General features: G+C 39.2%; 1 protein-coding gene across 1 annotated transcript; it reads right to left on the reverse strand.

Moving 5' to 3' along the window:
* Positions 1-1,281: 1,281 nt before the first annotated feature.
* On the reverse strand, positions 1,282-48,669 carry LOC113437903 (1-phosphatidylinositol 4,5-bisphosphate phosphodiesterase zeta-1-like). The gene is made up of 12 exons (XM_087935642.1): positions 48,541-48,669; positions 45,881-46,112; positions 32,283-32,484; positions 28,887-29,031; positions 25,508-25,660; positions 23,370-23,570; positions 21,255-21,411; positions 18,240-18,356; positions 14,111-14,283; positions 9,066-9,198; positions 6,811-6,960; positions 1,282-1,370 (listed from the first exon to the last, which is right to left on the reverse strand). Exons 1-12 carry the CDS (start codon positions 48,655-48,657, stop codon positions 1,282-1,284), a joined length of 1,869 nt encoding a protein of 622 aa, XP_087791768.1. The 5' UTR covers positions 48,658-48,669.
* Between the last annotated feature and the right edge of the window lie 23,420 nt (positions 48,670-72,089).

The raw sequence follows: 72,089 nt of genomic DNA on the forward strand, positions 1-72,089 counted from the left end.
CATCCAGCTGAACACAGGAAAATGCTTCCCCACTGGAGAAGGATGTAATTTGAACATTGTCAGAGGCAATTGAATTATTTGTTCATTAGGATGTGGTCCCCTCCCCCTTATTTCCTGGACGGAGCTCTTCTGCCACATTAACCAAAGCATTTGCCTTGGAGAGTAGGTACATACGGGAGGTGGCTAGCTGCACATAACAAGTTGCTAATCGTGGGGAAATTATAATGGCTTTTTCATGGTCCATTGTCATTTAGTTATCTACATGCAACGAGTACCCTCTATGTGCAAATGTCCCCATTAGCACAGGGGCATAAAAGGCCAATCTATTTATTTTGCAGTCTGCAATTGCTGCGGAGGTAAAAGGGCTAAGTACACATTACAGGCTAATGTGCTTAACTCTGTTCCAGTCCTGGTTTTTTAATCACTGAAACATCTTCAGTAGTAGGCAATTTAGGATGGACATGTAGCAGAGGTATGCTTAACTGCTTCCTGGTTTTGTCAATCTTGCCATTGCCATTTGATTTTTTTTTTTTTTTTTTGTCCCCTAATAGGATGGCAGAGAACATCTGAAATTCAGGGCATGAAATCCGTTTTGGCTAATCAGATTCTAGCAAAATCTAAAAGAAATTCTCCTAAAGTTAAGAACTCTTTGCTAATGGAACCAGTGAGATGGAGAAGTGATGGACTTCTGCTTTGCTGGAAATTTTTAGATACCAAAGAGAATCTTTCAGGGCTAAATTCATTTAGATTCTTGTGCTAACCAACATGGACTAGACACCCAATTCTAACTCTGATTCTATGACTCTGTACAGGTCTTCGGCTTAGGACTACAAGTGAGCCTGATTTTTTTGTTGATAAGCAAGAGTTGTTAAGTCAGTTTTAAATGAGTGTGTCTTTTGAAGTTGAGCCTTTTATTCTGATTTAATGTGATGGCTATTCAGCCATTTGACAAATTGTCTTCCTGAAGAATTTATGATTCAGAAAAATAATGACTGTGTTTGCTCACTGCTGATTTTCTTAAACTTATTTGTTTATCTGTCTATCTATCCATCCATCCATCTATAAAGCTTTTCTTCCACAACAATTGAACACACACACACACACACACACACACACACAACCAAATATGTGCCAGAATGCCTATTCCTTAGACCTAATGCCTATTACATAAAGCTTCAGGTACTATAAACATTTAGTTCTTCTATTAGAAAGTAGAACGTATCACCTGTTTGGACCATGGTTGCTTTATTAAAACACACAGATGGAAGAGCGGGCGATGCATTACTGTTGAAAGTACCATATGTAGACAAACAGGGAGGCAGGCTTGAGGGTGACTCCAAGTTTGGAGACCAATGGAACATGGCGATAACCTGAAAGAAAACCAAGAAGACAACAATGCAAGCATGTCAAGAAAGAAACAACAGTGGAAAAAATGAACCATCCACATGGACTTAGTGAATTAGATGGATCAACAGTCTGACTGTTACATCACCAGTGCTAGAAGGGACTTGGTCAAATAAAGAATTCTATTCTAGTCTAGTCTAGTCTAGTCTATTCTAGTCTAGTCTAGTCTGGTCTAGTCTTACGTTACTGGAGTATGGCTTACGTGCACACTGTGGCACATGCAGAAATACACTTCCTCAGAAAAAAACATGTATGTTTACAAAATTTTAAACAATTGTTCCTCTTTGTGTGGTTTCAACAATAGATCAATTTGATATAGATTTTTCAGAAGAATCCTCTTTCTATTTTCTCTGACTAACTTCATGCAGCAATACACAAGTATATATTTTATCATTGATTTTAGGTGCTCTGTGTTATTGATAAATAGATGTTTTCCCCTTCCATAATAACACTTGTAGATATTCTCTGACAGCACACCAAGTTTGTCATCTCATTAGAGTCTAAATATTTCATGATGCTTCATGCAGTGTGAAATTAGCTTAATATGTCTTTGGATATTTTATGATGATGGGCATGCAATATTACACCCAGGAAAATATTTTACAAATGGAATGTTATGCTTTTTGCAAGTATGTAATAGCAGAAGAAATGAACTAGAGAACATGACTGATTTCCATCACACAAACTTAAATTCATTTCAAACACTCTTAGATAAAATACCTTCTCTTATTCTCTAAATCTAATTTTGGTTAATTTAAATGCCCCAAACAAGTCGGGGTATTTGTAAAACAATCAGGATTCAGTCTAATTCAGAATTAGGCAGAGGCTTAAATGTGCAAATTAATAAGTGTGCACTGTGATTTTTATAGACATAAAGGTATTCATTTATCTACTAGCTCAATACTCATGCTTTGCTACAAAACTATGTGGTTGGGCTTAGTTTTGGGGGAGGAAAATAAGAGGGAAAAAATTCTGCCTCTGCCTACCAGCATCGGTATTCATCTGGCTAGGGACCTGTCAATGTGTGAAAGAGTTGAAGGCTGTTTGGAAACTGAAACAGTATTTGCTGTGTGAGCAAGAAGGAGACAGCAAGGAGCCTAGGCATGACTTAGCTCAACTGTTCTGTAATAAAACTGCTTGGTGCTGTGAAACTAAAACTGAAAGTGAAACTCCTCTGCTTGAGTTTTGCATTTGGAACAGATTTCTTTTCGGGTGGGAAGGGGGAGTAGAACTCCTTGGCATCAGAGTGTGTTAAAAATAATATAGGAAATACTAAATGCTCTGATGGTCATTTTGAAAAATCATTTCTTAGTGAGCACCTAGAAGCCAAGAGGAACATACGTGCCAAATTTCAACTTTGTAGGCTTTACAGTTCTGGGGAATTTGTGATGATGTGTGAGTGGTATTTTGCTTGTATATATACATAGATAGATTATTTATTATTTCACTGTATCCCACCTTATTATCTTTACAGATAAGTCCCCGTGGTACACCTATCCAACACACCTTTGTCCTATTTTGCCAACAACCACCCTGTGAGGTAGACTGCACTGAGGGAGGGTGATTGGCCCAAGGTTCACCCAACTGTCTTTCATGGCTGAGGCTGGACTAGAACTCAAGTTTTCCCACTTTCTAGCCTGGTGCATTGACCACTAAACCAAACTGACTGTCTATGTATAACTGAAGTTCCAGTTCAATCAAGAAAGGCAGCAAAGGATAACAAAAGGAATCCGAGTTTAATCTCCTCCTTTTGTAAATTTAAAAATATTCAAATCATGCTCACTCCTTTTTACTGGTGACTTATCTTTGTTCTGTGTGCTGTCAACTTTTATTTTATTTTTTATTATGGTTAAGGGCCTCAAAAGCTAGCATGAAATATAACTGAGCATTTCAATGGCTCTTTTATTGGGCTGTGTATGTAATGTTAAATTCGAAGTAATATTTTATAACTTGCATTTGAAAGGGGGAGAGAAACTTGTTTCCTGCAGCTCCTGGAGGAATCATTTCTAGGCAAGTTGATGGCTGGAAACTGGAAACTAGTTTGACTTCAGAAGGCTCCACATTAGAACAATGTCTGCGTATTAAATATGGTCTGACATTTTCCTATTCTCTAAATTCAGAGTATAGTTTCTTCCCTTGGTTGGGATGTATATTCTATTTTGTCTACTGATGAGCTAAAGACAGGAATAAGGTTTTCTGGTGCTTGCTGAACTGCTAATTCTAGAAGATCAAACACCAGTAAATCTGTAAATATTACAACAGATAGCAATAGCACTTAGACGTATGCACTACTTTACAGTGCTTTACAGCCCTCTCTAAATAGTTTACAGAGTCAGCCTTTTGCCCCCAACAATCTGGATCCTCATTTTATGACCTCGGAAGGACGGAAGGCTGAGTCAACCTTGAGCCTGGTGAGATTCGAACTGCCAAATTGCAGTCAACTGGCAGTCAGCAGAAGTAGCCTGCAGTACTGCATTCTAACCACTGCACCACCTCGATAATAACTGGGTATCAATATATAATCACTTAAATGATCAATAGCTACAATAATTCATTATACTACAGTATGTGTGATCATAAACAAGAACCACAACTGGCAGGGTTCCTTACCAGAATGTAGAATCTAAATTTAGCATTCTTCAAGACCTCTTAGCTTTTTAACTACCTAGCTACATTGTGAGTGAAAGCACACAAAGTTAGGAAAACAATCTCACAACATAAAGTCCCTTACATATGAACTAAAATCTGTGCTACAAAAGAGTGAATTAAAAATAATATTTTAGGTTAGGATGGGCAAAACACAGCCAGTCACTCTTGCTGAAGGACAACTTACATCATCCCTCTCAAATTTTGATCTTGGGTTAAGGCACCAAGCTAGAAACTGGGAGATCGTGAGATCTAGTCCTACCTCATTGTTCCTTGTCTGGCCTTCAGATGCCTTGGAAAATAGGTTGTTTCCTTCCTCTCTCTGGCAGGCTCTCAAATATTGGAACACTGCTATCATGTCATCCCTGGTCCTTCTCTTCACTAGACTAGCCATGCCCAGTTCTTGCAACCATTCTTGCAATGGGGAATGGAAGCAGGGATGGGATTCAAATTTTTTAACAACCGGTTCTGTGAGCGTGTCTTAGTTGGTGGGCGTGGCTTGATGGTCATGTGACCGGGTGGACGTGGCTTGGTGGTCATGTTATTGGCTGGGCATGGCCAACTCAATATCACTCGCATTGAGGCACACATCTCCTCGCCTGGCTTCTCATGAGTGTGGGGATGCTGCAACAGTTGTAAGTGTGAAAAAGGGTCATAAGTCACTTTTTTCAGTGCCATTGTAACTTTGAATGGTCACTCTATGCAAGCAAAGTACCAGCAAAGGAGGGGGAAAAAACTCCAGAGATGTTCCTGAGACAGGAAGTCTAGTCCTGCCAAGAATGTAATAAGGGTTAACGGAGAGGCAGTTTCTGTAAGCAACACCAGAATGTTCCCTTCCTGCCTTCCTTACAGGATTAGGCCAGTCATTTCATCTAACAACCAGTTCTTCGAAATGCTAAGAATGTTAACAACTGGTTCTAGCAAATAGGTGCGAACCTGTAGAATCCCACCCCTGAATGGAAGGATTTAATTCCTTGCAATCATCTGGTCATTAGCAGTCTTTCTGAGAGTTGTGGAGGCCACTTGGAGGTTTATCTGTACTCTCAGAATCATCTGAATATTGCAAATGGATATGGAACCTTCTTGGAAATGCTGAAAGGACCGTATTGTAAAGAGGAGATGGATCAGGGGTGTCAAACTCAAAGCCCGGAGGCTGGATCTGGTGCATGGAGTGCTTTGAGCAGGCCCATGGGGTCACCCTGGAAACAGAAAAGGACTGACCTGTGCCTCTGCCAGTGAAAATGGATCTTGGGAGGCCCTCCCGACCTCTATTTTCACTGGCAGAGTGTTGCAGGGGGCCATTGCAGCCAAAAACGGAGCTCGGGAGCCCGTTTTCTCTGGCAGAGTGCTTGGGCCACCACAGGTGAGGTGCCCCCAACACAAGTGACATCAAGCTGGCCACACCCATCCTAGCCACGCCTACTCCAGCTCCCTGAGGTCAAACACAACCCTGATGTGACCCTCAATGAAACTGAGTTTGACACCCCTGAGATAGAAGGTGACATATCCCTCCCTCTCTGTTGAGAGTGGGCTGTGCAAATTTAATGTAGATGACCTCTTTCAAACCAGCAGTCCTGTCTGTCCAGAATGTGAACTTTGCTGCCTTTGCTGAAGGAGCTTCTTGGATGAGAAGTGAAACATTCTTCAAAGAAAAACAAAGGAAGTCCAGTTGCCTCTTGAAAAAGCACCTTTGGGACAACCATGATCTGAATGACTGAGAATCTCCATAGACATTAATGCTAGGACTTTAAAATCAAATATTGTGCTGCCATGTTTTCTGCTACAGATGGTAATTCTCCTCACCTTACATTGTTCCTTGGATTTTATTTTTTTTAAAGGGCAGGCAACTGCTCATTATCTCTTACTAGCAGGGTACCCATTCTTCACTACAAAACTATGTGATCGGGTTTAGTTTTTGAGGAGGAAAATAAGGGGGGGAAATTCTGCCTCTGCCTACCAGCATCCATTAGTATTCATCTGGTGAGCATCCTGTCAGTGTGTTTGGAAACTGAAACAGTATTTGCTGTGTGAACAAGAAGGAGACAGCAAGGAGCCTGGGCGTGGCTTAGCTCAACTGTTCTGTACTAAAGCTGCTTGGTGCTGTGAAGCTAAAACTGAAACTGAAACTCCGCTCCTCTACTTGTGTTTTGCATTTGGAACAGATTTCTTTTCAGGGTGGGGAGGGGAGTAGAACTCTTAGCATCAGAGCATGTTAATAATAATATAGGAAATACTAATGCTCTGATGGTCATTTTGAAAAATCCTTTCTTAGTGAGCACCTAGAAGCCAAGAGGAACATCATGTCAACTAAAAAAAAATACTCCTTTGGTTTTCTTAGTTGCCAGCAGAAAGGGAGTGGGGGAAAGCAGTGCATTCCTTAAATGCCTTAGATAATCACCTTGGCAGCCCAAAGCTGTTCTCGTGCAAGAATATTACTGGAGAGCATGATTGATGATTCTTGGCTATGGATGTATCCCATTGGAGAATATACACCCGGGGCTGGGGAAAATGAATGATGTATTTTAGTGTTGACCGCACCCAGCTAATGTCAACATGGCCACTCCTAATAAATCAGTTTTTTTTTACCCTGATATGGCTAGAGACTTATGATTTGAATGGGGGTAGATTTGTTGGAGCCCTGACACATAAAATTTCAAGTTTGTAGGCTTTACGGTTCTGGAGATGTTGTGATGATGCATGTGCGATATTTTGCTTTTTTTATATGCTGTATATAGATTAGTCAGAAAACCATAGCCTTACCTTTATTCATGCTCAAAAGTGGCAAAGTAAATTGGCCAAGGAAGTCATTGGCAAGAACTGCCATCTGATCTTCTACCACAAAGCGTATTAAGGCAAGATCTGGAACTTGGACAGTAAAGGTGAATGTCTCATTCCATCTAGGGTTCAAAGCTGAAATAAACAGGAAAGAAAACTCGAGATATTTTTTTAAATATTGGGACTTCTGCAACAGCATTGAAAAAGTGACTTATAACCTCATCCTTACACTTATGAACATGGCAACATCACCTTGGACACTTGATCAAAATTCAGAAACTTGGTAACTGGCATGCATTTTTAATAGTTACATTAAAGATACCGATAGAGGAAAAGGTAATTGAAAAGAATATTTGAATGTGCAGAAATGAATAGATTAACACTAGAAATTAAAGAAAAAGAAGAATCTGAATATTGCATGGTATGGGACTTGTTTTATAAATGGCTAGAAAATAAAATTAATTAAAAGGGATTAGATGTATTTATAAAGCAATAAGAGAAACTAGTGTAATAGACATGCTTGAATATTACTTATATTATATATATATATGGGAATGTGATTATTATTATATTGTTAAGAAGAATATTATTAGTAATCGTTAAGCACATGAAATATGTACCTAATTGACACACGATTGAAATGGAATGGATTTATTGTATGTTAAAAATAAATTTAAAAAATTAATTAAAAATATATTTTTTAATGGTTACAGAATCCTGGGCTGATGTGATTACCAATTGCAACCTTCCCAGTTGGCTTCTGAGAAATGAAGTCAGTAGGGGAGTCAGATTTGTTTAATGGCCGCATGATTTGCTTACCAACTGTGCAAAAAAAGGTTGTAAAATTGAACGTGATTCAAATAACAACTGCCTTGGTTAGCATGGAAGTTTTGGTCCCATTATGGTTGTAAGTTAAGGACTACCTGTATTGTAATTTTTTCCCCTAATGCAGTACAGTTTTACACAATTATATCCTAATGTGCATTTCTTGATTCCAGGCAGTGGTGGTATTCATTTTTTTTTACTAGCGGATTTGTGGCTGTGGCTAGGTGGGTATGGTGTGGCTTGGTGGGCATGGCAGGGGAAGGATACTGTAAAATCTCCATTCCCTCCCCACCCCACTAACCTGCTTTCCTGCTCTGTTCTCTTGTGCAAGGTAATAAAAGAAGACCCAGCCAATCAGCTGGGACTCAGGAGGCAGAGAATAGATGGGGGTGGGGCCAGTCAGAAGTGGGATTTGCCGGTTCTCTGAGCTAATCAAAATTTCCGTTACCAGTTCTCCAGAACCTGTCAGAACTGGCTGAATACCACCTCTTTTTCCATCATATCCTTTTTTTCAAGGGGCTTCGTCTTAATTGGGGGGGGGAGGGTTATGGATATTTTCCCTAATTTAGGTCTGCCTGAGATACAAACTGCACTATACACTGAATGTCAATGTTGTATCAATGTTAAACTACTTTCATGGTGTGCATAACTTAAAGATTTATGTTTATGGCTCATTATTCTGTTATTCTTTAAGACTCTTCAACTGTTTGGCACAACAACAAATAAGAACTTTGATTGATTATTTGAACTTCGATCAAATAAAATAACAGCAATCCCTCTTATTCCAAAATGTGTGACCTACTAGAATAACCAAATACCTATAAATTCATCAATTTTCATTGATGAATCAAATCATCTTCTCTGCTCATCATCCACATTTTAAAAAATAGGGATATCTTTGGAAATGTTACAAAAATGAACTTCTTCCATTGGTGAACACTATGTTTGTATAATGTTACAAACTTTGTATTGAAATATGATGTATTAGAATACAAAATAATGGCAATTGGGTTAAAATCAATCCTGTTACTGAAAGTTGCATACAAAAATGATGGTTATTAGTAATAGCCATGCATTATACATATAGAATTCATTAGAAATTTAATGAATAAATAATAATTATAATTTTATTTGTAACAACAATGTATTGTTGTTAGTATGTAAACTTATGTATTGTAAATCATATGTATTTCAGAAAGTTCTGTGTAAACCATTTCCCCCCCCCCAAAAAAAATGCATTTGAAAACCCCATTAATAAAAAAACCTGAAGAACATTTGATGTAATAGAAAAAAATAAGTTAATATACGCAATATTGTAATTGACAGAATTTAGCGAGTTCCATGCATTCTTAACTCTGATAGGCTTTACAGATTATTGAATTAACTCTCACAACTTTCTATTTCATTCAACTTACCATTATTCTTTATGACAGAAGTCTGCCGTTTTGTCATATCCGCTGGAACACCATGAATTTCTATTTTGACTAAAGGATCAGCCTTGTTACTTTTGGAGAGATTACTTGGAGGCAGTTGATAGCCACTAATAATCTGGAGAAAAGACATGTATGTTGGTATGCATCCATATAGTCATGCTGGATTATATCGGTGCACAACTAATTATCCAACTGTTGCCAGGCACAAGAAGTCAGGAGCCAGGATGCAGTTCAAAAGAACTGTGGGTTTATTTCATGCTACCTATATAACAGAACCTGATCTACTAATGGTCAAGGCAAAAGTTTCTGGGTGTTACCATAAAAGATGACCTGACCTGGGGTGCTCACATTGCAGCACTGGTCAAAAGGGCCCAGCAGAGATGAAAACTTCTCAGAAAACAACAACTGAATGAAAAACTGCTGGTGACCTTCTACCACTGCACCATAGAGAGTATCTTAACTTACTGCACCTGTGTATGATTTGCCAATTGCACAGTGGCAGATAGGACAGCACTCCAGAGGATTAACGTCATTGCCCAGAAGATCGTTGATTGCCCTCTCCCCTCTTTGGAAGAGCTTTATAGTTTCTACTACCTTAAGAAAGCTCAAAACATTCTCAAAGATCCATCTCATCCTGGGAACCCCTTTTTTTGAACTATTACCATCTGGCAGACGGTACAGGATAATAAAAACAAGGACCAATAGGCTGAAAAACAACTTCTATCCCAGGGCAGTAACTCTGTTGAATTCTACTGTATAGTGTAGTGTTGGTGAGGTATTGGAAGTTTTCAATTCAATGTGTGGAGTGTGAAGGATGTGTGTTTGTGTTTATTTTCATGGTCATGATATGCACTAAAGATGGTGTTTGATTTCATTGTATGAGGTGCAATGACAATAAAGTAAACAAAATGGCACCAGATAACAGACTTCAAGGGGATGGGATTTAAATCTCTTATGGGGGCATACTCTTGTGGGGGCATTTCCAACTGCAGTTGCTAAATGAGGACCACCTATATAATAATATTTAGCTTTGAAACATGATTTGAAACTTGAAACTTGATTCAAGACTCCAAATTGATTCTGCATTTACCTGACCCTTGAGCTCAGATTGGTCATCTCCTACGATTGCACAATGCTGGGTATTTTCATACATGAATAGACATCCCCTCCCACCAGCCATGTGAAGATAAAAGTGAACCCAGAATTCACCTAATCAAGAGTTCCTTCCTCCCTCTGCTTTCTGCAAGGGAGAGTTTGGTGGATATCATGGTATCTGGGAATGACTTTGGGAGACAGGGCAAAGAGACACAACCAAGGGAACAGATAAATGCAAGGTAGCTGAGCCCACTGCAGGAATGTGGGGAAGATAAGAGACTCAGAAGAAACCCTCCCTAGTTTCATAGGCTGTAAAGACGATAGGAGGGGAGAAGCACTTTCAGACTTTAATGTAACTTTACAATAAAGGTTGTTCATCTGATATTCATGTTTTGTATCTGTTCTACTGTATAAGACTGACAACAGTCTTGCAAGTCTCTTGCTGAAAACTTGCCCCACCCATATTCCTAATTTAGGGGACAGTTCATCCACATCACCACCCCCTTAGCTATTGTTTTTCAACACTGGGATAGGCATTTGGTCCAGAGGTGGTATTCAGCAGGTTCTGACCAGTTCTGGAGAACCGGTAGCGGAAATTTGGAGTAGTTCAGAGAACCGGTAAATACCACCTCTGACTGGCCCTGCCCCATCTATTCTCTGCCTCCTGAGTCCCAGCTGATCAGCTGGGTCTTCTTTTGTTGCCCTGCACAGGAGAACGGAGCTAGAAAGCAGATTAGTGGGGGTGGGGAGGGAATGGGGATTTCACAGTAACCTTCCCCTGCAATGCCCATCAAGCCACGCCCACAGAACTGGTAGTAAAAAAAATTTGAATCCCACCACTGGTTTGATCCTCATAAAACTGGATGCAGTGAGGTATTAGGTTGTAGGTTCATTGATCCCACAGCTCTCTGTATTTCTCAAATCATGCAAACTATTTTTAATGGTTTATTTAAATGGTAGATTAAGGTTGATTTATCTTGCAGTCTGTTTTTTTATACTTTATACTGTTTTATTGTTGTAAGTTGATACAATATCAAATGATGGGCCTTGTACACATTTTTTGAATCAAGTTTCAAGTTTTAAATCATATTTCAAGGTGGTTCTCATTTAGGGACAACAATTGGGAATGATAACTAAGTCAATAAACAAAGTGATTGCTAAGTGAAAGCTGACAAACTTACTTCTGCTTTCCTTTAGTTTTCAGACCTGTGAAGTTGCTAATGTGTGGATTGGTCATAAAATTGCTCATCACTGTCCACAAATGGTCACTAAATAAGACAATTACTAAACGAGGCAGTCTCTGAAGTAGAATACGTCTAAGTGGATACTCTATTTTCATTTGGGCTGAGATGATTTAATGTTGCATATAATGTGATTCTCAGTGATGTTATAATCTTCAAACCTCCCAAGTCTTTCATGTTTTAACGATTAGTTCAATATATTCTAAGAAGGTTGTACTCTGGAATCAATGTTATAGAAAAGCTCATCGACTCTGACAACAGGATTGCTTTATTAAATGATGTGGAAAGGAGAAAATATTCATGATACATGATTTAATTGTTTAAAACAAAAATGAAACATAAAAATAATACAAAATGAATCCAACACAGGAACATCCTGAACCAAAAAGTATGTTTCATAAAATAGATGGATATATGACCATGTAGCAGTTCAATGGTACACACCACCTGTTGGCTATTCTTCTTGAAATAATTGCCTGAAATAATTCAATATGATTTTTGTTTTAAATGTGATTCTTCAAAATACTCTTCAGTGGATTTTTGGAATTGTGCATACAACAGAATAATAGGGTTGGAAGGGACCTTGGAGTCTTCTAGTCCAGGAGTCTCCAACCTTGGCAACTTTAAGACTTGTGGACTTCAGCTCCCAGAATTCTGGGAGTTGAAGTCCACAAGTCTTAAAGTTGCCAAAGTTGGAAACCCCTATTCTAGTCTAGTCCCCTGTATCATTCCAAACACATAGCTGTCCAGTCTCTTGCTGGATACCTTGAGTGACGGAGCACTCAGAAATTCTGGAGGTAATGCATTCCACTGGTTAATTGCTCTCACTGTCAGGAAATTTCTTTTTAGTTCCAGGTTTGATCTCTAATGATCTTCCACCCATTACTTCTAGTCAACCCTCAGGTACTGGAAGACTTAATCATATGATCCCTAGTCCTTCTGTTCATTAGACTAGACATACCTAGTTCCCTCGATTGTTCATAATATGGTTTAGCATCCTGCTCCCCCGCCCCCAATAGTCTTTCTTGCTCTTCTGTATGTTCCTTCTATAGTCTCAACATCTTTTTGTGTTGTGGTCATCAGAACTGGATGCAGTATTCCAAGTGTGGTCTCACCACTGCAGTGTAAAGCATACAATTCTTCAGAAGTTGATCATAAGCTTCTTAAGAAGATCAGCAAAAGTAGAGAAATTATTTTGAGAGAAAATACCCTAAGGTCCTTTGCCTACTGCAGAGATAAAAAGCTGTGTGCCCATCCCTGAGTAAATAAATAAGTACCAGAATGAAAATGAGTTGTCGCCATTGCTACTTCCTATCTGGCCTCTAATGCCTCAATTCCCAGTCACTGACAGTCATCTGATAGCCTTCATAGGTCAAAAAAGCCAAACGGATTTTGCACACACGGAGATTGTCCTTAGATAGGACTGGAATAAGGTAGAAGAATATGGACCAATACTGATAAGGATGACAGTCTCACTGGTGGCCAGGATGAGACAAAAGCAGGAGGGTTAAGAGGAAGCCAAGCAGTTTTGTGGTATAGATAGGGGCAAGTGAGGAACAGCCATCTACTTGGAACTCCCAACATCTGTCAGCCAGATGTTTCTGAGAAGCCCATCAATTACATGAATCCAGAAGACATCTTCTGTTCTCGGTCTTCTATACCAGGAATATACTGCTTTTCAACGTAAAGCCTTTTCTTAAAAATACCTGTTGAGAATCCAATTCTCCAAGACTTTATTTAATCTCCTATACTGGTGTCCTTCTCCAGTCTTGATGGTGATGAACTCCAAAATTAAAAATGCATTCAGTGAAAGAACACTTCTTTTTTAAAAATTATCTTGAATGGATTGCCTATCAATTTAACTAAATTGGGATTGTGCGTGCAGGATAAAAATTCTAGGATGAGTTCTAGAATGGCATTTAATAAATGATTGAAGCAACATTTTATGCAAGCCTGGCAACTGAACACTTACTCCTAACCAGATGAATGAATGGTTCTGCAACCCAACAGGACAGACACAGACTTCAGAGGATAATTAGGACTGCAGAAAAAAAAAAAAACAATTACTACCAACCTGCCTTCAATCAAAGCAAAGCCATCCACTGGTAAGGAATTAGTGATCTTTTCCTTGTGACAATTCTTCATTATCTGGATGCTTTACAACATGGTGAGGGCAAATATGCTAACTAAAATCTATTCCTCTACTTTCCAAAGAATTAAATGTCGGCTTAATAAATGTATAGGCCTATTCTCCAAACCCGAGGGCAGAACAAGAAGTAACATATGGAAGCTTATCAAAGAGAGATCCAATCTAGAATTAGGCTGAGAGTGAGAGCAGTTAATCAGTGGAATGGCTTGCCTCCAGAAGTTGTGGGTTCTCCATCACAGGAGGCTTCTAAGAAAAGATTGGACAGCCATTTGTCTGGGTCTCCTGCCTGAGCAGGGGTTTGGACCAGAGATCCCTTCCAACTCTGTTGTTCTCTAGTCTATGGGTCTATTCAGGAGAAGAGAATCCTGGGAAAGAGATGTCAGGTGTATTTTTGAAGGCAACGTAGGCCTTCAAATGACAGCTTAACTGTAGAAGTATAACTTTCTCAGACTTTTCTAGTCAAATGTTTTAGTGGTAGCTGAGTTCATGAGATCAAGGAATTGTTCCTTAGATAGGTTGAAGTTTCCATGAAACTGTCTTACCTTTATTGTTAGCGTAATGGGATTATACTTATCAGTAACGTTAAATGGGTCAAAAGCAGAGTCTCTCCTTCTTAAGAATTCTGGTTTCACAAGGTAACCAGAGCCTCCATTGTCCAAAAATTTTCCAATGAGTAAATCCATCTGCACACCCGGTGTTTGGAAATTTAAGGCCACTGTAGGAAAAAAAAAAAAATTAAAGCAAAACATATTTCTCTTTTTCAAATATTTTTTAAATTTCATTTCCAAAGTTAAAATACAAACTTCAGAGAGAGAAAAGGAAACAAAAACAAATCAAACTAAGAAAAACAATTAATTGTGCAAAAAAACCAAAGAAATTATACATAAATTATCTCCCCTAGTTGAATACTAATGAATATATTTCAACAGTAATAGTCCCATATCCTTACTCTTGCAAAACAGGTCTATAATTTATAAACTCCCCAGCTATTTACCCAGCTAATTGACCTACAATCAATCTACTGTAAAAAAAAAAAAAGTTAATAGGTAATTGACAAAAGCCTAAACTTCAAAACACCCTGTTAATAATCTATAATTGTATTTCATATGCAGAAAGTCCACAACAGTTTTTAACCTACCATAAATCCCTGTAGTTATTCTCTCTGAATTATCCAAGATCAAATATCTTTAATTGATTCTTAATAATATTTTTTTTTCCCTTAGAATTATAATTGAGATATTTCCAAACAATTGCGTTGTGACCTAGGCTTCCCAAGATCATGAAGCAGACTCCTCGTCCCGATAAAACCCTTTTTTATTTAGGTTAAAGTGAATTCCTCTCCAGCAAAGTCCTGGCAAACAGTCTTTCATGAGATTTCACAACTACAGACCTTTATCATGCTTGGAGAGTTGCCAGGCCAAGATCTTTCAAATCCCACGTGTTTGAAAATGACTTGGCAAGAAGTCAGGAACAGATCTTCACCCTAATGAATTGAACTAATTGTCTCTTGCAAACCCCACTCCCCTTTCACTCCTCTTTATTCCCTATGGGAGGGGCCATTCACCATCCACCTGTGTCCTTACTCCTGATTTGTCAGCATAGGAATCCAAAGGGCTGGAATGAAGGAAGCGAGGTCAGTGGGGAAATCACCATAAAGATCATCATCAAAGAGAAATGGCCTACAGGAGGAAACAGAAATGGCCTAGGGGGAACATTTTCAAGTGGTGAGGTAAGGGGCTGCCATAAAGAAGAGGGGATCAACCTATCCTCCAAAGTATCCGAAGGTAGAACAAGAAGCAGTGGATGGAAACTAATCAAGAAGAGAACCAACCTAGAAATAAGAAGACATTTCCTGATAGTGAGAACAATTGATCAGTGGGGTTGCCTTCAGAAGTTGTGGGTGCTCCATCACTGGAACCTTTTAAGAAGAGATTCTTGAGAAGGAAGTTGCACTAGAAAACCTCCAACCTCCTCTGTTATTCTGGGGGATTCTCATCCCACCAGCCTAAGAGTCATCTGTATGGGGATGTAGGATCAAGTGTCCTTCACTTGATCCTACATACTTGATTGGGCTTGCAATTGCTTGTTTATTTTGGAGTACTCTTTCAAGATTCATTGTGTCTCCTTTCCTTATTTTTGGCCTTGAATATAAATGTTGGATTGAAAGGGTTAGATTTCATGTTGAATCAGGCAAGGGGAGGGAATGGCTAAAAATAATAGTTCCCTATCAAAATAATAGGTTCCTATCAAATCATCATGCCTCCAAAGGAAACCACTCTCTGATTGAGATCCTTTGTTTCAATTCGTAAAAGAACTGAAGTCACTCCTTCCCTAGGTATTAATATTTTGTGCTGGTGCCTCTGTTGGTATTTCACAAACATCCAATTTTCTGCAAGACAGGCTTCCCTAGTCCTGAGCAACGTACAATTAATGTTCTTTTCATGCTAGGAAAAGGTGCACAAGTATACAGTGCATTTCATCAAAGCTTTTGGTGTTACGGAGTTCATATCATAAAATAGAATGATTTGTCTTTTGTTATACATTACAGCAAGACCATTAAGAATGAAAATAAAGCAATGATTGCTGAACACAACAGGAAAGGGTGGCATTTACCTGTCACCCTCTTCTCAGGCAAGACTCCCACCAGCTGCTGTAGATACTATAAAAAACAGGGGTCTGATTCCACACAATAAGTTTATTGCTCTTGTGTGCATGTGTGCTTTAAGTCAGTGTTGACTTCTGGGAACTGCCTGAACAGGTCCCTTGGCAACATTTTGGAGTGGTTTGCCCTTGTTTACTTCCTATGGCTTAAAGAGAATGACCCGTCTAAGGTCACCTTGATGGCTTCATGCATCAGGTGGGATTAGAATTCACAACCTCCCAGTTTCTAGTTTGATATCTTAATCACTGTATCAGACTGGCTCTCCTTCCCTTTATGCGAAAGAAACAAGGATAAATACAGCTGTTTAGATGAGACCTGAACCCTAGTATTACCACCTCAGAACTACTGTTGCAGAAAGCGAACATCAGGAGATGTTAATTTTCTCACAACGGTATATTTGCTAGAATCAGAACAATCCCTGGATCAAATTTTTCTACCATGATACGCTTCTGGGACAGTGGACTTCATTTCCCAGAATTCTAAGTTAACTTGGAAAACATGAAAGGGGAAAAGTCAAATGTGGATCCTTCCAATTGCTTTCTTTGTTATTCTGAGTAGAATAATCGTAACCCTAGCTGTCTCCTCTTTTGCACTTGCTTTCAGTCTTCTCCAGCATCAGAGTCTTTTCAGAAGAGTTCTCTATTCTCATTTGCTGGCCAAAATATTTGAGCTCCAGCTTCGGTATTTGTCTTTCCAAAGGACAGTCAGGATAGATTTGCTTTAGGGTTGATTGATTTGAACTCCATGTGCAGTGATGCCATTGTGCAACATTGCCTTTACTTATTTGCATTTCAATAGTCAATGCAATGGTCAATGTATGTAGACTGCAGAATTTGTGTGATGATGGTTGTTGTGCCTATTTCTTAACCGCCCCCCAACCAGCTTCTTCGCAGATACCTCTGAGTCCAGTGTACTTATATTCTTGTCTTCAAAGATAGCTTTTCACAGTTAGAAATGCACATAAAAGCTTCAACTCAGCCTAAGTTTCAATATTAATTTGTTCACATAATGAGATTGGTCTCATCTCTCTGCCCATTCTCACTGCTCCTCTAGATCCTGACTTATCATAACAGAATACAGATTTCATGTGAACTCAGCCAACTGTAATTAACTAAATAAACAAATCACAGCTTAATGGGATGTGTGAAGTAAGATATCCTGGCTCCACTGTCCTTGTGAACTTTTAGGTCTCCTTAGCAATAACCCACAGTTGTACCTAACGGTTGTTCAATATTTTTGCCCACTTTTCAAACGATTACTGTCTACCAAAGTGGCACAAATCATAAAATAGAAGTCCTGCCTTTTGAAAGGTGAAGTATTCAATGAGTGTGCTTTTGTGTATGAGAGTGAGAGACATCACATTCCTAAGAGCAGAAATCTCTCACTTGAACAATCATGAGTGAAGTAAAGTTGATAACAAAACCACAAAGATTTACCATACTTCCTGGAAATTAATTATTGACCTAAGCAAAGCCTACCACCTTATTAACTGCCTCCTGCCAGGAGGAGAGTCAAATAGCATATGTTCCATGCTTTTGATTTGAGAATTAAGGCAGAAGGAAGTGACCTCACACTAGCAATCTCCTCAGTCACCATTTCATAACTGGGCAGGTTCATGATGTGTAGACTTCCCCAACCAACAGAGACGTTGCTAAGAATTTTGGGAGTTGAAGTCCACTCATCATAAAGTTGTCCAGATTGGGAAATATTATCGTAGACAAAGAACAGGAGCGATAAGTAAAAAGGAAACATGGGATAAATCTAAATTCTATTTCCCCCTTTTGGTCACTAGATTATGAGGTACTGAAGAGAAGGGTCCACAGGAATTGGACCTCCAAAACTGCCATCATGCTTGTTCTGTCTTCTTCTCTTAGCCCTGATGATTCTTTCTGGGAGAATTGAATACCAATCTACTGTATTTTGGCTCCAATGATAATTTTCCCAATGTAAATCTGGTCTTGTCCCATTCACACAGCATGGCAGATTTGGTTAGAATCTAAAGGACCTACCCAGCTGGCTTCCGACATTCCAAAATTCTTGAGGATCATAATTTGAAGAGTCTGTTCTGGTTCCCTTGGGATAGATTCTTGTAAGGAAGCGGACAGTGTGTGAGACAAAATCAGGAGCTGCAAAAAGAAATAGAAAAAAAAGGCATGTTCAAAATGTTATTGCACAGAAATATGCCTAACTTTTGTTTGGTTACTGCTATGTTGCTCTATATTATTGGTTCACTGCTTCTTTTATTGCTTCTTTTATTATGCATATTCTTGCATAGTTTCAAGGAATGCTGTTCTCAACTGTTTTGACCTACTTTCTGAGGGTTGTTGTTGTTTTTTTCTGCAATGAGAAGCAATATGTAAATATTTAAAATAAAATAAATAAGTGTGGAAAAGGCTACAGACAATTTTAAAACAGCAAATAAAACAAGCTGACAATATTTTAAAAGGGCGATTATATATGCCGACAACAAATTTGCAATATGTATTTATGCTGCATGCCTTTTGGGAGGAAGAGGGTACCAGAGCCAGTTTGTGGTAGTAGTTAAAGGCAGTAGTCTAGAAACTTGGGCACTGTGAATTTTAGTTCTTCCTTAAGCACGAAAGACATCTGGATGACTTTGGGCCAATCATTAGGTGTCTGTGAGTTCTAATCCTATTTTCGGCAGAAAAGCCTAAAATCTTGGTGACTTTGGATCAATCACCAGGAGACTGTGAATTCTAGTCCTGCCTTAGACATAAAACTCAAGCTGTGTGACCTTGGGACAGCCACTCTGTCATGCCCCTGTTGGAGTCTGAAGCTGAGGAGGAAGCCAAACAGCTGACAGGGAGTGGGAGTATGGCTCTGTTGGCTGTGGCTGGGCAGAGCAGGGAAGAGGTAGAACAAAGGAAAGAAAATTCAGAGGAAGACTCAGGCCCGCCCCCCTCTTCATCCTAGGGCATGCAGGGAGGAATGGAGAAGAGAGCAACATGGGTTGCATGGCTTACGGGGGAGGAAAGGGCCCTGATTCACTTCATCAGCTGCAGCTGGAAATGCAGTTTATAAAAAAGGCAAGTTGTGTGCGGCAAGTTGTTGGGAGCAAACATGACTTTATCTTGTATTGTCTTGGCTTATCTGTGCTCCTGGCACCTTTCCAACTATGTGAGTTTTGCTGTGCTTTCAAGCCTGAAATTCTTGTTCTAATTACTTCAGTTTGGCTTGTTTGGACTTTATGTTATATTTTGTGTTTACTCTGTTTTGGAGTGAATTTTCTGCAGTTAAATGCTGTTACTGGGAGAATTTTTTCTCCAGCCAAAAGGTAACCTGGACATTGGGGGCAAAGTTGGAGATAATAAAGGGACTTCTGATTATATGACTGTGTTGCCTTTGTGCCATGCCCCGGGTCATCACACACACTCTCTCAGCTCTGGGAAAGGCAAATCACTTCCAAAAATCTTGACAAGTAAATTGCAGTCACTAATCCAGGCATCAGAAGGAGTCAACAATGACTCAAGGGCTCAATATACCTGAAAATAATTTAGCCACGAAGAAGCTAGATTGATTTAGCAACAATTAAGAGAATTTCAGGAGAATAGCCATAGGTCTTCTTGCACTTCCTTGTCTCTAAGTTGACCAAGGGTAAATGTGAGCAGTCAACCTGTCTTCTCATGATTTCATTAAAGCCCAAAAGGAAACTCTTCCTATTGCTTATTCCTTTGAGGGTTTTTTTTTTAAGAGTGCCATCCTCAGTAAGGAGGGGTCTGATATTGATGGAGAATATCTCCTTTTCCTGAGGAAATTCAGATAAATTGCCCACCCAATTTCTCTTTCTTTACATTTGCTGGATAATTTCAAAAAGGTCAACTATCCTGGCAGCCAACTTTCTCAAATATTTTGCTTTGAATCAAATCTCTGCAAGCTTTATGGACCACATTCTGTGCGAACATCCATTTCAAAACAAGAAAAATGACATGATTAAGCCAACTGTTGAAAGTTCTATTTGCAAGATTTATTCCAGTTTAGGTAGTAGGAAGGAGGGAGGTAGATAAATTGAGAAGTCTTGAGGTTACATCTACTGTAAATATCAGACAGTAGAATATATTTCTGTCTTGATGGGTTAGGTGGCAAAGTCTAACTGACTTGCTTGATCATAAAAAAAAAAATGGTGTAGGGTCAGTCCTGGTTAGCATTTAGATGGAAAGCAGTGGGAAATCTCAGGACAGGAGGCTAGATTGAGAAGTAAACAAAAAAAAAAAAAGTGGAGGCACTGAAAAACCACATCACTGTGGTTATCCACTACGATTACGTGGAAGTGTCTATGAAATCCCAGAGTTAAATTTGGCACAAAAGTATCTTTATAAAGTAAAGGTAATGGTTCCATTCGCACATAAGTGCTACTCATTTCTGGCTCTAGGGGCAGTGCTCATCTCCATTTCACAGCTGAAGAGCCAGCGCTGTCCGAAGACATCTCCATGGTCATGTGGCCAGCATGACTAAACACTGAAGGTGCATGGAACATTATTACCTTCTCACCAAAGTGGTCCCTATTTTTCTACTTGCATTTTTACCTGCTTTCGAACTGCTAGGCTGGCAGAAGCCGGGACAAGGAATGGGAGCTCACTCCGTTATGCGGTGCTAGGGATTTGAAACACCGAACTGCCAAACTTTCTGATCGACAAGCTCAGCATCTTAGCCACTGAGCCACCAGGTTCCTTATCTATCTCTATCTATCTCTATCTCTCTAGGTAGAGATGGAGATAGAGATAGAGATCCAGGGATGGGATTCAACCGGTGTTACTACCAGTTCGGTGAAAGTTGTGCATGTGTAGTGTCTGCTGCTCTTCAGAGCTACCGATTCTATAGAACCGGGCTGAACCAGTAGCATCCCACCCCTATATATATCCATATAATACATCGAAAAGCTTCATAAATTAACACAAGTCATTTTTATTCTCAAGGACATTTTGAAAACTACACTGCCTCCAAAATAAATAGAGAAATATGCAGCTCGCTTAAATATTAGTTGATGGTTGAAACGTTTACATTACCTCTCCGGCTGATGAGCTTCTGACCTTTCACTTCTCCGATGGAATTATTCTGGTAGCATTTCTGCTTCTCCTTGGAATCCTCAAAGCTGACAAACTTCCGAGAAGCAGTATAAATCACAAGTTCAGAAAGGAGTAAAGCCACTTTGACTTTATGGCCCTAAGAACAGAGATTGACAAATGTTTACTGTGCGGTGTCAAGTTTAAGTACTTGACAAGATTGGGAAGACAGTGTAGTTTCTAGGTGGACACATTCTTCAGTCTCTTCCCATTCTGTTTGAACAAAAGAGAACGTGCAAAGGTCTATCTTTAGATCAAGAAGGTCTCAGGATAATGGGATCATTGCACCTAAAATGTTCTGGACCACGCCCTTGTGCCTCAGACATGTGTTGTTTTTTTTCTATAGAAGATGCTTTAATGGAATTATCCAGGATGGATTCTGGCAGACATGTCTGTACCAGGGGATTAGGTGGGGTGCTAAAGAGTGAAGCAGTTTTGTAGTGTTGTGATAGAAGCTTCACCCCATGCGTACGTGCATTGTGATGTCAATTTCATGCACGTACGAAAGAGGTGGAATTTCCATTGGAACAGCATAGCTGCCTTGGTGGTATCTTGGCAGCAAACGTGGTGATGATGTGAACCTGGACTGGTTACTGCAAAACACTTAATGGGTGCTTTCAGACCCTTTTCTGACCTGGCAATTGTGCTGCTTTAACTTCTCAGGAGAAATAGGGGGCTGCCTTTCTAAACATAGACATTCTCTTCCCATTTTTTTTTTAAAAATGAGTAGTTTTCTGTTTATGAGCTACATGTGTGAACCTGAAATCATGCAAAACATCCTGAGTTGGTTCTGTTTGAAAGAAACCAGCACAACAATATTTTCTGGCAGAGTGGGTGACCTATAGTGCCAGGCTGTAAGGTGTCATGCCCCTGTCAGAATCTGATTGGGGGGAGCCAAGCAACTGACAGGGAGTGGGAGTGTGGCTCCATTGGCTGTGGAAAAAATGGGAAGGGTGCAGAGCAGGTGAGAGGTAGAACAAGGGAGATGGAATTCAGAAGAAGACCCAGGACCATCCCCTCTTCATCCTAGGGCACACAGGGAGGAACGGAGAAGGGAGCAATGTGAGTTGTGTGGCTTACGAGGGAGGAAAGGGCCCTGATTCCCTTCATTAGCTGCAGCTGGGAACACAGTGTTTGAAATGGGAAAATGAACACAGCAAAGTGTTGGGAGCAAATCATGAGTTTATCTGGTCTCGTCATGGCTGACCATGAGAGAGAACAAGGATATCTCAATGGCCGTGTTTCCCAACCTTAACAACTTGAAGACTTCAATTCCCAGAATTCCCCAGCTGGAATTCTTTCATAATGGCTTCATTAGGCTTTTTTTCACATATTGAGACTTTAATGTTTTGGAAATCAGTCCTTGCAGTTTCGTATCCAGCTAGTTGGGCCTGCAAGTGTTTGAGAAAAGCCTTACATCTGTTTTCTGTTCTGACCCAAGCCTTGTTCAAATCAAACAAACACAAAGTATGTATAAAAACAAACCTTTTTAATGCAGCGCTGTGAATTCTGTTCATTCACAGCTAAGAGTCATTCAAAACTAATGGTTCCAGATAAGAGTAAGCCCTTTCAAGGTTGTGAAAGGCTAACAAAAACAAAAGATTAATTGCAGATAAATATCCCAAGTCAGAAGTTTCCAAAAACAGATCGGAGGACAAGAACTCTGAGCATAAAGAACTTCTTTGCTTCCTGCAAAGAAGCCAACCCTGAGGGCTGGCTTTTATCCCTTATGGGAGGAGCCATCACCTTCCAGCCTTACTCCCAAGTTGCCCGTGCTGCTTCATCTGGTCTTTCCTTCGAGCAGCCCTGTGCACCTGTGCACATGTGCACTGGGCCCAGGCTCCCTAGAGTCCTCTTCATTACTGCTGCCAGACTCCACGACCTCCGAAGGCAGCACCTCACTCTCCGATAGCCCTGGCCCCAGCCCTGTATCAAATGTAGGCCCCTCATCTGAATTCTTGCTCTCAGAGACTGCTGCTGTCTGCCAATGAACCACAACATTTTCTTATTTTGAAAGGATCTGGGCAACATTGCTGTGGATGATGGCCCTTGGCTTACCTTGCCCTTGTCTTTTTTAATGGGCTTCCGAATGAGCGCTTTCTTTAGCATGTGTCCAGCACCTTCATCATCTTCATCCTCTGACTCCAGGGTATCCTCGGTTTCTTCTGTAAGGCCCTGGTATGCCTGACCCCTCCGATTAAGGGTGTCTTGGAGTGATCCAGCTTTCTTATTTTTGATCAGGATCTTTAATTTCAATTGCTAGGAAGAGGAAAAGGTGCACTCATTCAGTATGGTAAGCTACAAAACTAAATGGTAAGGATAGTTAAAATAAGTTTCTACTTTGATGAAAAGAAAGACTATGGATGATATGATAGCAGTGTTCCAATATCTGAGAGGCTGCCACAAAGAAGAGGGGGTCAAGCTATTCTCCAAAGCACCTGAGGGCAGGACAAGAAACAACTGGAAATTAATCAAGGAGAGAAGCAACCTAGAACTAAGGAGGAATTTCTTGACAGTGAGAACAATTAACCAGTGGAACAACTTGGCTCAAGAAGTAGTGAGTGCTCCAACACTGGAAGTTTTTAAAAAGAGATTAGACAATCCTTTGTCTGGAATGATTATAGGGTTTCCTGCCTGAGTGCTAGAAGACCTCAAAGGCAGTGGTGGGATTCAACCAGTGTTACTATTGGTTCGGTGACAGTGTGTTTTGCATGCGCATGCACAACATTTCCAAAATACCTCAGTTGTGCCACCTGGACAGTTGGCAAGCGCTATGCTCAGGTGTACAGCGTTTGAAAAGCCTCTTCTTTCTTGCTTTTTCAACCTCAGCTGTGCCGTGCAAAGCAGCTGAAGTTGAAAAAGCAGGAAATAAAGGACAGCCAAGAGCCCGGATGGGCAGCTAGGCCAAACAGACGAACAAAAGATTGTTGCAGCAAACCAGTTCAGTGTCTGCTGCTCTTCAGAGCTACCGGTTCTATAGAACCAGGCCAAACCGGTAGTATCCCACCCCTGCTCTAAGGTCCCTTCCAATTCTGTTATTCTTATCTTCCATCCTAGGAAAATATTCAACAAGCAAATACAGGAGGGCTTCACACATCACGTTAAGTAGCAAATAAAACCACTTGTGGCCTAGTACAGCATGTGAATTTGGTCTGTGTAAGTTGGCACCATGCAGTGGTGGGATTCAAATTCTTTACTACCGGTTCTGTGGGCGTGGCTTGGTGGGCATGGCAGGGGAAGGATACTGCAAAATCCCATTCCCTCCCAACCCCATTAACTTACTTTCCAGTTCTGTTCTCCTGTGCAGGGCAACAAAAGAAGATCCAGCCAATCAGCTGGGACTTGGGAGGCAGAGAATAGATGGGGGCGGGGACAGTCAGAGATGGGATTTGCCAGTTCTCCAAATGACTCAAAATTTCCACTACCGGTTCTCCAGAAGTGGTCAGAACCTGCTGAATACCGCCTCTGGCACCATGATAGGGATTGTACATCGTCCAGACCCATTTTTCAAACTTCAAAAGCCATTCAAATAGCAGCATTCAAGTCAGGAATGGCTCTGATATCTCAATTGAATCTGTCCCAAGGCAGCCAAGCAAATGTAGATATCATGGCTCTACACCAATCCATACATGCCTGCCATGGGATTCATATGTCAATAAGCATAAATAATGCTCCTGCAACACCAATAATCACAACTGTCATGTCATCACTGGCACAAGGCATCTCAGTCTCTTAGCTATCAAGTCACGTATGTGAGCACTATCACAAAAGTCTGCAGACATCTATCCCTCAGCAAATGGTGACAATTAGCCAGCTTAGGTCTCACAAAAGCTAAGCAGAGTTGAACTTAGCATTTATAGAGGAGATCACCAAGGACATTCAAGGGCTGTGGGACCAGATTTGGAAATTGACAACAGATCATGGGAGGAAACAGTAACATATACTTCAAAATGGTTATCTCAAAACAATAAGGATTTCTCCATTTACGGAGACTCTTCAATTTACAAGCATTCATTTAGCAAGCATTTGAAGTTACAATGCCCTGGGGGGAAAAAGTGACTTAGGATCATCCCCACAGTGACGGGATCAAAATTTGAGTTTTTGGCAACCATCAGGTATTTGCAACAGTTGTAATATCCTGGGGTTAACTTTCTAGCCAGCTTCCCACGAGCAAAGTCCCCAGGGAAAGATTTTACCTCTGGGGAGGGTAACTCTGATGGCACAGCATTGTCAATGGTTGTAGTACACAAACTATCCTGGAGGATGTCGAGAAGATGAGCTGCCATCCTTTCCTGCTGCGGAGGGCTGCAGTGATTTTCCAGTGACAAAATGATGGGGTAATCTGAAGCCTGAAAATAAATTGAAGAGGTTATATAGGTAGATATGTTGCATAATTACAACATATAGAGACCAACAAAGGCTATGCCCATAAGTTTGCATACATTTCCTAGTTTTAGCTCTTTAGCCTTCCATGTTATTGTCATTTCAATTTATGGAGCCTTTTAATTTTACACCATACTATTCTAGTCTCGCATTTATAATACAGTAGTCTAAATATAGATAGACAATAGACAATAGAATTCTTTATTGGCCAAGTGTGATTAGAGGAATGAATTTGTCTTGGTGTAAATACGCTCAGTATACATAAAAGAAAAGACACAATCATCAAGAGTAGAGAATCATAATGTAAGTGATGCAATGATTTTAGGCTTCATATCAGCTATTTTAAATCATATTTAAAATGGTTTAGGTGGTTTATGTTTCTATAACACTTTTCTATGTTTCTGCATTTTAATTGTACTCTGGCCAGAGTAGCTCTGCTATGGGATGGGCAATCTTCACTTGATGTATAAATAAATAAAAATATTTACTTGTTATCCCAGTTTTATCCAGACTGTATACATCTCTGCCTTTCACACTCTTGTCTTCATAACCTTCACCTTAATATCTTAATGGTATCGGTATCAACATTTTATAGTTTGTGATTTAAATTTTAGGTATTTGTTATATAGATTAGATTGTTACAATAGGACTGTTGTGATTTTATCTGTGAATGTTATGTGAGTCAATGACCAAAATAAAAGTTATTGCTACTAAAACATATAAGAGGTTTTACACTGATTTATTTCTAAAGATAAGGAGGTCCATGCTGTCATATTGAGGGGATGTAATAGATACAAATTGATCGAAAGGAACTTCTTTGAATTTTTTTCTTTCTTTTCTATTTTTCTTCTACTTTTTTCTGCCCCTTTCTTGCATTTTAACTTTTTAAATTTCTTTTGTTTTTCTTTAGTTTGTATTGATCTGTATCTTCCTTTAAAAGAAATTAAATTATATTTTAAAAAATAGGTTGATCCTATTCCCCAACCAGCTCTATAATGTTCCATGAGGCTGTCCCTTTGTGGAATTTCATCTAGAATTAGTCAAGATAGAGTAGGGTGCAGGTGGCTCTTTTGCTACTAAAAATAAGTGCTTGCTTCTCATTTAAGAACCTTCTTCAGTTTTGCTTCTTGGATGAGAAGCGAAATGTCTTCAAGGAAAAACAAAGAAAGTCCAGTTGCCTCTTGAAAAAAGCACTTTGGGGACAACCATGACTTGGATGACAGAGAAACTCCATACAGAATTGAAGAGACAATCTAAGATTTCATGTTTCATTGTTGGATGGAATATAAAAGCTCATTAAGATTATTGATATGAGAATGGCACAGTTTAGTTAGGGGGTCCTAAATTGAGTCCAACTGGCAGAAATTGTCCATTTAAATGCCTGCCAAGTTGATTTGATGCTGACAACTGTCAGTAGTTGTTCTAAGGAAATTCTTAATTTTGTCTATCCATTGTTATCTTTTTACTTACCACAGTTCAGCCATGTAGAGTTGTTTTATCCCATCCCTCACAGGTCTGAATCATGTGAATTTCTGTTAATTCACCATCATCTCAACAAAACAGTTTTTCCTTAGTCCAGGGTCAATTGACCGATTCTTCCTGCTTTTCATTGTACTCATCTCCAAATCCATAAATTGAAAGCATCAATCTTCTATCTCCTGCACTTTCTAAATATTTCACTGCCATACATCACCACTTGTTTTATTTATGGTGAACTGGCTTGTCATAACAAAGTCCTTATCCTTCATCACCTTGTCCACATCTATCATGGCTTCCCTCCCAAGGATTAATCTCTTTACTACTTTAACACACTGCCCTTCTTTATCTATAATGATAAAGAAACCATCTTCCACCTTGCTGTCTTTCGCAGTCAGTCAGTCACAACTTCACGAAAGACACAGATGATTGTGTAGATCTCTTATATTTAACATTGTCTCTGTTGTTTCATTTTTCATTTTTTACTTTCTGAAGGAGTTTGTCTTAGTCATCTTTACCTTGCCATTGTCTGTCTATCTGATGCCAGCATTTATTGCTTTTAACCATACTATAACAAGTTTGCTGCATGACCTAAATAAACCCAGGAATATTTTCCCTATTTTGAATGACTCTGTTTTTCCAGACTCTGTTTTTACCCAAATTTCTTGCTCTTTATAAAGATTCCTCACAAGTGTAATCAGTTGTTCCTGCATACCCATTAATCTTCATAAGTTGCAATTCTAGCATTATTTACATAGTCAAAGCCCTTGTTGTTACCAATGAAGCAGAACTAAATGTTCTTCCAAAGGTACTTTTTCAAGAGGCAACTGGACTTTCTGGTTTTTCTTTGAAGACATTTCACTTCTCATCCAAGAAGCTTCTTGAATGAAAAATGAAATTTCTTCAAAGAAAAACCAGAAAGCCCAGTTGCTTCTTGAAAAAGCATTTTTGGGACAACCATGACTTGGATGACTGAAAATCTCCATAGACATTAAATTTTCTTCTTATTTTAACTTATGTTAAATACCTCATGTTTTGTCCTGCTTATGTACTTTATTATATTATATATTATTTAAAATAGTGACTGTGAATGTTGGTGACTTTAAGATGTGCTATTTTCTCAGAGCTTATGTGGGGTACCATACTAGTATTATTAATAAATCAAGCAGTAAAACACCAGTGAAGTTTTTCAGCGATGTAGCCCTCAACAAGATGCACAGAGCAAAACCTCTGCAGCCAGCATGTAGAATCACCTCTAAAGTCTTCTATAGATGTGTGTATAAGATGTGTCTAAGTCTTCTTTAGAGGTGATTCTCTATAGTCTTGTCTCCACCATCTGACAGTCACACATAAAGGGAACAGTTACATCTGTAGCAGAGGTCCCCAACCTCTGGGCCATGGCCCACTAGTGGGCTTTGAGCTGTTTGCAACCGGACCACGGAAATGGTGGGTGAGCGTGCACACACGCATCCCCTTGTTCAAGCAGTGGAGGAGCATGTGCATGCATGCTCCATCTGCATGAGCAGTGAGCGCACATGCATGCCACTGGTGCAAATGGAACTGCACGTGTGTGCTTGCCAGCCACTCCCCTCTCCTCCTCCCCACCAGTCTGCAAAGCCAGAAAGGTTGGGGAACTATGATCTACAGGATAGGAAGCCATCCACACTCATCCATCCACAGTTGCTTCTACCTTGATCAACCCTAGGCAACACTTACCTCAAACGCATGTTTTTGTATAACATTGATGACATTCTGGAAGGTAATTTTGCTCGTCAGAGTATGTCCATGATAAACCACTGGCTCGTTATTTGGTCCATCCCAGCAGTCAATCTCCACGCAGCGGCATCCCCTTCTAAGGGAACTTTTAGAAGAAAAATGTGTTTGGAAGGTTTTCAACAATACAACAAAACAATCCCATTTTAGCATCGGATTCAGTAGAACGGATTGTGGAGTTGACTGTGTTGTTGCTTTTGTTTCAATGCTGTCTATTCTTGGTCAGAAACTTGAAGGTGACTTGATGATTTACAAACATTGGGTCATTAAATCAGAATTTGTTTTATAATTTGTGGGGTTATTTTTCAATAGCTCTTTATTGGGTGAGAGCTTGTCTTCACATAGAACACAAAACTCATCACAACTGTTTGTACACACAGATCAGTATGTTGCTGTGTTCCTCAAACTTTATATTCAAATCATGATACATTTGACAATTTCTCCCAGTAGAGGATTTCCCCTATTTATGAGCTATGAAGCATGATACAACCTCGGTGTATCCATCATATGTAGCCTTTCCTCAAAATTATTGAAGACTGTATTAAACAAGTTTATCTTCACATCAGAAGATAAAATTCACAACACTGGCTAGACCAAAGTAATTCGGTCTGAAAAGAGAATGCAATCTTCATTAAGCTGCTACCTTTCATATATACAGATTTTAACTCTCTGAATTTTCAATAACAGCAGTACTGACACTAAATTCTGGGAATGAAAGCCTGCAAATCTGACTGACTCCCAGAGATAACTTAATTCAGCTCCATGACATTCCAGCGTCTTTTGTGAATTTTGTGCTGATTACTGACTAAAATGCAAGACTATGAGTTAATTTGCATCTTCTACAACGCAGAACTCTGATTGTGTGCCATCTTTTTCAATGTACTCAACAGATATAGAATTTTGGAACACTACTGTAATCTATTTTATGACAACTTGAAACCATTTCAGAATCCTTCCTGAATCCCTATAAAAATTATAAGCTTCAGGATAAAATAAAATCAGATTTCAAAATATGAATATGCTAAAATCTTTTCTCGAAGTTCTTGGAGGTAATATCTTTAAGTGTTATTATCTTTCATCAAATAAACAGCACTTTAGACTTTTCCCTATAGATCCACCCATTTGTTTAGTCCATTCTCCAAACCATGAAGAAATAAACATATGCCTGGGATCAGAAAAGTCTTCCCTATTCATCTCCAAATCTCATTGCCTAGAAGCCCAAGGCTACACAAAAATCATGACCACAATAATTGACTAACCACAACTCTCAGAAAGCATGGCCTGAAGTCTGCTTACTAGAGATCCATTGCCTCTCAAACCCATGCTTGCATTTCTTCATCACATTCAGTCTCTTTTTAATTACAGAAATCACAATTTGGGATAGTTTCTTTGACATTCTCTCTTAGTTCAGATTACCTTTCTTGATGAATAGATCCAACCTGAAATGTTTTATCTTGCTAAAGGAAGAACAGATCCTTCCTCCTACAAGCTGACACCATTTGTTTAACCATTGTTTCTTGCAAAGAGAAAGCCGTACAGTAGGACTAAGTAATAGACACATCTCAAATAAATTGCATTAATTGATTAACTGCAACATATCCAATGAAGCTGTCAAGCATCATCCTGGACCTATGATAAGTTGATGTCATAATCATATACGTTCTTAATCAAAATCAAGCAGTTTGCCACCATCAATTTACAGCAGGAAAATTATTGAAACAAAAGTCACTTCAGCAAGTTGAAAATTCCTTTAGTCTCCTGTTTGGCTAGAGTGGTTTTCCTGAATTGTATCCTATTTCCATTGTTAAATTCTGGAAGCAGCCTAAAGTAGAGCTCATTTCAGGTAAACTTTACAGATCAATAATATCTAGAAATAAACTTTAAGATTCCAGTGAGAATCACAACATTGCAGCACATCTGATGCTGGAAGAGTTGTTCAATAGCAATTTTATTTATGTATACATTTACAGATAAATCATTTTCAAACATATTTATGTATTAACAAAAAAATCATAAAACCAGTAAAAGGAATTAACCTCCAGTAACATTCATGTGTTATTATATAATAATACAGATTACAGGTGTTCCTTGATTTATAACCATTCGTTTAGTGACCTTTCAAAGCACTGAAAAAATGACATGGCCATTTTTCACACTTATGACCATTGCAGCAATTCCAAGGACAAGCGATGAAAATTTGGACTCTTAGCAACTGGTTCATATTTATGATGGTTACAGTGTCCCAGGTCACATGATCACTTTTTATGACCTTCTGACTAGCAAAGTCAATGAAGAAGCCAGATTCTCTTAACAACTGTGTTAGTACCCTAACAACTGCAGTGATTCATTTAACAACTGTGGCAAGAAAAGTCCTACAATGGAGCAAAACTTAATTGTCTTGCTTAGCAATAGAAATTTTGGGGTCAACTGTGGTTGCAAGTCAAGGACTACTTGCATATATATTCACGGTAATAAATCAGTGATGCATTCATCTTGAAAAAGAGTAACAATACATTAGATAATGCTTCAAAATATTATTAAACATTTCTGTAACAAAAATAATCCCAAAAGAAAGGAATTTACAGTTACTAGATCAGAACAGTATTCTAAAAGCAATAATCAGTGAGAGGGAGGTCATATTAATCAATAATATAACAACTACCCAATACATGAAATATTCAGACAGGTCAGAAAGAAATCAAATTAAAATTGATTAAAATTGACCTTATTAAGCATTGACCTTATTAAGCATTGACCGCATTAATTTCAGTAGGGAAAAATGACTAATTAGTCTAGCTTCAACAGGATAAATTGCAAGAATAGTTAAGAAAGTCTTAGGTATTCAATTAAATACATTATTTCAAATAATAGCATTAGATATTATGGCATATTCCATAAATGTTTGCATAACTAAATAGTTCAAAGTTTTGTCTTGGTTAGAATAGAAAAGCAGCGTGGTAGCTTGTGTGATAAGGATGCTGGGATGGAGGTCAGTGAGCCCACGTTTGAGATCCAAGTACTGCTATGGGGCGGGGTTGAGCTCCCGTCTTTCGCTCCAGCTCTTGCCGGGGTCATGAAAAAATCTCTCAGTTGGATGTTCCCCACACAGTGGTGATGTCACCAGCTACTTCTTTCAAACCACAAGTGCTTTAGTTCTTCTGACATGAGTGCAGGCAAAGGTTACAATAGAAAAAAGGAATACCTGAATAAATCAGGTAATCCTTTTCATCATTCTAATTTGGGATTGGAGTTTTGCTGTAGCTATCATATTTAAGTAGCATTCTTTTACACATCCATCCACCATTCTTCCTCTCTGCCTCTCCCAAAGGAAGTACATACTTGGCATAGCCCCACAGATGACTTGGCCCTATTAGCTGATCCTGGATAAGGTAAGTGTTGTGTGAAGACGATATGAAGTAATCGCACAGTGGGAGATTCATATCTTGGTAAACCATTTTGTTCTCCATTTTGAATATACCGCAATCTTCTGACAGCATATATCGTATAAAGCCTTCGATGGTCATCTCTTTCTGGCTTCTTGCTAAAGGCCGTGGTGGGAATTAAAAGAAACAAGCTCAGTTTTTTCAGATTCATGTTCCAACTAAAACTAAACAGACTAGAAAGAGTCCACATATCCTTCACCAGATCTTAAACTGCACATTGACACTTTATTTTATGTCATTAGACCCTAGGCAAGTCTTCTCCAATCAGGAGACCTGCAGAAATTCTAATTAGTTTCACCAAATATGGACATGGAAGCAGGCATGGTTCTTTCATAGGCTTGTTGTAGAGCAAAACTCTTCGTTTGGGGCAACCGGAATAATTTCTTTGAAACTTTGAGGGAAATTCTCTATTAATTATATGGTATTTCTCAACCTTAGCAACTTTAAGACATCTAGACTTCAACTCCCAATTATGCTGGTTGTGGAATTCTGGGAGTTGAAGTCCACACATCTTAAAGTACCTACTGTTCAGAAATGCTGAGTTATTACATAACTCTTCTCTGTAGTGCCTAAGTTCTCTCAATATATTTCTCTAAACCTAAATGGACCCTGGGTAATTTTGATGCTCCCTATTATGGGAAACTCAGTTACTCCATTCGTATCTTGTCTGAAGCAAGCCATCACTTTAAACCATAGTTATTTCAGCAAGCAAGTGACCTATACAACAGAGAAGATGTACAGAGGATTCAAAGCTTTAGTTCCAACAAGGAAAAGAGCCTTTCACTGTTGTGATACAACTTTGACTTTTTCATATCCGAGTGTGATATCGTGAAATAATTACATTGCAATGGTATGATCTTTCTCCCATCACAGGCCCGCCTTACAGCTATTGCTAGTGAACACAGCAGTTGAGTGTCATCATTTGGAGTTGTTGTTTAGCTTGTTGGGTGAACCAGCTCATTGTGACACCATTAATAACTATCCCTTGCAACACAGAAGACAAAGAAATGTTGGTGGCCATAAGCTGAGATTTAATAGTACAGCATTTTCAGGCTAGTATGCATAGCTTATCAGGGTCCAACTCTCTTGTTTTCCTACCTTTGTAATGGGACCATATATCCTTCTTCATCTGACTCAGATATTCTTCTGACTGAGATACATTTTTGAATTATAGATATAGGTTATGAAATATCATCCCTATTGCAGAGAGTGTGGTAGTTGACTGACTATTTCATTCAGGTTTGTTCCACAAGATACCCTCACAAAGGTGTCCACAAGGTGTGGTCCCAAAAAATCAAGATGGTGTTCATAGACCATACCCTGAGGATACCCTTATATTCTCACCTTGTGCAACATGTAGATAATCACACAAGTGACCGTTTTTCCTTGCAATGTGGGAATATCCTGCATATCTAGAATGTGATCTTTCAATTCTTTGCAGCACAAAGATAACTTTCCACAGCTTGGAGACATGGGGATGATCTGAATGCCGAAATGTTAGCTCAGTTCATCCAGATAGGAAGTAGCTTAGAGATGGTACTCTAGGACTGGGGTGTCAAACTCACGGCCCACAGGCTGGAGGCATCACACATTGGCATGGCCATTCCTGGTTTAGCAAAGTGGGGGAAGTTGTGATACATCACGTGACGACAACATGATGCCACAAGTTGGACACCCCTGCTCTAGGACAAATAAAGGTTGTTGGCAAGCAACAGAATAGAGCCACCGCAGAGCAGAGAGTGTGAAAATAGCTCTTATAATGATGATAAATGTGGCATCCTCCTCACTACTTCTGTTCTGATGTATTACACTTCTAAATGTAAGAGAGAGTGTTGAAGCTGGGAAAGAGTAGAAGGGAGAGTAGTGGGTAAATAACCAACTGAATAAAGGTGAGTCAGATGGAACTTAAACCAAGTGGGGAGAAACATGAGAAGAAGTGCTTCAAATCATTCAGAGTTTCTGCCTTAATTAAGATAAATAATGCTAGGATTTCTTTATGAAGTTTTCCATTTATCCTTGAACAGCATCAAAGAGACTTTTCTGACGTCTGTGTGTTTCTCACTTCTTGACTGGTTACATGGGGCTTAACAAAGAGTAGCCCCCACAGAGAACGGGGGAACCAAAAGAGACATGATGGGTCATCCCTGTGGTCCATGTGACTTTTTGCCTTTCTTTCAGTGATGTCCATTGGATATCATTGAGTAATTTCTTAGTCCCTTTCTTCTCCCCTTTAAATCCGAATGCTGTGTGCCAACAGTATAATAACTTTATAATTATTTTTAATGGTTAATAAATGACAAATTGTTAATTAAATTAGCTTTGGAGATAGGAAGCATTTGGTTTCTATGATATGTATATTTTAATTGGTTAAAATTGCTCGGTTTCTGTCTAAAGCTCTTTTTGCTGAAACTAAAATTAGCCCGCTCTTAATTATTTTTTTAGAATATTACATGTTTCAAAAATTATTCAGAAGGAGTGGTTCCAAATGCAGGGGGGCAAAAACACAGCATCTCTTTAAGACAGGAAAACCTCTAAACAGGCAGCTGCTTTAATGAGCCCCATTAAAGATGTGGTTGTTTTAAGGATTAAGCTCATTTAATGAAAAATATTAATGAATTTGATGAGTCGCATTAAAGACATGATTATTTAAGAGAGTTGATTTCCTATAGGTTTTCTAGAATTCATCACCCAAAAGTAGCTGCTTTAAAGAGATGCTGTTCTTGCCTTCCTATATGTACTGAAGAATCTCCTCAAAATCATTTTCAAAGCATTCATAGTTTCATTTTTTAATGTATAGTTTTACTGATCTTGGTACTTTTTATCCTTTTCTTCAAGCAACCTCTTTCCATACTCCAACCTAGATTATTTTTTTATCTGTTTATTGTGCTCAATGTGGTTTGTTTTTTTTAACTCTATGCTTTTCACTTCCAACCCTAGCTTAGTATGTTTTTTTCGCTCTTACCGAGATACATTTCAAAATGTATCCCCTTTTTATTCTTCTTTCTTTGAAAAATAAATTGTGCCTGCAAGTGACAGATTGGCTTGTAACACCAAAAGACATAGTCTCAACACCACGGGCTACATACATTATGGGAAAGCTTCTCTTTTCTATCTCTGTCCTTCCCCTGCTTTTAAAAACTTTTTATTGATTCCATCTGTTACACAACTGTGCTACAAAATGATATTGGAAGCCAGAATGGTGTTTTAAACCCAAGTACCTTCTTACTTTCATGATCCTTATTGTCTTTTGATTCATGTCTCTTGAAGTTTCCTTGGCTGTGAACCATTCATTGATCCAATATTCTTGCAAAAAAGCTAAAGGAATATTCTGGATGCTAGATTAGGTTTGTAATAATAAAAGTGTAGGTCACATGGAATATTGACTTAATCAGGGCTATGATTCAGGGCTCTGCCCATTACAACAATTGCAGAGGTTTATTTTATCCATAAATAAAGTTCAGATACTGAGGAAAGCAAAATCACTACAAACCCTATTATGCAGCAGGAAAGGAATTGTCTCAGTTTGCAAGTCAAGCTGAGCCCACGGTTCACAATTCAGCTAGATGTAGCTGAGAGCTCGGAAGCCGCAAGAGGGGATGTGTACTTTGATATGAAAAACTAATCTTCCCGGCTATATTTTAACACGAATAAGACAGCAAAGAAGAGCCCTGCTCAAGAAGCATATCTTTTATATCTAGGTTATCAGGGGTGAGCAATGCTTCAGGAATTTGCCACAAGTTGAAACCATGTTTCAGAATCTGCTGGAAATGCAAATATAACATTTGTCTGTAGCTCTTTAAAGCAGCGTTGTCTTTTCCTGGAGGGTAGCAGAATGTAAATATATATGTATAGTCAGTGGTGGGATTCAACTGGTGTAACAACCGGTTCTGTGAGCGCGCAATTTGCATTTGAAAACCACCCATTTTCAGCTCTAAATCTCACCTTCTCTTGCAGCCCCAGTGAGTAAAACAGCTGATTCGTACGGCAATCTGCTGTGCCGCACAAATCAGCTGAGCTGCAAAACATGGAAATGTATGACAGACTACGGCAGGGGCAGGTGGGCAGGGCCAACTGATTGCTGGAACTACCAGTTCACCTGAACTGGTCCGAACCGGCTGAATCCCAGCCCTGTATATAGTGCTAAATTCATATCTCTGATCTGGAACACTCTACAGTTCTAACACTTATCTCCCTCTGCTTCTGCAGTAGTATCCCATTTCCATCTTCCTTACACAACCATCTTAGGACAGGCTGAATTCTTTATTTTTTTTCTTAATTTTAAATAATTTTTATTGAATAAACATTAAAAAAAATTGAACACAGTGCTACTTTCTTGGCCATCATTTTGGCCATACAAACTATAGTATAGAGATACACATAACAGTTAATTTCCTTTTTTCACTTGTTATTAGTAAAGTGCTAGCTGCATATTATTTCTATTTACATTTATCTACAATTATATACATATTTACAACCATCTTTTATACTCATGCATTTGTATCATCTCATATTTGTCCATTATATTCCATTCTCTTTGATTTACAAAACTTTAATGTTCATTCCTATAAAAAGTCAACCCTTTCTTTCTTTTTCCTTGACTCTAGCCATTGATATATTTTACTCCAGACTTTATAATACTCTGTCTCACCCTTATCTTTGATTTCTAAAGTTAGTCTGTCCACCTCTGCCCAGACTAATATTTTCCTTATTATTTCACTTTCCATAGGGATATCTTCATTCTTCCAGTTATGGGCATACACCAATCTTGCAGCTTTTATTATATGTATAATTAAATATTGTTCCTCTACTGTATTTCTCATTCATAATTTCCAGTAAGAACATTTCCGGTCTGAACTCTACTTTCTGGTTAACCATCTCTTCTATACAAACCTTTATTTTCCACCACTATGGCTAAATTCTTGAAGAGGTCTCCTACCAATTATGTGTGCAGGGATCAAGGGGAATGGTAGCCCTAAAAGAGAAAGCTGCCTAGAGTCCATTTTTTATTCATTGCACTCATAAGAACTTGAATAACCTGGCCAGTTAAAGACCAGCATTGGAGATTTTAATTCAGCAGGAGTTCTTATTAAAAAAAAAAAGTCTCCCTGGGCAAATGCTGAATGTAAAAGATGATCAAGTAATTAAGCAGCAGTATTTTAAGTTCTTCATTGCATTAGAAATAAAAGAATGGAGGAGTCCTTCCACCAAAAGCACCTTGAACAGAGGGAAGCACAAAAAGGAGAGAGAAAGAGTTAGGATGTTTTTGCTGTTTCTTAAACACAAAGATTCACTGAATGAGAGGACAGATGAAAAACAGCCCGAAGGACAACTGATAAAGACCCGTGCCACAACCTCTTTCTTGCCTTTGGACTTCACGATCAGAAAGCTTCTACAGACAAAGAGATTGTGCTATCTCTGTCACACAGTTGCCCCTGCATTCGCACAGGGTATAAAGTTGGATTTATCTAATACCGATTTCCTCTTTAGGTAGCCTAGCATGCTTTTTAAAAATTCATTTCAATTTCAAGGCTATCCAACTCCATAGCAACCCTGGGTGGCTTACAGATAAAACAATTAAAAGAAAGCATATCAAGAAAAGCAAAGAAGACAAACGACCAGTAGACAGAAGCAAAAACACAAATAGCAAAAATCACTTCAAAGGGATTCAACCACCCTCCTTGCCTTAAGCCTGAAAGAACAAACAGGACTTTAGCAATTTGCTGAAAGTAAAAAAACAAACAAACACAAATACAAATCTCTGGGAAATATTATCCCCCAGGATGATATGAATCTCCTACGTTTGAATTAGTTTAATTCTAACACGTGAACCCAGAAAAATGTTTATTTTAATAGCCATTTTAGGAGAATAAACCTAGTTAGATCATTCTGCATTAGGATTACTTTCCATGAGATGAGCAGCTATGTAAACTTTATTATGAGATAAGAAATCAATAAAATTTAAGACCTGTTGTAGATCAGTTAGTACAATGGTATATGAGAATGATCTTGGGAAACAGGAGGAAGATTGCAGACTAGACAATGGTCAGATAAAAGGCAGCTGAGCCCACAGAATAAATGGAGGGGGTGATAAATGTCTTAGAAAGGGCTTTTCCTAGTTTTCTGGACTGTAAAGGCGAATTAGGGAGAGAGATACTTTCAGACTTTCAAGATCTATCCTCACTACAGGGAGTTCTTGACTTACAACCATTAGTGGCCATTCAAAGTTACAACTGTGTTAAAAAAAAGTGACCTGTGACCATTTTTCATATTTTTGACCATTGCAGCATGCCCATGGTCATATGGAATTAGGAGTCTAGCAGCATCTACCAGCAATGAAAACAATGGATTTCCAACACATTCCAATTTTAATTGTGCATCATGCCCTGCCATATACATTGGACTGACCAATAAAAGAATAACTACCCGACTGGATGAACACAAAAATGCAGTAAAAAAGCTAGAACACGCTTCCTCACTAGTCCAACACATGAAAGCCCCAGGTCATAGCATCGACTTCAATGGCACCAAAACCCTAGCCACTATAGAAAACCCCAGCCACAGAATTATCAGAGAAGCCATAGAGATTGAAAAAAGACCTAAAAGCATGAATAGAAGAGATGACTCCACCAGACCATCAATTATCTGAAAGCCTGCATTCACAAAAAAAAAATCTCCACTCCACAAGCCAGGCACAAACAGATCCCCCCTGATACCTCCAGCTCAAACAAACCCCAACCAGGCACCCAAATGAAACCTAACTTCCTAATAAATGATAGCCGTCCATTTACTTGAAGCCAAGCCGCACTAAAAGCCTCCAATACAGGAAACACAATGTTGCCAGCCAATCAAGACAAAAAAAAATGCTACAAAACAGACAGAAGATATTAGGAACACCAATCAAGCAGAACACAGCAAACTTCAAGACCAATAAACACAGTCCAAGTCTCCCAACCAATCAGGATGAAGAAAAAACCATTCTAACACATCAGTAGGCTAGCATGAAATTTAAAACAGAAACAGCTGCGAAAGTCTGACTCACAGACCAACACAATACACATGCCTGATGATGGCAGATGAGATTCTGCCGAAACGTCAACTTTAAAAGCACAACTATAATGACATGGGAAAATACCCAAACAAAGCTGAATACCATACATACATACATACATACATACATACTTACATACATACACACACACACACACACACACACACATACATGTGTGTGTGTGTGTTTTCTTATGCTTTCGTGGGTATTTATATGTATGGTATTTAGGTTTCTTCGGGTATTTTCCCATGTCTTAATATTTGCTTTTATGATAGCAGTTTTGGCAGAATCTCATCTGCCATCCTCAGGCTTGTGTATTGGGTTCTTTTTAATCTTGTGTTTCAGGCTATATATATATATATTCCCCCCAGGTCCTTTTTTCTCCTAATAGTTTAATAACTGTTAAAAATCCCTAAACCAGCTGCCTTCCATAGCTTCCAGTCAATTCCTGCACTGATAAAGAAACCTCACGTCACTTAAACCTAATGAAGTCAGTTCCTCCCATTGATTTCTAAGGAAGAAAATCCTTTAAAAGAAAAGTTGAAGTGAGGCAACGTTTCTCTACCTGCCTATCAAATCTTAAAGCCGAAGTAATGAGATCACTCTGTGAGCAAACTATAAACCCCTTAACTTTATTTTCCGCTCTTGATAATATATCCTTTAAAATGAAAGTCAGATGAATTATTTTGGCAAATAATAATAACAACAGTAATTTTCAGTTATGGCTACCAAATCTAATAAATTCAGATAATCAGTAGGTCACAACAAAGAAGTAGGGTTCTTTGCTCTTTTTGCTATCTTTTAGATTTTTTTGAAGTCCGGATCTGATTGCCTACATGCAAGGAAAATAATAAAACGTCTTACCCCATATCCCTATTTATACAGGGACATGGTGGCTCAGTGGCTAAAATGCTGACCTTCTTGATCAGAAAGGTTGGCAGTTCAGCGGTTTGAATCCCTAGCACCGTGTAATGGAGTGAGCTCCCGTTACTTGTCCCAGCTTCTGCCAACTTAGCAGTTTGAAAGCATGTAGAAAAATAGAGACCCCCTTTTGTGGGAAGGTAACAGCATTCCATATGCCTTTGGCATTTAGTCATGCCAGCCACATGACCATGGAGATGTCTTTGTACAGCACTGGCTTTTTGGCTTTGTACCAGAGATGAGCAGTGCCCCGTAGAGCGGGAAACGACTAGCACGCATGTGTGAGGGGAACCTTTACCTTTTATTCCTATTTATGCACTAGTATCCCTTCCATTTCCTTTTCTTCTGTACTTCCTACATTTAATTCTAAGCACCATAAGGCATTCTGAACTTTTCTTCATTGTTGTCCTAATCCTGTTAGTTTTATCAGTATGAAGGTAAGAATCAATCATGCAGATATCCCTTGACTAATGACTTAGCGATTGTTTGATATTACAAACTACCTGAAAAAGGAGACTTATGACCTGGATCCAACATTCTGACCATTGCACTCCCACACAAAGCTCAACAACAAGGCAATCATAGGCACTTGCAGAGTCCCATAGTTATGTCACTGCTTTTTATGACATTTCTGCTGAAAACTAGCACTTCTTCTGGCAAAAGCTAAACAATACCTTATAGCAAATGATAAACAATAGCACATTTAACAACCCTGGGGTTATGCACTTATGATTGTGCTATTTGCACTTAATGACCTGCAAAAATGTCTTATGTTTAATGACCATTATGATTTAGAACAGTAATGGGCAGGTTCCGTTACAGTCAGAATTTGAGGATTATCTGTATTGCTAAGGATAGCAAATCCTATAGTAGTAAAATTTATGATGTACCAAGCTATTCTTTACTGGTTCCTTCTAAGATATGTGATACGATTCCTACAATTGGCACAGCAAACAGGTAATGTTTGGGAATTATGGGGGCATAACCCCACATATTTGAAATTTATTAGATCGGGTAAGGCTGCACAACATTACTTACCGGTACTTTAGGAGTGCTTGCAACTGCTAGCACGAGTAGCAGCAGTTATAAGCACTTTCAGAGCTGATAACACTTCAAGACCTGAGTGTGCTAAAGCAAACAGTAAATTATGCCAAACACTGTTCTGAGGGGTGTGGGGGAAAGTGTTGAAATTAATCTCATTTAGGATTTTTGCACATCTGGAGTCAGCAATTTAGGTCTTCTACGAGGATTTCACTTTTGTGTGTTGCTGTTATCAAGGTCAGGGATTTTCAAAGTTTTTCAGGCAATTGAACTTGTTACTTTTCAAAAAAATAATAATAATTCCCAGAGCCCTTTTTTGCAAGTTGCAAAGATCTCACAATAGGAAATCAGCAATATAGGAAACAGGTGCCAATTGCTGTCTGTCTGTAATGAGAAGGCTGATTGGGAATCGCCCACGCAAGAAGGAAGCCCGGTGTCTGCCTAAAACCATCCATTTGGCTTTGCTCCAGGGAAAGGGAGGAAGGCAGAGCTTTTATTTATTTATTTTATTTAGCATGCGGCATCTAACGGAGGTCAGGCAGTCACTGATATACAAACATAAGTTTAAATGAAACATCATCAAATAAATACACATATACAGTACAGGGATGCAATGGTTCAGTGGTTAAAGATGCTGAGCTTGTCAGCTGGAGAGCTGACAGCCTGGGTTTGAGACCCGAGCTCTGTGCAATGGAGTGAGCTCCCATTACTTGCCCCAGCTCCTGCCCGCCAAGCAGTTGAAAAACACATGAATGTGAGCAGATAAATAGGTACCACTTTGGTGAGAGCATTCCGTGAGCCTTTGGCATATAGTCATGCTGGCCTCATGACCACAGAAGTGTCTTTGGATATGCTGGCTCCCTTGGCCAAGAAACTCTGTTATTCCATGTTCTATGTTCCTTCTGGTTTGGCTGTGGTGAGATCATCCCAGGTGCCTTGAAATTTCCAGAGGAGACATTCTTAAACTATGTATGGTATAGTTTGTTCTGACAATTAGCTGAGAAAGACTGATCTTATTCATCCAAGCCTAAGTTGCCACATCTTTCTATAGTTATATATTTGGATAGAAATCCAGGATAGCATCCCAGGTTTGTTTTCCCACAATTCTTGACATGTATGAAGGTACCCTTGAGAAATTTAACAAAATAGGGAAAGAATGAAAGATGTGGCTTCTATAATCCTGCCCTCTTCCAACCCTTTTACTAATAGTAGCTATAGGAAATATCTGTCTATTCTTTTAATGAAACAATGCATTGTTCTTGTGCGATTATTATGCACTGGGAAGTGGTGGGCAGAACTGTGATTGGAAAAGAAGAAGGCTTAAAACAGACCAACATTCCAAGTTCCTGCATTGGGGAATTCTTTTTTTCTAGGATGTTACTTTCCACAGCCACATCTGGACCATGTCCAAACTCAGTCTTCTCCCTTTTAGCTTCCTCCACCAACAAATCTTGTCCCATTCTGTTTTTGAAATTATCCTGGTGGACACCCAAAACCCCACAATCTTTGCACAATTCCCTTCCAATATTCTGCGGGCAGCAGTGGGATTCAAATATTGTTACCACCGGTTTGGTGGGTATGGCTTGGTGGTTGTTCTTTGCACGTGTGCACACACTTTGTGCAGACACAGAGGTGTTTTAACTCACCTCCTGCAAGCCTGCATGATCTCCCGGTCACTTCAGCAGCTGCCGCGTGGCCCTCTGCTATGCCATGCAAAGCAGATGTGCTTCAAATTCAGAGGATAAAGGTGAGTATGGGAGCCCAGGCGGGCAGGTGGGCCCAACAGCAGAGCCAGCAGAGAGAACTGGTTCAGTCTCCGCTGCTCATTGCTGCTACCGGCTCGGCAGAACTGGGCCAAACCGATCGAATACCACCACTGTCTGTGAGTTTGAAAGAATAACAAAGGAACTAGCAGGTTGAAGACCATCACTTTCCCAGTAAGCTACTTAATTTTTTTCAAATAGACAGAATGCATTTTTCATTGTTTATCATTAGCAGAAAAAGCTCAATAAAACTAGAGTTAAGCAGAGCCACTTTCAAGCCTTAGCGGTCATAGAGATGTCAGGTGGAGTGCTGAACACATTCTCCCGCTAAAATCAATGAAGGTAAGAAATCCAATTGCTGTCTAAACTCCCAATTATGAATGGAATTGGAAACAGCTCTGTAAACTGTGCATCAGGGTTTTTTTTTTTACTTACCTAAGCTCTCTAACTCTACTGTATTTGTATATAAAACAATCCTGTTGATGAAAAACTCAACATTTCCCATTGCAACGGTTGATTTTTCTGACCTACTTTTATTCTCGTTGAAAAACATGTGGCCAAGTTACAAGTAATTGTGATATACCTCATAATCAGCTGAATCATATTTTATTCAGCAGGTATAAATCATTACATATAGTGGAGCTAACTGATTGCTGCTTGCTTCCTGCAGTACATACATTTTTTAAAAAAATCACAATATAGCGGCTAAATCAGGAATATGAGAATGGCCAGGAACAGTTTGGTGAACTGGTTGTTGGAAGAAATCATTAGGGCAGAGAACTGGTTGTTAAATTATTTGAATCCCACCACTAATGTTAACCTATCTAACCATTTATTTTATGATGTGTGAATTCTTCTCCAGAAAATAGTCACTAAACCAAAGCCAGAACTAGCAATGAAGTTGCTATGGTATTTTTCTGTGATAAGGCTGTGCAATGCACCAATACTGAATGTCATAGGCTAGTATTGTAACAGATCTTTATATCAAGAACAATTATGGAAATCGGGGCACTAATGAAGGAGTATTGACTATTATTTTTTAATTAAGCCATGATAAAAGATGGGAACATGACAGTGCAACAAGCTAGGCAGAAGTTTATAATAACAGAAATATAAAGCATCCAACCAATATAGTACTGTGGTTTATTGTCATGTAAATGGGGAAGAGAAAGCGTAAAAAAACCAAAGAAAAATACAGTAACAAGAACTAGCGATAAAGGAGGAGTTCGCTGTAGGCCAGTTCATATTTTTATTTCATTATTAGCACTTGTATACATTATTGATGTTAATATACAAATTCCCCAAGAGAGAACAGGAATCAGTGAATTCATTACATAAATAAAATTCCATAAGATTGCATATACTTTTGTAAAAACTGTAACAAAAACAGCACTGTGAATATTTTGTGCATAAATATATTTCTAAAAACAATCATTGTATAATATGAAAATTTAAAAGCACTATAATAAAAAAAATTGTACAGGTAGTTTTCAACTTCGAACAGTTCATTTAGTTATTCTTAGAAGTTACAACAGTGAAAGAAGTGACTTATGATTATTTTTCAGACTGATGACCATTGAAACATCCCCGTGGTCACATGATCAAAATTCAGGCACTTGGCAGTTGGTTCTTATTTATGATGGTTGCAGTGTCTCAGGGTTATATGATCCCTTTTGTGATCTTCTGACAAGCAAAATCAAGGGAGAAGCCAGATTCACTTAACAACCATGCTACTAGTTTAAAACTGTGGTGATTTACTTAACAACCATGGCATGAAATGTTATAAAATGAAGCAAAATTCATTTAACAACTGTTTCACTTAGCAACAGAAATTGCACACATAAATCGAAGATTACCTGTATTATTAGGCCAACCCAACATTAAAAATAGAAGATTTTTAAAAATTCAAGGATTGTATAACTAACTTTTTTCCTTCCAACATTTTACCAGTTGCCTCTATTGCAATCTGAACTGTAAAATTATCGGTCTAAGCTGCTGCAGAAAAACATATTTGAAAAGATTTATCTCATAAATTATTATGACTTGAACTGATATTCCTGTGGCTACATTTAATGAAACATTTACTAAGCTACATTTACTAAACATTTACTAAACATTTACTAAGCTACATCTACTGGCTACATTTAATGAAACATTTACTAAGATAAAGCATGCATGCAGTATAGTGCAATGTAGATAAACCAGTGTTTTGCTTTAAAATAGACAAACTGACAAAAAAGAAATGCAAAACCATAATGCATTCAAAAAAACGATCAAAATAGTTGCAATGCCTGTATACACAGAAGAATCATTTTTCAACAGAGAATTATAAAGCATATTTAGAAGCTGAGCTCACTCTTCATTCAGGTCATGATTAATTAGCATGTATAATAAATGAATTTACAATTTAAATTTATAAAAGAATGCATAAAATTACAATATATATTGCTTTAAAGGTTGCACATATTTTAAATGGTTACACATCACTTCAAAGAGGGTGGCTACACAAAAATGACAATTCTGATCTTCTATTAAATACATATATGGTACAGAAGACACAACGACGACAGCAAAACACGACTAATGGTTTCTTCCAAGCAAAAAATATGCTTTTTTAAAAAGTCTGACAATCGTTTGCATTGTTTCTATTTTCAACCTTCATTCTTTCCTTAGAAAAGGAAGTTCCACTAATTAAATCGTAACTTTAGAACTTTGGGGTACCTTCATTAATGGGTTCGTATCGATTAATGAGCGAAACAGCCCTTCCTTCATTCGCATTAAGCTCAAATTGCTCCTTTCTGAGAAATTCAGCTAGATTTGATGGTGATAGAACTTTTTTGTTTGCCGAGTAGCTGCTGAAAAGTTCAATCAGTTCTGGTCTGTGAAGAAGCATTCGGTATATTGCTCTGAAATCTTCCATGGTAATAAGTCCAGACTTCTGTTTGTCATTTTTCTACCAAAAGGGGAAAAAAAAGATTAGTCAAAACCTGGCTCCAAAACAGTAATTGTGAGAGGAACCTTGGAGTCTTAGTGGACAATCACTTAAATATGAGCCAGCAGTGTGTGACGGCAGCCCACCAAAAAGCTACCATGTTTCTCATATAATAAGGCTGGGTCTAATTCTTTTTTTACCCCCCAAAAACATCTAGGACATCTTTTCGGGGGTGAATTAATTTCTCCCCCCCCACGCACCCTCTCCTAGAGCGCCCCGCGGGCAGCCATGCCTCGCCACCAGCCACTCTTAACGACCAATCGTGGTGGAGCGCAGAGGGCTCTCCACCCCTGCCAAGCGCGTTTGCTGAAGACCCAGGTCAGTGGGCAGGTGGCGGCGGCGTGGATGTCTGCCGGCAGTGTTTCAGCCGCTTCTTGGGCCTCCGTAACTTCTACAGTTCCCGCCGGCAGGAAGTGAACTCTGGGAAAGGGGTGTCTTTTATTTGAAAATAAGCCATTACAGGTAGTCCTCAACTTACAACAGTTCATTTAGTAACCATCCAGAATTACAATGGTACTGAAAAAAGGGATTTGTGATCATTTTTCATACTTATGACTGTTGTAGTATTCCCCATGAGCAAAATTAAGATGCTTAGCAATTGATTCATATCTATAATGGGCTCATATGATCCCTTTTTGTGACCTTCTAACAAGCAAAGTCAATGGGGAAGCCAGATTCACTAACGACTGTGTGACTAGCTTAACAATTGCAGTGATTCACTTAACAACTGTGAAAGGTCATAAAGTGGAGCAAAACTCACTTAACCACTGTGTTGCTTAACAAAGGGAATTTGGGCTTAACTGTGGTCATAAGTCAAGGACTACCTCTAATCTGATGGCAAGCCTAAATATGCAAGAAAGCAGGAGAGAACTGGTATGATTAGGACTGAAATACATTCAAACTCATAGCAATGCTACTGTATTTCTCTGAAAATAATTTCAGAGGGTCTTATATTATTATTATTCTCCAAAAGACACATTAGGCTTATTTTCCGGTTAGGTCTTATTTTCAGAGAATTGCAGTATTAAATGCATTCGTCTGACTGACGACCTTAACAGGGGCATAGATTGGGAGTAAGGCTTATATTATGAGCAACCTAAAATCATGCTAGGTCTTATTTTCCGGTTAAGTCTTATTTTGAGGGAAACACGGTATGACCTTCATTTATCTCATACAGCTGAAAAACACACAGAATTATGCTACTCTACAGGTAGTCCTCGACTTACAAACATTACTTTAGCAACCATTCAAAGTTACAAAGGCACTTTAAAAAGGACGTATGACCATCTTTGAACTTACAACCATCACAGCCTCCTCATGATCACATGATCAAAATTCAGGCACTTGGCAACTAGCATGTCTTTATGACAGTTTCAGGTCATGTGATCACTATCTGTGACCTTCCCAGCCAGCTTCTTTCTAGCCAATCAATAGGAGAAGCTGAATTTGCTTAATTCGTGCATGATTCATTTAACAATTGCAACGATTCACTTAACAACTGTGGGAAAAAACATTGTAAATTGGATGTAACTCATTTAACAGCTGCCTTGCTTGGCAACAGAAGCTCTGTTCTCAATTGTAGTTGTAACTCAAGGACTACCTGTAATGAAGATTTAATTTGATTTTATCTGAAACCTATCAAAGACAGCCATTTGCACTATTTCCTTTTTCTTTTTTCCCATGCTGGCTTAATACCAATGGAAAATATAGAACTTGCTCAAGTCTATCGTTTAATGTATATAATTTTCCCAGACCCAGATAAGACATTCCTGAATCAGGACTTGCCTTGATTAAGAATACATTCAATGAATTAATTTTTCAAGGGGTGGAGGACAGGAAGAGAGGGAAAGATGTAATGGAAAAACAAATTACAGCGTAATTCTATGTCAGTAATAAAAGATTGATTGATTGACACACTGAAAAGAAGTTGACACAGTACAATTGCATCAAACCATATTTCAAATGGAACATAACAAAAGCTCCTCTGAACAAATGCAACAAATAGTAAACAAGAACATTACCTATCAATAATCAGAGCTACTTTGGTAAAGCGGTTTAGATGCCAGGCTAAAAACCAGGAAACCAGGAGTTCTAGTCCTACCTTAGTTATAAAAGCCAGTTGGGTGACTTTGGGCCAGTCACTCTCTCTCTCAGCCCAACTCATCTCATAGTGTTGTTGTTTTGGGGAATATAGGAGCAGAAAGGAGTATTAGGTTCCCTGTTTTAAGTTATTTATAAAAGTAATAAAGGTGGGATATCTAAAAACATGTATTTCCATATTAAAAGAAAACTTTAATCTAGACATTTGCCCATTCAACATCTGAGAAAATGGCTTTGATCATATTTTTGCAACACATTTTTTTAAATATATATATATATATTTCCTCACCTTAAAAACTTTTTTCACATGAACATAATCGTAAGAGACTTCAAACTTGTTGAGCAGCTTTAAGGTCTTATCTATGTTGATCTTGCCCTCTCTAAATTCATCAAAAATCATGTCCATGAACCATGTATAGAAAAGTGAGTTAAGGGAACTCTCAACAACATTGACACTCTTCATCCAGAAAATATCAAGGACACTGACAATCTTCATTCAGAAAACGATATAAGAGACAATGCTATGACTTTTAATATTAAGATTTCAATGACCCAATCCATTTATATTACTTACATTCATCTTTTTCAGGGGTGTCAAACTCAAGGCCTGTGGGCTGGATGAATGTGGCCCACAGGGTGCTTAGATCCCTGAAAACTTCCAAGGACCAGCCCACGGTGGCTCTGCCAGCAAAAATGGAGCTCAGGAGGACCACGTGCAGCTCCCCCCGAACTCCATTTTCATTGGCAGAGGGCTGCAGGAGGCCGTCGCAGCTGAAAATGGCGCCTAGGAGGGCTGTCCCCCAAGCTCTGTTTTTGCTGCCTGAGCACTAGCAGAAAAAACTACTAGCAATAGTGGATCCACTCCAGCCCCGCCCAGGCCACCACAGGTGCCCCTGACATGAGTGATGTCAAGCTAGACACGCCCCCTCAGCCACCCCCCAGGTCAAATACAAACCTGATGAGGCCCTCAATGAAATCAATGAAATCAAGTTTGACATTCCTGATCTATTTCATTTAGACTCAACTTTAGAAGGCTGAAATAACTTTGTACGGTAATGTTCTAATAATGTTCTTCATTACAATAGAAGGGGAGTTTCCCTCCATGGAAAAACAACTTCCCCGTCTTCTTTGGGTCTTCTATGGGGGGGAAATAATCATAATTCCCCTATATTAAGTGTAAAAAGAGCCAGTTTGGTCAAGTGGTTAAGCGCTTGCCTAAAAATCAAGAAACTAGTCCTATTTTAAGCATGAAAATCTACCGGGTGTCTTTAAGTCATTCACTCTCTCTCAGCCCAACCTACCCCACAAGGTTGTTGTGAGGAAAATAGGAGGAGGAAGGACTATTGGGTATGTTCGTCACCTTGAGTTACTTATAAAATAATAAAGACAGGATAAAGATCTAATAAATAAATAGTAAGTAATATGTTACATTTATATGTTGCCCAACTCCTAGTGACTCCCAGTTTAGGCATACGAACCAAATGTACACTTAGGGATACCCGTAAACTGCCATTAAATTCAGATGAAGTGTTTCTTGTTGCAAAGAGTTCACACAATAAACAAAAACTGAGAATCCTCAACAAAAGAATTAAATGGATATTTGTATAGAGAAAATGCTGTTTCCTTATAGTGCAGGGCCCAGCTTTGCCCTTCTTAATATACTGCCCATTAAGAAAAAGCCCTCTAACAGCAAACATATGATTATTCATTCATTTATTCCTTTTGTATCACGCTGGGATCTAAGTTTATAAGTTATGAAAAACATTAAAGCACCCACAGTAAATATTAAAAGTCAGAGTAAAAACAATTAAAAACACATTAAAAATTGTAAATGGGCAGAAATAAGATAAATAAGAGGTACAAAGATAACCCAAACTAACTAGTTGGAAACACTTTGGGAGTTGTTCTCTGCATCCTCCAAAATGACATCAGGGAAAGGGCCAGTCTGATCTCGATTAAAAGATAATTCGAGATGGCCACTGCTGACCTGGATTCCTTTTCCTTCCTAATTAGGTCAACTGGAATAGTATGTTTATCTGAATGAGGGTTTCAAAGTCCATGCAATATTAAATTACTCTCCTAGAAAAGTTTAGTTTACTTTATTCTCATTGCACCTCATACAACGAAATTAAATGCCATCTTCAGTGAACATTATGACTATGAAAATAAACACAAATCCTTCACATTCTATACATTGAATTGAAACCCCCCTGATATTGCATTAATATTGCACTATACAGTAGAATTAATAGAGTTACTGCCCTGGGATAGAAGCTGTTTTTCAGCCTATTTGTCCTTGTTATTATCCTGTACCATCTGCCAGATGGTAACAGTTCAAAAAAAGGGTTCCCAGGATGAGATGGATCTTTGAGAATGTTTTGCACTTTCTTAAGTCAGCGGGAGCTATAAAGCTCTTCCAAAGAGAGGAGTGGGCAACCAACGATCAATGACGTTAACCCTGTGGAGTGCTTTCCTATCTGCCCCTGTGCAATTGGCAAACCATACAGAGGTGAAGTAAGTTAAGATACTCTCTATGGTGCAGCGATAGAAGGTCACTAGCAGTTTTTCATTCAGTTGTTGTTTTCTGAGAAGTCTCAGGTAGTGTCATCTCTGCTGAGCCCTTTTGACCATGGCTGCAATGTGGGCACCACAGGTCAGGTCCTCTTTTAGGGTAACACCCTGAAACTTAAAACTGGCCACTTGTTCCACTCGGTCTCCATTGATAAGCAAGGGCTGGATGTCTGATCTGTTCCTTCTATAGTCCACTATAAGCTCCTTGGTCTTATTGGGGTTGAGGACCAAGTTATTGTTTCCACACTACGAAAGCAACCAGTCCACCTCATCTTGATAGGCAGACTCATCCCCCCCCCGGAGATGTGTCCCACCACCATTGTATCATCTGCAAATTTAAAGCAGGAAAGATTAAGAGTTTCCAATAAACAGAGATACGTGAACCTGGGAGATAGTCGCCTCCAAATATTCTATTTGCTGCTACTTCCTTTTCACAGGGATACAGATGAAGTCCTTGACTTACAACCACAACTGACCCCAAAATTGCTAGGCGATACATTTGTTAAGTGAGTTTTATGGCCTTTCTTGCCACAGCCGTTAAGTTGAATCGCTGCAGTTGTTATATTGGTTGTTCAGTGAATCTGGCTTCCCCATTGACTTTGCTTGTCAGGAGATCACAAAAGGGGATTTCATGTCCCCAGGATGTTGCAACCATCATAAATACAAGCCAGTTGCCAAGACTCTGGATTTTGATCACCTGACCCCATGAGGATGCTGCAATGGTCGTATGTGTGAAAAACAGTCATAAGTCACTATTTTCAGGGCTGTGGTAACTTTGAACAGTCACTAAATAAATGGTTGTAAGTCAAGGACTATCTGTATGTACCTGAATGTGAACTGGATGTTTATTTATTTTTTCAAATAAATTTTTATTATTTTCCACCAGTACAAATCTTAATTACATTTTCAACAGCATTTGCATCAACATTTAGTGTTATTTTACATTTCCATCACCTATTTGTATATAAAATTAATAAATATTACCTTTATTTATATTTACTATATTGTCCACCTTTATCCATTTTATCTATCTATATCTATGTATCACTCTCTTGAGAATTCTCCTATATAATCATCTTTTTCAATTCTTATCTCTCTTTTCTAGCCACATGTGCCATCTATGTCAAACTGAATAATATTCAGATTCTTCTTTTTCTTTTATTTTTAGTGTGAGCATATCCATTTTTCCACAGTCGGCTATTTTTTGCAAAATTAATTCTTCTGTTGGGACGATATGCTCTTTCCACATTTGCACATAGGCTATCAGTATGCACTGTCAGTATGTGCAACATTAAATATTTTATCTTTTTTCAGATATTGCTTTTGAATTATCCCCAGTAAGTAGAGTTCCATGAACTGGATGTTTCTACGACTGATAGAACCACCGACTTTTCCATCCATAAGGCACTCAAGTTTGCTTGGGAATGAGTGCCTTGTGGATTTGGGAAAGAAAGATCCTCAGTGTGAAGGAACCAAAGAACAAAGGTATGTTCTTAGCTGTAGGTTTTTGGAGAAAAGGTTAAGATAGATCTTTTTCTTTGTAAGGACTTAGTTACAAAGAGCCCTAGTTCCGGATCCTTTCTTCCCGACCGTTAGAATTAATAATCAGTGGAATGATTAACTTCCAGAAGTTGTAACAGCTCCAACACTGGAAGTTTTAAAGAAGAGATTGGACAGCCCTTTGTCTGAAATGGTTATAGGGTTTCCTCCTTGAGCAGGGGGTTGGACTAGAAGACCTCCAAGGTCCCTTCCAACTCTTGTTATTCTGTTATTTAGGTTCACCTTCTAGTGACTAGATCAGTGTTTCCAAACTTTGCAAAGGCAGATGCATAGCTTTCAATTCCCGGAATTCCCTATTTTCCCAGGCCCTTTGCTGAGAATGATAAAATTGACCCAAGGTTGAGAAACATTGGATTAAATTCAGTGTTTCTCCACTTTAGCAACTTTAAAGTGGGTGGACTTCAACTCCCAGAATTCCCCAGCCAGCGTGCTTTAAAGTTAAAACTTTAAAGTTGCTAAGGCCGAGAAATAACCAGATCAGATAGATATATGCTTTCTTATTCTGGGCATATATTGTTTATATAAACTACACTATTTTATTCCCGTTCTCCCTAATCGTTGCACAAAATTACTTATAGATTTCTCAGATTCTCCCACCAGGACAGTTAGAAAACAAGAGGAAAAAACCCTACTGCTGTTAACACTACCGCTACCAACAGCTATCATCATCAAGGAAAAGGACACTGACTTTCCAAGAATACTTAGCATAGAATAACAGAGTTGGAAGGGACCTTGTAGGTCATCTAGTCCAACCCCCCTGCCCAAGCAAGGTAATCTTATACCATTTCTGACAGCTGGCAGTCCGGTTTCTTTCTTGGCGCCTGATGCCCACAAATAACTTGGTAGCCACCCAGGAATTCCTCGCCAATCCGATCACGTGCCAACCCGTTGAGGAAGCTGGAGAGCGGTGGTCCCTACTCAGCTTGGAGGGCGACGCGTTGGGGGAAGCGCCCTCCGGGGCTGCCCTCCTTCCCTCCCTTCTTCCCTCCTTCCGAGCCAAGGATATTTATTCTCCATGGTGCCGCCGTTGCCTCCTCCGCATGGCCCGAGCGCCTGTTCCTTACTGCGATGGTCTCAGCAGCTCCCAGCGCGCCGCCCGGCTCGCCCGCTCGCGGTTCTTCCCCGCGGCTCTTCTTGCCTCCTGCCCGCCTGGACGCGGCCAGTCGATAGCCGGCAGGGGGGCGACCCTCTATGGCGCCAGCGGGGAGACCGCGGGGCCTCCGAGACGTCACAACGGGCGGGCGAGGGGCTGCCCTCCCTTGCATTTTTTTTTCCAACGGCCCGGTTGCCCCCAGCGCCCGCAGGGCTACAGACGGGCGTCCCGTGCGCCCCTTTTGCTTCCCGCCTGCTCCGATGGGGCTCCAGATTTCTGGCCAGAATAAATCTTTAAAGCATGCATACACACACACAAACCCCCACACACACATCATCATGATCATCATCATATAAGATTGAGCATTAAATCAGAATATAGAAAGGCCTGCAAACGAAAGGCATCTGGCCAAAGAAGGCAAAGACAGCAACCCATAGTGACAGGTGCCTTAGGTGCGACCGAAAACATCTGGAGCACCGCTGGAAGAACATTAGCATTGGCAAGGTCACCATCAGTCCGTTGCAAAAGGTGGCTTTGCTCGGAACAGCTTCCATCCTTCCATGGTGTCTGCAACACCTTCACTCAATTCCTGCCTATCCCAGGTCCTTAGAAGGACTCAAGTTGATAAAAATGCCAAATCCAGTCTGAATATCTGGCTGGCTGTGCCCCGAGCCATATGGAGGAGGAGGAGGAGGAGGAGGAGGAAGAAGGAGAAGGAGAAGAAGAAGAAGAAGAAGAAGAAGAAGAAGAAGAAGAAGAAGAAGAAGAAGAAGAAGAAGAAGAAGAAGAAGAAGAAGAAGACCTGAACCTATGAAGAAAGGGGTCAAACTTGAAAGCTCTAAGATTTGTGGACTTCAACTCCCAGAATTCCTCCTCCAATCATGTTAGCTCAGGAGTTCTGGGAGTTGAAGTCCACGAGTCTTAAACTTGCCAAGTTTGAAGATCGTTGGTCTAGAAGAAAAGTGTCATTGAAATGCAACATAAAATTCGTGTACAGTGTCTCACTTCGGCTGTTCCTCTCATTGTGGCTTCTCTTTTTATTTTTTTCCCCAAAAAACTATTTTGCTGAAAGTTATTAATTGCAATAGTAAAAACTAATACAAACTAAAAGAAAAAAAATTGAGTAAATGGTGCAAAGGGAAAAAAATAAAGAAAATATTTCAAAAAATAAGAATGTAGTAGTAGAAGAAAATATAAATGGTTGTCAATCTTCATGTCCCAAAGGTGCTTTTTCAAAAGGCAATTTAGGTAAAACGAAGTCCATTTGCCTGTTGAAAAAACTTGGATGACTGAGAATCTCCATAGACACTCTCACTCTTCATCATAACAAGTAAGCAATTTTAGTCATTTTTTCATCAGCCTCTCCAGTTTTAATTGTACAGTTTTTCTCTGCTGTTTTCCCACATTTCCACATCTACAACCATGGAAATATGTCAGGATTATGCGTTATCATAAATTAATCAATCTCGTGCATGTTGCTGAAACATTGGAGACAGAATAGAGAACACAGAATAGTACTGTAGAGTTGGAAGGGACGTTGAAGGTCTTCTAGTCCAACCCCCTGCTCCAGCAGGAGACTTAATGCCATTCCACACAAATGGCTGTCCAATCTCTTCTTCAAAGCCTCCAGTGATGAAGCACTCATAACTTCTGAAAGCAAGTCATTCCACTAGTTAATTTTTCTCACTGTTAGGAAACTTATCATGTCACCCTAATCCTTCTTTTCACCAGACTAGACATACACAATTCCTGCAACCATTCTTCACATGTTTTAGTCCCCAGGCTCTTAATCATCTGAGTTACTCTTCTCTGCCTTCTTATTTTATTGATTGATTGATTGATGGAATTGATTTGATTTGTCAATCGCTTACAAGATAATAGGCATAAGTATAAATATGAGTAAGAATACAGGAAATAGGTATGAATAAATGGGGACAATAGGACAGGGATGGGAGGCACGATGGTGCACTTATGCATGCCCCTTACAGACCTCTTAGGAATGGGGTGAGGTCAATAGTTGGATAGTTTGAGGTTAAAGGAGTCGGGGTTAGAGGATGTAACAACAGAGTCAGGTAGTGCATTCCAGGCATTGACCACTCTGTTGCTGAAGTCGTACTTTCTGCAATCAAGTTTGGAGCGGTTAACATTGAGTTTGTATCTGTTGTGTGCTCCTGTATTGTTGCGGTTGAAGCTGAAGTAGTCATTGACTGGTAGGACATTGTAGCAGATAATTTTGTGTGCTATGCTTAAGTCCAAGCGTAGATGGCGTAGTTCAAGGTTGTCCAAGCCCAAAATTTCAAGCCTGGTGATATAGGGTATTCTGTTGCAAGCGGAGGAGTGTAGTACTCTTCTCGTGAAATATGTGAATACTCTTTCCAATGTCTCAACATCTTTTTTACAATGTGACAACCAAAACTGGATGCAATATTTCAGATGTGATCTTGCTAAGGTTTTATAAAACAGTATTAATATTTCACATGATCATGTTCTCGGCACTTTGTTACACATGCATAAGACAAACTGTAAGCAGACAACTTCCAAATCATTTGGAAGATGATGAAATATTGAATAATTTGTGTAGAAGCAGCCAACGTCAATGTACTACCTCCAACTCTTTGTGTGAAAATAATTATAAAAGCTTGTTTGGACAGGTATTCAGGGTTTTATCCAAGGAACAGCATTTTTTGTATGCTTCGCAAACATTGAATAAAGGTTTTTAGGAGATTTTAAACAATGTCCTGATGGACTGATGGATTCAGGACTGAATTTTGTTACACAGTGGCTGAGAAGAGAGAAGGACGCTGGGGGTTTCCCAGGAATTTTTCTCCATCATCCTATAGAAATAAATGTATTCCTTTATTTTCCCTGCCTTAAATCAAACTTCTGATTTCAGGGACTCTCCTTGAATTCCCACTGACAGTGAGAAATGTTTTTCTTCTTTCAAAATCAAGCATCAAGAAATGTTATTTAACAAAGCAATTCTATCTATCTATCTATCTATCTATCTATCTATCTATCTATCTATCTATCTATCTATCTATCTAATATATCTATCATATAACTAATTTGTAGCCTGACATTTAAAAAATAATAGATGTATGTTCTTTTCAATTTATTAAATAAAATTCATATAAGTTATGCAAAATTTTTGAAGAGGCACAAATCTTTGAGAAGGTTGCAAATGACAGTAGCACATCTAAGGTATAGTCGCTCTTCAGCACTTTCCATAATTCTTGTTCTGCATTGTAAAAAACTCAGATACTCTTGAATCCAGATGTAACCACCAAGGAAGGTTGATGGTTCCATTCCCCTTGATGTCATGGAGTGACAAAACAATTGTTTTCTCTGGCATTTCTCTGGGTCAGAGTGCATGACAGTCTCAACAGATCCTAGAAATTGATATCATTTTTGTGTGCAGAACTTAACAGTTTTCCCATCTATATTCATTTGCAGTCACTGTAAATGTTTTCAAAAAAGAATACAGAGGAACCAGTACAACAGACCACAACTCCAGGGTCCTCCAATGCTAAAAATAAGGGTAATATATCTTTTTTTATGTAGTTGGTTTTTTCCTAATAATATAAACACTTAGTATCTGTCTTTCATGGCCCACATGCATACACACACAGTCAATATTTTAAAGTTCTGTTTTAGCCTCAGAATTTGTTAAACAATATTTTCGATGGGATTAAGGGATTTAATAAGCTTTATTTGTTTATTTATGAGATTGAGATTGCCATGAGCCGTGGTGGCACAGTGGCTAGAATGCAGTATTTCAGGCTAATTGTGCCGACTGCCAACAGTTCGATATTCACTGGCTCAAGATTGAGAGAACTGGCCAGATGCCCTTCCTATCGCCAATGCAGAGTTTTGTTCTGCAGGTATATTCTCATTGTCCCCAGATATCTGCCTCCACTCCAGATCGAACTCACAGCCTCCTGATTGTGAGGCGAGAGCTCCACCTTTAAGCTACCGCAACAGTCTCAGAGGAAGATACAATGAGGATCCAAATTGTTGGGGGCAATATGCTGATTCTGTAATCCACTTACAGAGAGTTGTAAAGCACTGTGAAGTGGTATATAAGTCTAAGTGCTATTGCTATTGCGAGCTTTCACAAAAACAAAACAAAAAAAGCATGGATTTTTGCAAGAGGCATTTCATATTTATTTTTTCCCCCAAAACTTTAGATCCCACTGCTACTGTTGAAACAGTCCCTCCAAAAACTGAGCCAGCACCTAAAGAGGGTGCAGCTCAACCATCTACAGATGCTAAAGCAACATCAAAACAACCTGCGGCCATTCCAACTTCGGCGGCAAAGGAACCTGAAAAACATGGTAAAACCAAAGAAATGACCAATTATGAAAATGTGACTATCTCACACCAGGTGCCAAATTATAATTTCAAATACGGCAGAGCAAATTAGGAAATGAGTAATAAAACTGTAATTAAATAATTACACTGAAATGTGAATCAATTCTTTAAAAAATCATTTGTCCAGATCAATCACAAGCTAAACTGAATCAGTAATAAATGTTGGCTAATTTGCAGATCAAACTTTTATATACTTAGTCAGATATCTGTAAGCTCTATTGAATTTCTCTTAAGAAAGAAAGTGAAACCGATACAATAGACCCTACTCCAGAATCCTCAAGTATTAGTAGTCTTGAAAAGACTAAGGATTTCCTTAAGACCAATATACAATATACACTGTCAATTAATGCTATTGCTTTCTTTGGGTTTCTTCTAGATTTGTTAAGTATTTTTTTTCCCAATTGGCTTTGTAACAGCATTCTAAAAACTTTCTAGAAAATAGATATATGATTTTTTTTTTCTTCCTACTGTTTTCCCACAAGTGTAGAGTCTAGTCTTCTTCTTTTGGATCAATCGAGTGTCGATTCATTGGTTGTAACAGGAATTGACTGATCAGTTTGTTGTCCAAGCTGATGTAGTCAGCTGAGAAAGACTAATTCACCCAAAGACACCCGGCCAGCTTTCACGTCTAAGGCACAACGAGAACGTAGAATAGTTTTTAATATATATGATTTTTATATTCTTTTAATTCTTGATTCGGATCCACTCAGGTTTGATATAAGGTGGATAGCTATGTAAGTATTTTAAATAAATAAATAAACCCACCAGTCTCCTGATGCCTGATGCCTTAATCAGTAAACCAAAGTGATGTAAAATATATGGGGTTTTTTTTTTAAGTCCCAGGTCCGCCACCGTCTTCAGATGCTAAAACAACCGCAAAACAACCTGGGGACCTTCCAACATCACAGACAAAGGAACCCGAAAAACAAGGTAAAACTAGAAGAATGGTAAATTGTCACAATGTGGACGTTCTAGTTAGCCAGAGATTTTGTTTACTACCAATCTTTTGCTAGTAGAAAATATTTTTGAAAAATGTACATGGGCTAATGTATTAGCAAAATACCATCCATAAAGAAACTTGTGATGAGTTTTTTGGGGCCTGTGACACAGCAAATGGTTCAGATGTTAGAGGAGAAGCCAGAGGTGGGTATTCAGCAGGTTCTGATCAGTTCTGGAGAACCAGTAGCGGAAATTTTGAGTAGTTCGAAGAACTGTCAAATCCCACCTCTGACTGGCCCCTCCCCCATCTATTCTCTGCCTCCTTAACGAGTGTGGCCCACTCAGCAACAGAAATTTTGGGCTCAAATGTAGCTCAAGGACCATCTGTACTAAAAATCTATATAGAATGGCTTGCTGGGGAATTCCGGGAGTTGAGGTTCACAAATCTTAAAATTGCCAAGTTTGGAGATCCCTAGTTTTGAGAATTGGGGTATCAGGTATCGGAACAAGCAAAGGAGGACATGGACATTTGGAAAACAGGGCAAATGGGAGCAGGAGAAGGAAAACACACTAACTAATTGATTTTATTGGAACCTGCAATAAATATTACAATATAAAACTGGGAGGAAGAGGAGGAAGAGGAGGAAGAAGAAGAGGAGGAGGACAAGGAGAAAGAGGAAGACAAGGAGGAGGAGGAAGAAGAGGAAGAGGTGGAAGAGGAGGAGGAGGAGGAGGAGGAGGAGGAGGAAGAAGAAGAAGAAGAAGAAGAAGAAGAAGAAGAAGAAGAGAAGAAGAGGAGGAGGAGGAGGAGGAGGAGGAGGAGGAGGAGGAGGAGGAGGAGGAGGAGGAGGAGGAGGAGGAGGAGGAGGAGGAGGAGGAGGAGGAGAAGAAGAAGAAGAAGAAGAAGAAGAAGAAGAAGAAGAAGAAGAAGAAGAAGAAGAAGAAGAAGAAGAAGAGGAGGAGGAGGAAGAGGTGGAAGAGGAGGAGGAGGAAGAAGAAGAAGAAGAAGAAGAAGAAGAAGAAGAAGAAGAAGAAGAAGAAGAAGAAGAAGAAGAAGAAGAAGAGGAAGAGGTGGAAGAGGAGGAGGAGGAAGAAGAAGAAGAAGAAGAAGAAGAAGAAGAAGAAGAAGAAGAAGAAGAAGAAGAAGAAGAGGAGGAGGAAGAGGAGGGGAGGAGGAGGAGAGGAGAGGAGGAGGAGAGAGGAGGAGGAGGAGGAGGAGGAGGAGAGGAGGAGAGGAAGAAGAAGAAGAAGAGAAGAAGAGGAGAAGAGGAGGAGGAAGAGGAGGAGGAGGAGGAGGAGGAGGAGGAGGAGGAGGAGGAGGAGGAGGAGGAGGAGGAGGAAGAAGAGTGGGTAAGGAGGAGGAAGAAGAGGACAAGGAGGAGGAGGAAGAGGAGAACAAGGGGGGAGGAGGAGGAGGAGGAGGAGGAGGAGGAGGGAGGAGGAGGAGGAGGAAGAGGTGGTACTCGGGTCTACATGAATGGGTCTGTGTGAAATTACTTTTTCCAGCATGAGAAAGATTGGTTTTTCAATTACAAGAAGGTGTCAGAATCAGTTAAGGGGCAAAAGCCTTCAACCTTGTAATTGATTAAGGTCTTGTCAATTTCAGGCATCAGTGCAAGCTGGTGAGAGAGTACTAATCAAGATCACGGTACAGCTAGTGTTCCACTGAGGTTCCAATAGTACTTCTTTAGGAGGCAGTGTGCCATGGAGAAGAGCAGCTCAGAAAGAGATACTTAAAAAGCTGGACAAGGTTTGATTTTAAGGCTATGCTTTCCACATGGAGATCATGAGGAGAACACGGAGGATATGTCCTCCTTTTGCCAGATACCTGTTGACCCAATCTGAGAACTTTTGGGGATACATCAAAGAAAACTTTCCACCCATGACAAATCTGTTAACAAGGAATTGTACTGTTACAATTTTAATCAGTCGACATGTACAATAAAAGAGGAAAAGTGTTTCGCATGAATTGCTTATTGAAAAATGAATACATTGGGCTATTATCTCATGGTTCCTGCTGGTAATATAATTTTTTCATAAATTGTTTACTCACACACCCTGCTTGGAATTTCTCATCTACAGGTATTGTGAGTGATGCAAAAGTCCCTCCTCAGCCAGGAAGTGATCAACCTGTAGACAAGAAGTCCACTCCAGCACCATCTCAGCCTCAACCGGAAGTGAAAGTACAAGGTGGGATGAGAATGTTGACATTCCAAATTGTCTGAATTTTTGGTTTTAATGCACAGATTGTGAAGGGCAGAATATAATTTCAGTTTCATTATGTTTCCTTTGTTTTCCTTTCTTTTCAATTTCATATATACACACAATATATACATACATTTCAGATATTTATATAGATATATTTGAAAAGAAACAAGGGAAATATAATAAAACTGAAATTATACACACACACACACACACACATAAACATATACACACACACTTTTATTTATTTGTATCTGACACACACACACACATAAACATATACACACACACTTTTATTTATTTGTATCTGACCTATATTATTTCTACAAATAATTCAAGATGGGGAACATATCCAACCCATCTTCTTCCTCCTGCCTTTTCTTGCAACAACAGTCCCATGAGGTGGATTAGGCAGAGACAGAGGAACTGGCCAGCCAGCTGGCTGAGATGGCAAGTGAAGGACTTGAACTCCCACTTTCTAGCCTGGTGCCCTAACCACTATACCAAACTGGCACTCCATTTTTTTTTTCATTTATCTATTTATCTCTATCATCCTATTTTTTCTTCTTCTTCCATTATTTCTTCTGGAAAATTTCCTCGGAAATGAAAAACTTAACTCAGCGCAAGAACCAGCCACAACTAGCAGTCCCCAGGCTCCAGGTAAATATCTCTTTATCATTCAGAGATATCATTTTCTTCTTCTTCTTCCCTTTGTGGGGTGTTGGTCATGTGTGTGTGTGTTTAATGTGTGTGGTGTGTGTGATTATATATGTATATGTATATGTATATGTAGGTCTAGGTGTGTTCGGGTCTTTTCCCATGTAAGATTAATAGTATCTCGGGAAAAGACCTGAACACCCCAAGACCTACATACCTGTACCCGTGAAAATCTACGAAAACATATATATATATATATATATAATATATATATATATATATATATATATATAATATATTTAAGTTTTCGCGGGTATCTATATGTATGGTATTCAGCTTTGTTCAGGTATTTCCCATGTCATTATATTTGTGCTTTTAAAGTTGTAGCGACGTTTTGGCAGAATCTCATCTGCTATCATCAGGCTTCTGTATAGTGCTCGTCTGTGAGTCAGGCTTTCACAGCCGTTTCTGCTTTAAATTTGGTGCTACTCTACTGCTGTGTTAGAATGGTTTTTTTCTTCATCCTGATTGGTTGGGAGTCTTGGTCTGTGTTTATTGGTCTTGAGTTTGCTGTGTTCTGCTTGATTGGTGTTTCTAATATCTTCTGTCTGTTTTGTAGCATTTTTTGATTGGCTGGCAACATTGTGTTTCCTGTATTGGAGGCTTTTAGTGTGGCTTGGATTTGGGTAAAAGGACAGCTGTCATTTATTAGGAAGCTAGGTTTCATCTGGGTGCCTGGTTGGGGTGTGTTTGAGCTGGAGGTATCAGGTGGGGTCTGTTTGTGCCCAGGTGTTTGGCTGGCTTGTGGTGTGGAGATTTGTTTGTTCATGAGTGCAGGCTTCCAGATAATTGACAGTCTGGTGGAGTCATCTCTTCTATTCATGCTTTCAGGTCTTTTTTTCAATCTCTATGGCTTCTCTGATAATTCTGTGTCTGGGGTTTTCTATAGTGGCTAGGGTTTTGGTGCCATTGAAGCTGTGGCTTTCATGTGTTGGACTAGTGAGGAAGTGTGTTCCAGCTTTTTTACTGCATTTTTGTGTTCATCTAGGCGGGTACTTATTCTTCTATTGGTCGGTCCAATGTATGTGGCAGGGCATGATGCACAATTAAAATTGGGATGTTTTGGTGCCATTGAAGTCGATGCTATCACCTGTGACTTTCATGTGTTGGACTAGTGTGGAAGTATGTTCCAGCTTTTTTTCTGCATTTTTGTGTTCATCCAGGTGGGTACTTTATCTTCTATTGGTCTGTCCAATGTATGTGGCAGGGCATGATGTGCAGGGGACTTCATATATGCCTTGGTTTTCCAGGTCAATCTTATCTTTGGGGTTTCTTAGGATGGCTGCTGTTTTTCTGTCTGCTTTGAAGGCAGTCTTTATGTGATGCCTATGTAGTATCTTACTGATTTTGTCTGTGGTACTTCTTATGTAGGGCAGTAGGGCAGAGGTACCACAGACAAAATCAGTAAGATATTACATAGGCATCATACCATTTATCCTGCAGTGGCCCCTTTAACAACTCAGCCAGCACCAAAACCGACAACAGAACCACAAACTCCAGGTGTTACACCAGTAACAACACAAGGACCAGGTAAGTCATATTTTCTTACTTCACTGAAGATCATACTTTTCCTTGTTTGTTCTTTGTGTCATATTTTTTCAGTCCTAATATTTTTTATTATTATTTTTTCTGGCAAATCTCCTTTTGGAAATGGAAAACCTCAAACATCCCCAGCAACAGCAGTCAGTCCCCAGACTCCTGGTAAATCACCCTTTATGAGATAATTAGAGATAACACCTTTCCTTTTTGTTTCCTGGTGGGTTGTTGTTTCTCTTTGTGTTTTTAATGTCTATATTTTCAAAAAAAATAATTCAGCAGGTCCCACCATTTCTCCCGAGGCAGCCCCTTTAAAAGCTGAGCCAGCAGCAAAACCGACAACAGCACCACAACCTCCAGCAGGGGCACCAGCAGCAAAGCCAGCACCAAGTAAGTCACCCCTTGTTACTTAATTGTCGGTAATGGATTTCCTTGTTTTGTCTTTGTGGGTTGTAGTTTTGGTTTGTGTTTAATCTCTCTCCACCCCCCTGTCTCTCTCTCCCTCCCTCCCTCCCTCCCTCCCCTCTATATATCTATTTATCTATCTATCTATTCCTGCAGATCTATCTATCTATCTATCTATCTATCTATCTATCTATCTATCTATCTATCTATCTATCTATCTATCTATCTATCTATCTATCCATCCATCCATCCATCCCATCCATCCATCCATCCATCCATCCATCCATCCATCTATCTATCTATCTATCTATCTATCTATCTATCTATCTATCTATCTATCTATCTATCTCTACTATCTATATCTATCAATCACTCTTTCTCTCTATCATTTATCTATATATCACTCATCTATCACTCTATCACTCTATCACTCACTCTATCTCTATCTATCTATCTATCTATCTATCTATCTATCTATCTATCTATCTATCTATCTATCTAAAAAGCAGCTCCTGTAACAACTGAACCAACACCCAAACCAACAACGGAACCACAACCTTCTACACCAGCAACACCAGCAAAGCAAACAGCAGATGCCCAAGCGGCAAAGGACAAGAAACCGGAAACGCCTGGTAAAACCAAGATAAAACTCAAGTTGCTCTTCAGGCTAGCTGTAGATACGCTTATGATATAAGGTTATACAGAATAAAATTTGTGGCTTCTGAGCCACATAAGACTTCCAGAAGCAGGTTTATTGCTTCCATGCCCCCTCCAACACCAGGTGCCAGATTATACATTTTTTTATCGCAAAGCAAACTGTGGCAGGACCAACACTTTAGTGACTTATTACCATTTACAACCATTGCAGCCTCCCCATGGCCATGTGATCAAAATTCCAGCTCTTGGCAATAAGTATGTATTTGTAATGTGTCATGGGATCAAGGGATCATGATTTGCAACCTTCCCAGACAGTTTCCAACATGCAAAGTCAATGTTAGGAAGCTGGATTTGTTTATGACTATTTGATTCACCTAACAACTTCTGCGGTTCATTTAATAACTATGGCAAAAAGGTCATAAAATCAGGCATGACTCACTTAAGAACTATCTTGTTCAGTGAGCAATAGAAATTCTCTTTTTAATTGTGGCTATAACTCCTATCAGTAAGCCTCCTAATCTAATTGCATTGAAATATCAGCCAACTTTTTCAAAAGAACAGTTGTCCTGACCAATTGCAGCACAAACGCATAATGTTCAGCATGTTATTTGAAAACAAGCTGCATCCTTTGTCTCCAATGCAAGGTAATGTCAGCTAATTTGCACATGAACCTTTGTGCACTGTACTTGATCAGATGTGACTTCTATTGAACTTTTCAAAAGAAAAAAAAAGGACAACTAGAACACCAGATCCTCCACTCCAAAATTATCCAATGTTAAAGGTAAAAACAGTGTGTTTCTAGGGAATATTTACTCCTTATTAATTTTTTTAAGGTATATATGTGTGTGTGTGTGTGTGTGTGTGTGTGCGCGCACACACACAAAAACACACTCACACACGGTAGCTTCTTTTTATGAGTTTCCTTTCAGAGTTGTTAAGCACATTTTTCAACAGACAGTATGCTATTGAGTTCTAGCAAGCTTTCCAAAAACATCTATATATATATATATAAATGCGAAATATCACTCACACATAATCACAAAATCTCCAGAACCGTAAAGCCTACAAACTTGAAATTTGGCACATATGTTTCTCTTGGCTTCTAGATGCTCACTAAGAAAGGATTTTTCAAAATGACCACCAGAGCATTAGTATTTTGTATATTGTAATTAACACACTCTGATGCTAAGGAGGTCTACTCCCCTTCCCCACCTGAAAAGAAATCTGTTCCAAATGCAAAACACAAGCAGAGGAGAGGAGTTTCCATTTTAGTTTCACAGCACCAAGCAGCTTTAGTACAGAACAGTTGAGCTAAGCCACGCCCAGGCTCCTTGCTGTCTCCTTGCTCACACAGCAAATACTGTTTCAGTTTCCATGTTTCAGTTTCCAAACAGCCCTCAATGTTCTCACACACTGTCACACACTGACAGGATGCTGGTAGGCAGAGGAACAATTTTTATCCCCTTATTTTCCTCCCCCAAAACTAAGCCCATTCACATAGATTTGTAGAGAAGCACAGGTATAGAACTAGTAAAGATATATGAACATATATAAATTATGTTTATTTTTTTCCCAAAAAATCCCAGTCCGGACTGTTACTTTTGAGGCAGGCCCTTCCAAAACCGAACCAGCACCAACAGAAGGTAAACCACTACAAGATACAAAAACAACAACAAGGCAGCTTGTGGAACTTCCAACATCAAAGGAATCTGAAAAATCTGGAAAAAGTAAAAGAATAGTAAATTGTCAAAATGTAGGCATTCTAGATGACCAGAGTCCCAAGTTGATTTTTCAGGAGGGCAGCTGGACTTCTTGTTTTTGCTTTGAGGACATTTTGCATCTCATCCAAGAAGCTTCTTCAGTTCTGATAGGATGGAGAGGAATGGAAGCATTTATATCCCTTGCAGACAGCTGGTCGTTTGCATCCTTTTAGAAGGTTGTTGAAGCACTTGGAAGTTTATCTGTATCTTTAGGGTCACTTGAGTAGTGCTGGTGATTCCTGTAATCTACATTTTTTTCCCCCCTCTGGGAATCCATTCCTACTCCCACACCATTCAAAGGGTGTCCATCCCAAAGTGTATATGATAAACCTCCAAGTGCTTCAACAATGCTCTAGAAGGATGCAAATCAGAGGTGGTATTCAGCAGGTTCTGACCAGTTCTGGAGAACCGGTAGTGGAAATTTTGAGTAGTTCGGAGAACCAGAAAATCCCACCTCTGACTGGCCCCGCCCCCATCTATTCTCTGCCTCCCATCAAGTTCCAGTTGATTGGCTGGCACTTCTTTGGTTGCCCTGTACAGGAGAATGGAGCTGGAAAGCAGGTTAGTGGGGTGGGGAGGGAATGGGGATTTTGCAGTAGCCTTCCCCTGCCGTGCCCACCAAGCCATGCCCACAGAACTGGTAGTAAAAAAAAATGTATTCCACCACTGCTGCAAATGATCAGCTGTCTGCAAGGAATATAAATCCTTCCATTCCCCACTATCTTCTCAGAGCTGAAGAAGCTTCTGGGATGAGAAGCAAAACCTCCTCAAAGAAAAACCAAGGAAGCCCAGTTGCCTCCTGAAAAAGCACCTTGGGACAACCGTGACCTGGATGACTGAGAATTTTAGATGACTGGAGAATTTTTACTACTATTAGTTCTTTGTGAGTAGAAAGTATTTTTAGAACTGTAAGGGGGCGAATATCTTAGCAAAATATAGCCCATGATTTAAGGAAATTGTGAGTAGTTTTTTTTGTCCCAGTGATCCAGAGAAAAAAGAAAGAGCCATGTGAGGCTTCTACTGTGCATAGGCACACTTCGTTCACTGGCTATTGTATAAATGAGAGACACAATCTCAGAAGAAAACAATTCAATATTAAAAGCATTTGGAAGCAGGAATGGAGACCCAGTGTGACATCTGAGGGACATTAGAGAATCCCTGAAAGAAAGAAGAGCTACAGTAGCCGTTATTCCTCTCCAAGATCTTTTCAGTATGGATAAAATACAGGTAGTCCTTGACTTACGGCCACAATTGAGCCCAAAATATATATTGCTTAAGTGAGACAATTGCAAAATGAGTTTTCCCCCATTTTATAACCTTTCTTGCCCCAGTTGTTAAGTGGATCACGGCAGTTGGTAAGTGAATTTGGTTCACCCATTGGCTTTGCTTTTCAGAAGGTCTCACAAGGTGATCCCATGATCCCGGCACACTGCAACTTACATAAATGTGGGTCAGTTGCCAACTGTCTGAATTTTGATGATGTGACCATGGGGATGCTGCAAATGGTCATAAGTCACTTTTTTCAGTGATGTTGTATAACTTTGAACGGTCACTAAATGAACTTTGGTAAGTCAAGGACTACCTGTAAAAATATCATTCCCTAATTATTTGCTAATGGGGAAGTCTATTGTTATAATTTCACCATTTGATATACAAAATGAAAGGGAACCCATAGTTCATGTGAGTTGTATATTCACACGAAAAAGTCCTTCCCCATAAAGGAGAATATTTCTAGCTCGGGGTTGAAATGAGGGGTTTTTGGAGAAGTAAACAACACCCTAATCAAGGATGCCAAACCAGTTAACAGTACACAGCCCAACCTAAGAACTTCTGAGAACATTTCCACCAACACTGACAAGGGGAGCCACCAGGACATAAAATGAGAGCAAACCCTACCCTCTTACTAGCACTGATGAAGTTACCTAGTTTGGCAATGAAACATCTATAAGAAAACAATCAAGCTCAGAGAGCACCAAGGTCCCAGGAGTCCCTCCCAAACTTATAATTCATCAGCCTGAAGGCAAGAAGTCCACTCCGGAACCATCTCAGCAAGGGTAGCATACTGGGGGCTCGCAGGGGTTCAGGAGATCCCCTAGCTAAAACTCTGCAGGGCTTGGAGAGCACCCAATAACCTCAGAAAGATAAGCAGCAAGGGAAAACTCTTAATAGGCTTAATTGAACTTCTGGGCATTTAGCCAAGAGCATTTCACACCTTGTAAAAGTGTTGCAAGCTAGATAAACAATCCACTCAACGCTTGGGATGGAAAGCCATTGAGAAAATCAGATAACATAGGCAGTAGCCTCTGAGGGGATTAATTCCCAAATAATAAGAATCATATAACTCACTAGAAACTCCACCAAGACTAAAATCCCTCTCACAGTCACTGCTATTAAGCCTGGTTTCAATAAAATCTTTTATTTAAGTATTAAATGCACAAAATAATGAATAACATTTGGGTATATATCTTTTATTAGGTAATTAGGGCACACCCACCCAGTCATATGACTCCCCAGCCACATCCAGCCAGCCAGTCATTAGGGCAGAGAGCCCCTTGCTAAAAAATGTGAAGCCCACTCCTGCAGCTCAGCCTTAACAGGAAGATGAAACACAAGCTGGGTTGGGGAGCTTGATAATCCAAATTGTTTGAATTTTCAGTCTTACTATAGAAATCTTGAAAGGCAGAATGCAATTTCAGGATCATTGCATTTTTCATGTGCACCTCTCTTTTCAAGTTTAACACGCAAGTCCTCATATTGTTTTCTTGTATTATTTCTTCTGGTAAATTCCCTTGGAAATGAAAACATCAAACAACTCCACATCCTCCAACAGCAGCCAGTCCCCAGGTTCCTGGTAAATAATCTCTTATCAGTTAATTAGACGTAACATCTTTTCTTTTTCTTTGTATGTTGTTTTATTTTTGAAGGTTTTTTAATGTCAATTTTTTTTTTAAAAAAAAAAAGCAGGTCCTACCATTTCTCCTGGAACAACTGAGACGGCACCAAAACCGACAACAGAACCACAAGCTCCAGGGGTTACACCGGCAGCAAAGCAAACAGCAGATGCCCAAGCTGCAAAGGACAAGAAACCAGATACTCCTGGTAAAACCAAGATAAAACTGAAATTGCTTGGCAGGAGCATTCTGGGTACCCTTAACAACATAAAGATGGCCACATATTAACATGGATTAACTCTTCTGCTTTTGCTTTAACCGTGGCTGACATCCTAACCAATAACTCAAAGAACATCTGAGAAGGGTGCCTGAGTGTCAACCCTCTACAGTAGAAGAGTTAGAAGAACAGCTGAAGTAGTTTTTATATGGGGACTTAAACAGTGTTGCCTATAATCTCAGAAAAACATTTCACATCCATGTAAAAGTTGAAGCAACATTTGCTGGATTTGTGGGACTCAATTCCTTCTATAAGTCTTCTGGATGGTCCCTGTAAGCCATCAGATCATCTGATGGTACCACAAGATTAGGTTGGAATGAACATTTGCGATAGCTTTGTGGAGGTGGCTAAAAGTGAAAATAGGCACAGATGACTCCTGGGATGAAAACCAGTCCTACAATCTTCACTTCAAAACATCTCTCAAAACATCACGTTCGGGCAGGTCTAAGGCCTTTAAGACAGTTTTGGGAGAGTTAAGCAGCCCTGATGGTGCACTAGTTAGAATGCAATGGTGCAGGCAAACTCTGCCCATAGCTAGGAGTTCAATCCTGACCGGCTCAAGATTGACTCAGCCCTCCATACTTTCGAAGTCAGTAAAATGAGGAGCCAGACTGTTGGTGGCAATATGCTGACTCTGCAAACTGCTTAGAGAATAATGTAAAGTACTATGAATGGTATGTAAGTGCTATTACTGGTGCTATTAAGTATGAAATGGAGACAAGCTCTTTCCCAGAGATATCCTAATTTCTGATATTCCTCAGTTTCTGTCCAAAATATACCATGAAATGTACTGAAATTTATTTCCTTCTGGCATGCCTATTATAAATTACATTTGTTTAAATCATATCAAAAAGATTGTCTATTTGCCATACATTTCAGGGGCATAACTTTGTGGTGTTGGGTTGGACTGCACGTGAAATGATGGAGACCACACTTACATGTTTTATAAATAATTTGGGTTGTTGTTTGTTTGTGGTTTGCAACGTAAATGATTTGTAAAATTAGCATCCTCTAATCATTTGCAATTTCTCATCTTCAGCTACTGTGACTGGTGCAAAAGTCCCTCCCCAACCTTCAAGTAAAGACAAGAAGTCCACTCCAGCACCACCTCAGCCTCAACCAGAGAGTAAAGCTCAAGGTGATATGAGATTTTGGACTTTCCAAAGGGCTTGAATTTATTCATTTGTTACATTTATATACTGTCCATTTCATTTTGAAAAGCAAATCCTTTCGGCAAGAATTTTTAAGGTCTTGTTGCAGAAATCTTGAAAAGTAGAATATAGTTTGAGTTTCATTATTTTTCCTTTGTTCTCTCTCCTAATAAGCTTAATATTTTTTTCTTTTACCAGTAAAATTTGGCAAAGTCTCTTGGGAAAAAAAAACCTGAAGCAGTTGAACAACAGTTCCAAGACTCTTAGTAAATCACCCCTTACTACTTAATTGTAGATAACACTTCCTTGTTTGGAAATCGTTTGAGATGAGGATTTTTGCATTCCAAATTGACTGGAGTTTTCAGTCTTACTACAGAAATCTTGAAAAGCAAAATATAATCTCAGTATGATTATGTCTGCTTATTTCACCCCCTTTCTTTTCAAGCTTCAATAAAAAAGCCCTAATATATTTTTTTTCTTATATTACTTCTTCTGGCAAATTCCCTTCGAAATGAAAAACCTCAAACAGCTCCACAACCAGAAACAGCAGTCGGTCCCCAGGTCCCTGGTAAATAACCTCTTATCAGATAATTAGAGATAACATCTTTATCCTTGTTGTTTCCTGGTGGGTTGTTTTTTTTTCTTTTAATGTCTATATTTTTTTAAAAAAATCAGCAGGTCCCACAGTTCCTCCTACAGCAGCTCCTTTAACAACTGAGCCAGCACCAAAACTGACAACACAAGCACCAGCAGGTACACCAGCAACAACGCAAGCACCGGGTAAGTCACTCCTTGTTACTTAATTGAAGATAACAGTTTACCTTGTTTTTTATTTCTCAGCTGTTATTGTTATGTTTTTAATCTCTCTCTCTCTGTGTCTCCTATCTATCTATCTATTTAATCTATCTTTCTTCTCTTTATATATCTATTTGTCTATCTTCCTATATCTATCTATCTATCTATCTATCTATCTATCTATCTATCTATCTATCTATCTATCTATCTATCTATCAGCTCCCACCACTGCTCCTGCGGCGGCCCCTTTAACCACTGAACCAACACCAAAACCAACCACAGCACCACAACCTACAGTGACTGCACCAGCAACACCAGCAAAGCAAGCAGTGGCTACCCAAGCTGAAAAGGACAAGAAACCAGAAACTCCTGGTAAAACCAAGATAAAATTCAGACTGCTCTTCAGGGGGACTCTAGCTGCCTTTAATGACATAGATGCCTTAATACACAGTGATTTTTCTGATGTTTCCTAGATGTCAGCTGACTCCCCAGCTGATAGGTTGAAGAACTTCTGGTGAGGGTATTTTGGTCTCATCCTTCCACATCGCTGAAGATATAGAAGGGACACAGGAAATAATTACCATTAATTGAAAACAGAGTTTCTAGGAAGAACCTAGAAATTAAATAAAGTCAGTGGTGGTTGGTATCTCCTGAGAGATGTCAGCCTCATAAGATTAAATGGGCAACATTTTATTTATTTATTTTATTTTAATTTTGTCAAGCATGTATTAGACAACAGATATAAATATAAACATGATTGTTAATACATGAGATGGGTACAAATAAAAGGGAACATTAGGACAGGGATGGTAGGCATGCTGGTGAGCTTATGCATGCCCCTTACAAACCTCTTAAGAATGGGGTGAGGTCAACAAGTCTAAGGTTAAAGTTTTGGGGGTTTGGGGAAGAA

The sequence above is a fragment of the Pseudonaja textilis genome, chromosome 5 (genome assembly GCF_049901715.1).
Source record: "Pseudonaja textilis isolate UNSWEBS1 chromosome 5, rPseTex1.2, whole genome shotgun sequence".
NCBI classification, from domain to species: domain Eukaryota; kingdom Metazoa; phylum Chordata; class Lepidosauria; order Squamata; family Elapidae; genus Pseudonaja; species Pseudonaja textilis.

What these genes read in the sequence shown, in the direction of transcription:
- LOC113437903 (XM_087935642.1), bottom strand. Translation starts at nt 48,657, where the DNA reads ATGGACATGATTTTTGATGAATTTAGAGAGGGCAAGATCAACATAGAT. An exon ending in CATCTGTGGGGCTATGCCAA is followed by an intron (nt 29,032 to 32,282) that starts GTATGTACTTCC and finishes TTCTTCTAAAAG; the next exon opens with TTCCCTTAGAAGGGGATGCC. An exon ending in ACTTTTGAGCATGAATAAAG is followed by an intron (nt 1,371 to 6,810) that starts GTAAGGCTATGG and finishes GTTTTCTTTCAG; the next exon opens with GTTATCGCCATGTTCCATTG.